The sequence below is a fragment of the Lactuca sativa genome, chromosome 2 (genome assembly GCF_002870075.4).
Source record: "Lactuca sativa cultivar Salinas chromosome 2, Lsat_Salinas_v11, whole genome shotgun sequence".
NCBI classification, from domain to species: Eukaryota; Viridiplantae; Streptophyta; class Magnoliopsida; order Asterales; family Asteraceae; genus Lactuca; species Lactuca sativa.
In genome coordinates this window covers 10871338-10943426 of record NC_056624.2, presented here as the reverse complement: position 1 = coordinate 10943426, position 72089 = coordinate 10871338, and positions in this window count along the sequence as shown.

Sequence of the window (72089 nt, the reverse complement as noted above, 5' to 3'; positions counted from 1 at the left end):
CACGGATAAGTGGGAGTGGATAGTCATTGTTAGTGCCTTCACTCTATGACCTAAGCATTCCTTTTGGTTGAGGGTATATGCCACCACATTGGCCTTGCCGGGATGGTAGCGTATTTCGCACTCGTAATCGCTGAGTAGCTCTACCCGTTGTAGTTGTATCATGTTCAACTCCTTCTCGTCGAAGACATGCTGCATGCTTTTATGGTCAGTGAAGACAATGCACTTGATCCCGTAGAGATAATGTCTCCATATCTTTAATGCGAAGACCACTGCTCCCAACTCTAAATCGTGATTTGTGTAGTTGACTTCATGTGATTTCAGTTGTCTTGAGGCATAGGCGATAACCTTTCCCCGCTGAATGAGCACACAGCCCAAGTCCTGATTGGATGCATCGCAATAGACAATGAAATCCTACATCCCTTCGAGCAGAGACAGGATAGGTGCGTTGCATGGAGCTTGCTTCAATGTTCGGAATGCAGTGTCTTGCTTTTCACTCCAACAAAAGGGTACACCTTTCTGAGTCAAAGCGGTTAGGGTTTGGCAATCCTGGAGAAATTTTCAATAAACATGCGATAATAGCCAGGGAGGCCCAAGAATTGACGGATTTCCATGGGTGTCTTCGGTGCTGAAAAATTTTCAATCGCCTGGATCTTGGAAGGGTCCACGTGTATGCCTTCCTCACTTACTACATGATCTAAGAAAGTTACTTTTTGAATCCAGAATCCGCACTTAGAGAATTTTGCGAACAGTTTCTCCGTTCTTAGAGTTTCTAGTACCAGTCTCAAGTGTTATCTGTGATCTTCTTCGCTTCTAGAATAGACAAGAATATCGTCAATGAACACTATGACGAACTTGTCCAGGAAAGGACGGCGCACCCGATTCATCAGATCAATGAATACCGCTGGTGCGTTGGTTAGACCAAATGGCATTACTACAAACTCATAGTGACCATATCGAGTCTGAAATGTTGTCTTAGGAACATCACTTTTGTGGACTCGTAGCTGATGGTACCCCGATCTTAGGTCTATTTTTGAGAAGTAGCTGGCTCCTTGGAGTTGGTCGAAGAGGTCGTCGATCCGAGGAAGGGGATAACGATTATTGACGGTGAGTTGGTTTAGTTCGCGATAGTCAATTCACTTCTGAAATGATCCATCCTTCTTTTTCACAAATATGGTTGGGGCTCCCCAGGTTGAGGAACTCGGTATGATTAATCCTTTTTTGAGGAGCTCATTGAGCTGGCTAGATAACTCATGCATTTCTGCTGGCGCTAGGAGATATGGGTATTTAGCTACGGGGGTAGCTCCGGGGATTAACTCAATGCAAAACTCGACTTGTTGTTCGGGAGGGATTCCTGGGAGCTCTTTGGGAATGAAATCAGTAAAGTTTCAAACTTTTGGAATGCTCTCGAGGTCTTTAACTTCCAATTTCTCATTAATGACATGGGCTAAGAATGCATGGCACTCCTGTCGCTTAAATTTTTGGGCTTTGATACACGAAATGATACGGAGGTTCGAGCTGATTTTATCGCCATAAATCATGACGGTTTCACGAGAGGGAAGATTGAGACGAATAGATTTTTTTATAAAAAGGATATTAGCATGATTGGGGCTCAACCAATCCATGTCGTTGATGACATCGAAGCTCTTTATAGAAATAGGAATAAAGTCGATGGGAAAGGAATGGTCATTTAAGATAAGAGTATAGCCGATGAATATGTCGTCATTGCTTTCTTTCTCACCGTTAGCCATCTCATCGGTAAATGTTTCAATTAGAGGTTGGGGTTTATGTTTGAGAAGGTTCTTGAATGCATGACTGACAAAACTTCACTTCGTACCAGAATTGAAAAGAATGCATGCGTAAGAGTTGTCGAGGAGGAACATACCCGTAACAACTGTGGGATCTGTAATTGCCTCCTCCTGGCTCATCGCTAACACTCTCCCCATGCTACCAATTGTTTTTGTCTTAGGGCAGTTTCTCTTGTAGTGCCCGAATTCACCACAGCCATAACAGGCTTGACCGACACCCACTCCAGATGCCTGATTGGTTGGTTGGACTAGTGTTTTGCAAAGACGAGTTGTGTGCCCCTTCTTTCAACAGTTGTTGTAGATCATTTCACGACATGGGACGGGATTATGATGATAATTGCACTTTTCTCACCGAGGAAGGGTAGCAGCATATCTACCGGTAGGTGCTTGAGTGGCAGGAGCAACGACAAGAGTAGTAGTAACGTGAACTGTTACCGTTTGTTGTTTCTTTGAGGGCTGTTGTGAAGGCTGGCCCTTTTGCTACTTCCAGAACTTTCTTTTCTCACCACTCACCTTCACTGGTTTGGGAGCGGCTGCAGCTACATCGAGATCAACTCCGTGATCTATGAGAGTCTGAGCTAGGCACTTGTCACTGTCAAAAGTGGTTGGCCAAGACATTCCCTTGCATTGGGGTTGTCAATCCCCAAATGTATTGATGAGATTAAACAAACCTTTAATCTATAAAGATCGATTAGATCTTGAACAAGTAGGTAAACAATGACGATATGAACACAATAAAAGAACAAGACAAGATTGAATCAAACGTGTCGAATGATTAAACAAAATCCTCAGAAGAGCTCGATTAAGAACATCAACTGTAGAGGATTGGAAGGTTACAAGAACGATCAAAGAAACCTGTTGTCGTTTAGATGTATCGCTATTTTCAGATCTCTAAAACCCTAACCTAATATGCATGCAAGCGTAAACATATATACAAAACATAAAAAGGTTCACGGTTGGACAGGCCCAAACCGGTACACAAAAAGCCTTAGGCAAAGTGAGCCCAAAAGACGCAATCAACAAAAATGATCTTCAGCCCAACATGTATCTTTCTATTTTCTTGGTTTCTGGGGTGACCATTCCTGAACAGTAGAGAGCCATATCACAGAATCTAGCCATGTGGGAGGCAATGTCGGAACCCTTCAACTTCAACTTCCATAATTCGTGCTCCAGTTTCTGCATCTCGCCCCTTGGGCAGTATTCAGTAAGCATGAGCTCTTTCATGCTCTCCTAACCCATAACATTTGCTACTAGCAGGGTTAGGGATTTGACCCGACCATTCCTCCAGGTTAGTGCTCTGTTGGTGAAAGTGCAAGCGGTGAATTTCACCTTGTTGGCTTCAGAATAGGAGCAAATTTTGAATATGGACTCGATCTTCTCAAACCATCGAGTCAGGGCACTAACGCCTCCATTGCCGTCGAAGGATGTAGGTTTTGCATTCATGAATTCTTTATATGAGCACTCCTTCTGGTGTCGTTGGCTTCCATCAAGATTGAGGGGATGGGCACCACTTCCTGACCCACTAGAGATACCAGGATTTATTTGTGACATCGATGCAGCCACAACGACAGTAACAACTGCCTGGAACATGGGAGCATCAAACTGAGGAGGTGGCAGTGTTGGATCTAATAAGGAAATGTTGCCCTTTTTGCTCGGTCTTTTCTTTAGAAGCATCTTGCTCTAAAAACAATCAGGAAGAAGAGGATGATGAGTCCCCTGGATTTGAATCAAGAGATATGAAGCAAAATATATCTCAGCCTGATAGATAGAGTGTTCTACTAAGCGATACACAAGGAAGAGTTACTAATGCAAGTAAACTATAGCTAAAAGGAATCAGTAGCAACACTTGGAAATGAATTTCTAAAATGTATTTGACTCTAGTAAAAATACTCCTATAGCATTTTAAGTTGCATGGTTTGTTTTATTGGTATCTTGTCGTACTAATACTTTGGTAAGTTTTAGGCCTACTGCAACACCACAGTTGTTGGATTAGTCTCTAAGTCCATAACTATTTTGGTATGTACTTGACCCGATGGTGCATGGTCCTTTTGGGTTGCCTTCACCAAAGCAACTTGATAGGATGAATTATGGAGAGAAAGGATTAAATGTGATTTATTAATATATTATGAGAATAATATATTAAAGGAGAAATCATATTGTTTAATTAATATTAGTCAATAATTAATTGGTAATTAGTTTGGTCACTAAACTGTAATTATAAGATAAATGCAATTTGGGCTACGGATTGCCTTATATTAAGGAGTGGACAATTTCTATGGGGAAACCCATGAGAAATCGCCAAGCCCTTAAGGAAAGGAATCCATGGGTTTCTTAGGGCTTAAGCATCCAAATTAGGGTTTCCTTGTTAGAAAACCCTAATAGTGTAACAGCCGGATTTTTATCAGGTATCTTGTTTATTGTATTTTGTTGATTTGTGAGGGGGACTCGGCGAGTTGGAGCTCAGACTCGCCGAGTAGGGACGCGGATTTGGACGCGGGATCACGCCTGGACTCGATGAGTCCAGGATATGGACTCGGCGAGTCAGCGCTGTGTAATGAAACCCTAATTTCTCGGGTTTGAGACTTATTTAAAGGGCCTAATGGCCATCATTTGTGCTCACCATCCCCTTGAGTGAAACCCTAATCGAGTGTGAGCATTTGGAGCTAAGTAGGAGGCCATTATTGACCTTGGAGGTGTCATTGTTGCAAGGAAGGAGAAGAGCTAGCCAAGGGAAAGCAAGAAGGAGCCACTTCTGTGGGTTTGGAGTCCAGAGCATCACTTTTGTGGTAATAAATCCGAGTTACCTTCTTGTTTGTTGTTGTTTATCTAGATTTAGGGTTTGTTGAACCCTTTTATGGCAAGATTTAGTGTCCTTTTGGTCCCTTATGAGGTTGGAACTATAGATCTGGACCCTTAGAGGTCCATAGTGTCCCTTTACCCAAGCTTTTTGGGAATCAATGGAGGCTTTGGATTGGAATCCTCATGCCTTAGGTCAAAAACTCCATTATTGAGCTATAGGGTGTGTTATGAGCACCAAGATAGGAGCTTTACGTGATGAATCAGTCGAGGGAGGCCAGATCTATAGTTTTTGAAGCAGATCTGACCTTAGAAGCGAGTTGGAGTGATTGCATGGCATGGACTCGCCGAGTCTGTTCATCCGACTCGGCGAGTAGCTTGAAGATTGCCTTGGGACTGCTCAGCGAGTGGTCCAATCAAGTCTTGGGTAGACTCAGTGAGTCAGGGTGAGTTGGAAAAGGATGACGAGTGGACTGAGTCAAACTTGGACTCGCCGAGTTGTCCTTGAGACTCGGCGAGTTGAGTCGGGGTGGCCCCGCGATTCATTCAGGTGAAACTCATCGAGTAAAGGGGGGGGGGGATACTCGACGTGTAGTAAGAGGATTTCAGAGGGTTGGTGAAAACGTCTAGACTCGTCGAGTCGCCATGGTACTCGCCGAGTCCGGTCAGAGTTGACGTTGACCAGAGTTGACCTGTGTTGACTTCTTATAGATAGTCAAGCTTAGAGATATAAAGTGTTAATTAGAAACATATAATGTTATAGGAGGAGTAGAGCTCGGAGGATCGAGCACGAGGGATTTCCAGGATTCATGAGATACCGAGATACGCGAGGTGAGTCTTCTCACTATACTATATTACCTTGAGTAGGTAACTAGAGTTATGTGATAGAGTATTTGTATGCTATGTATGTTATGTGTTGTACTGCATTATTTCTATGTGATTTATGTAGTGCATGTTTATCAGAGCTAGAACCTGAGGGTTCACAGAGTTTGGGTGCACGGACCCACAGAGTTATAGCCTCGAGTGGCTAATATGTGTTATATGTGGTATTTTGGGGAACTCACTAAGCCTTGTGCTTACAGTGTTCGATCTTATTGTTTTAGGTACCAGTGACGACCGCGGGAAGGCGCCGGCTTGATCCGTACACACACACTCGGAGTTTTTACATTGTGATCTTGGGATTTTGTATTAACCTATATTGGATAATTAATATGGTTGTTTGATGAATATTAATCGAATTATGTTTTATAAGAAAATCGAAAAATTTGTTTTGAAATTTACGGTGTTACAATTTGGTATCGGAGCCTTGGTTTGAGGGATTCGGGTACACCTTCGGGAGTATTTGAACTCAAACTGAGGAATTGGAAAGATATTTTCAAAAGAAAACCTAACTTCTGTAGGAGTAAAAGATTTTCTTGAAAAAGAAACAAATTCCAGAAAGAAACGTGTGTACGATCAGTCAGCGCCCGAACGGTGAATTCCCAAAATACCTTTATATTACGTGATATTAATATTGATATAATGTATCTGCATGCTAGAGTAGGCTAGGTATTGCTAATAGGACTAGAGTGGCTTGATTTGTGATGCCTTAGCCTAGAGAGGGGTGAGCTGCTATGAGATGCTGAGAGTGAGTAGGTAGTAGCAAGGGGTTTATGAGAGATCTATTAGAGAGTGGTCTACGCACGATAGAGTACTTGGGAATTGGGATCCGAAGAGAAAGGTTTGGAGTCTGTACTGAGACGGTGTCGACAGTAGTATTGGGCCTGTACTACTGAAAACACCGGGGCTGTACACAGTCCAAATAAGAATATTGGGACACCAAGAATCAAGGAGGGGTGGATTATCGAGTGTAAGAATGTTCGAGTGAATTCTAATTTATCGCATGTTGTATTTCAGAGGTTGATCATGGTGAGGACACGTCATATGCCGGAGGGTGTCGGAGCTAGTGATGAGGAGATTCGATAGATCATTCATGAGGAGGTGGCTGCAGTCATCACAGCTGAGATACCAGAGATGTTTGCGTCTATTAAGACCGTGCTGATTGAGACATTTGACGAGCGTTATGCTACTCTTTCTGAGGCAGCTGTTGCAGCGGCTACCGCAGCGATCGCTGCGGCGAGACCCCAGGGAGGTGATGCGTCACTATTTCAGGAGTTCAGCAACACCAAACCACCAGAGTTTGATGGTACATAGGATCCGGTGGCAGCTATGAGGTGGATATCTGATATGGAGGGGTGCTTCTTCACTTGCTCATCCCCTGAGCATCTAAAGGTTCAGTTCGCGCTGAACCAGCTTCGCTTGGGAGCGAAGGACTGGTGGAAGTTTGTGACGGCGCATTTCACGCCTGCTGAGCTTTCAGCAGTGACCTGGGAGAGGTTTACTACCATGTTCCGAGATGAGTACGTTCCCCAGGTGGAGAGGGAGCGTTTGGCACAGGAGTTTCTGACCCTCAAGCAGGGTACTGAGTCAGTTACAGCGATCACGAGGATGTTTCATGAGAGGGCGATGTTCCGTCCTAAGCACGTGTCCACTGAGCAGGCACGTATGAGCCGCTACCTGAGCATTTTGAGACAGGATATTCGGGAGTTCGCCGCGAACTCCTCGTATCGGACATTTGCTAAGCTTCAGGGAAATGCCCGACAGAGGGAGATTGAGCTTGAGACTCAGGCCAGGGAGGAGGTGGAGTCTCTGGGGAGGGATCGGCGGCCAGCACAGCTCCAGCCGGCAGCTAAGCGGGCCAAGCCCGCTGATCCCAAACCCAGGAGCCAGAAGGGCCGCACTTACCGGAAGTGCGGCAAGGGTCACGATGGAGTCTGTCGAGCAGGATCTTGCTACAAATGTGGCAAGGAGGGGCATATGGCCAAGGATTGCCCCAAGGGGTTTGCAGTGTGTTTTCACTGCAACCAGACCGGACACCAGAAGGCGGAGTGTCCGCTACTGCGTGGAGCATCTCAGGGATCTGCTCCCGCCGCCATTAGAGCTACAGAGAGTCGGCCCGTGAAGGGTGAGGCATCGAGAGCTCGAGGGAGAGCCTTTCAGCTGAGTGCGGAAGAGGTCCGCGCTGCACCCGATGTTGTGGCTGGTACGTTTCCTTTTATATATTTATTTTTGGTGTTGAGATATTATGCTTATATTATGCTATGCATAGGTACCTTCCTTGTGAACTCTGTGCCTACTTTAGTGTTATTTGACTCGGGTGCGAGTCGGTCTTTTGTATCTTTGGCCTTTAGTCAGCATATCAGTGTTAGTCGTGAGGCATTGAGTCAGCCTCTGCGGGTTTCCATAGCTGCCGACAGAGTGATTTGTGCCACGGAGGTCCTCCGGGGATGTGTGTTAGAGTTTTGGGGTTGAGTTTCCGATCGATCTGGTTCGTATTGCAATGGGTGATGTTTGTGTCATAGTGGCAATGGACTGGTTGAGCCGATTCGGCGCGGTTATCGACTGCGAGCGTCAACTGGTGACCATACGAGATCCTAGTGGGGGAGTTCTTCCGGTATACGGCGAGGGTACATGTTCTGGATCAGCCTTTTGTTCGGCCGCTAGGGTGAGGCAGTGTTTACAGCAGAGCTGTAAGGGTTTTGTGGCGTATATGATGGATACGCGAGTGATCTCCAAGAGACCGAGTTCAGTGGATGAAGTTCCGGTGGTGCGTGAGTTTCCAGATGTTTTTCCCGAAGAATTACCAAGTGTGCCTCCCGTGAGGCAAGTGAAGTTCGGTATCGGTTTAGTTCCGGGAGTCGCGCCTATCGCTAAGGTGCCTTATCGTCTTGCACCTCCAGAGATGCAAGAGTTATCCTCACAGCTTCAGGAGCTGCTGGGGAAGGGGTTTATTCGGCCGAGTAGCTCGCCGTGGGGAGCACCCATTCTGTTTGTGAAGAAGAAGGACAGCTCGCATCGAATGTGTATTGATTACCGAGAATTGAATAAGCTGACGGAAAAGAACCGTTACCCGTTGCCGAGGATCAACGATTTATTCGTTCAGTTGCAGGGAGCATCTTGGTTCTCCAAGATCGATTTGAGGTCGGGCTATCATCAGGTGAGAGTGCGGGACGAGGACGTCCAGAAGACAACATTCAGGACGCGTTATGGGCATTATGAGTTTGTGGTGATGCCTTTTGGGCTCACCAATGCCCCGGCTGTGTTCATGGACCTCATGAACAGGGTATGCAGGCCGATGTTGGATCGGTCGGTGATTGTGTTTATCGATGATATTCTGGTATATTCGATATCTAGAGAGCAGCATGAGGAGCATTTGAGGGAAGTTCTTGGAGTTTTGAGATCGGAGAAACTTTATGCAAAGTTTTCCAAGTGCGATTTCTGGTTGCGGGAGGTCCAGTTTCTGGGGCACCTCGTTAATCAGAAAGGGATATTGGTCGATCTGGACAAGGTTGATGTGGTGATGAGATGGGAGGTGCCAAAGTCACCCTCTGAGATGAGGAGCTTCCTTGGGTTGGCAGGGTACTATCGGAGGTTTATCAAGGATTTCTCCAAGATCGCAGTGCCACTCACCAGATTACCCCGGAAGGGTGTTACATTTTTATGGGGTCCCGAGCAGCAGACCTCCTTTGAGACGCTTCGCCAAAGGTTGTGCGAAGCTCCGGTATTAGCTCTTCCGGAAGGGATGGAAGATTTTGTGGTATTCTGTGATGCATCAATTTTAGGGCTGGGAGCGGTGCTGATGCAGAAGGGACATGTGATAGCATATGCATCGAGGCAGTTGAAGCCTCATGAGACGAGATATCCCACACATGATTTAGAGTTGGGGGCAGTGGTGTTCGCTCTCAAGATTTGGCGGCACTACTTGTATGGGGTTCGTTGTACGATATACACGGACCATAAGAGCTTGAAGTACTTGATGGATCAGCCAAACCTAAATATGCGGCAGAAGAGGTGGTTAGATGTAGTCAAGGATTATGATTGCGAGATCTTGTACCACCCGGGCAAGGCTAATGTGGTAGCCGACGCATTGAGTCGCAGGGCGGAGAGTACTCCACTACGAAATGTATGTTTGAGATTGACCGTGATAGCTCCAGTTCTGGACGCCATTCGTGGGGCACAGGCCCAGGCTGTGCATCCGGAGATGCAGAAGAGAGAACGGGGCGTTGGTTTGGTTTCTGAGTTTGTGTTGGATAGTCGAGGGCTTATGACTTTTCAGGGCCGGATTTGGGTACCGTTTGTGGGCGGTACGCGTACTACATTGATGGAGGAAGCTCATAGATCGAAATTTTCGATCCATCCCGGGGCTACAAAAATGTATTTGGATTTGAGGAAAGAGTATTGGTGGCCTTGTATGAAGAGGCACATCGCATGGTTTGTCGAGAGGTGTTTGACCTGTCGAAGGGTGAAGGCCGAGCACTAGAGACCGCATGGCAAGTTGCAGCCATTGGAGATCCCGAGTGGAAGTGGGAACAAATCACTATGGATTTCATCACCAAATTGCTTAGGACTGCCAGAGGAGTTGATGCAATTTGGGTGATTGTGGATAGGTTGACGAAGAGCGCTCACTTTCTTGCCATCAGTGAGAGTTCTTCGGCGTAGAAGTTGGCGGAGGTTTATGTGAGAGAAGTAGTATCTCGGCATGGGGCGCCGATCTCGATTGTTTCGGACCGTGATGTGCGCTTCACTTCCCGATTCTGGAAGAAATTTCATGAGGAGTTGGGTACTAAGCTGCATTTTAGTACCGCATATCACCCCCAGACAGACGGCCAGAGTGAGCGGACGATTCAGACGCTTGAGGACATGCTTCGAGCATGTGTATTGGATTTTGGGGGTAGTTGGGATACGTATTTACCCTTGGCAGAGTTTTCCTACAATAACAGCCATCATTCGAGCATCTGTATGCCGCCCTTTGAGCTGTTGTATGGTAGGAGGTGTCGGACTCCCATTTGTTGGGGTGAGGTTGGGTAGAGAGTGATGGGCAATACAGAGATTGTGATTCAGACGACAGAGCAGATACAACGGGTCAGACAGAGGTTATTGACCGCCCAGAGCCGACAAAAGAGTTATGCGGACAGGCGCCGGTCCGAGCTTAAATTTCAGGTTGGCGACTTCGTTCTCCTGAAGGTTTCTCCTTGGAAAGGGGTGATTCGGTTCAGGAAGAGGGGCAAGTTGGGGCCCCGGTTTATAGGTCCATTTCGTGTGATTGTGAGGGTAGGCCGGGTAGCCTATCGGTTGGAGTTGCCAGCAGAGTTGGGACAGATTCACGACACTTTTCATGTGTCGCAGTTGAGGAAGTGTATAGCCGATGAATCGGCAGTGGTTCCGTTAGAGGATATTCAGGTAGATGCAAGCCTGAATTATGCTGAGTGACCAGTGGCCATCAGGGATCGGAAGATCAAGGTTTTGAGAAACAAGGAGGTACCTCTGGTGTTGGTTCAGTGGCAACACCGGAGGGGATCAGAGATGACCTGGGAGCCAGAGCGTATGATGCAGGAGCAGCATCCGGAACTGTTTTTAGAGCGAGACTTCGAGGGCGAAGTCTAGTCCTAGTGGGGGAGAGTTGTAACAGCCGGATTTTTATCAGGTATCTTGTTTATTGTATTTTGTTGATTTGTGAGGGGGACTCGGCGAGTTGGAGCTCAGACTCGCCGAGTAGGGACGCGGATTTGGATGCGGGATCGCGCCTGGACTCGACGAGTCCAGGATATGGACTCGGCGAGTCAGCGCTGTGTAATGAAACCCTAATTTCTCGGGTTTGAGACTTATTTAAAGGGCCTAATGGCCGTCATTTGTGCTCACCAGCCCCTTGAGTGAAACCATAATCGAGTGTGAGCATTTGGAGCTAAGTAAGAGGCCATTATTGACCTTGGAGGTGCCATTGTTGCAAGGAAGGAGAAGAGCTAGCCAAGGGAAAGCAAGAAGGAGCCACTTCTGTGGGTTTGGAGTCAAGAGCATCACTTTTGAGGTAATAAATCCGAGTTACCTTCTTGTTTGTTGTTGTTTATCTAGATTTAGGGTTTGTTGAACCCTTTTATGGCAAGATTTAGTGTCCTTTTGGTCCCTTATGAGGTTGGAACCATAGATCTGGACCCTTAGAGGTCCAGAGTGTCCCTTTACCCAAGCTTTTTGGGAATCAATGGAGGCTTTGGATTGGAATCCTCATGCCTTAGGTCAAAAACTCCATTATTGAGCTATAGGGTGTGTTATGAGCACCAAGATAGGAGCTTTACGTGATGAATCAGTCGAGGGAGGCCAGATCTATAGTTTTTGGAAGCAGATTTGACCTTAGAAGCGAGTTGGAGTGATTGCATGGCATGAACTCGCCGAGTCTGTTCATCCGACTCGGTGAGTAGCTTCAAGATTGCCTTGGGACTGCTCAGCGAGTGGTCCAATCGAGTCATGGGTAGACTCAGTGAGTCAGGGTGAGTTGGAGAAGGATGACGAGTGGACTGAGTCAAACTTGGACTCGCCGAGATGTCCTTGAGACCCGGCGAGTTGAGTCGGGGTGGCCCCGCGATTCATTCAGGTGAAACTCGTCGAGTAAAGGTGGGGGGATACTCGACGTGTAGTAAGAGGATTTCAGAGGGTTGGTGAAAACGTCTAGACTCGCCGAGTCGCCATGGTACTCGCCGAGTCCGGTGAGAGTTGACCGTTGACCGTTGACCATAGTTGACCTGTGTTGACTTCTTATAGATATTCAACCTTAAAGATATAAAGTGTTAATTAGAAACATATAATGTTATAGGAGGATTAGAGCTCGGAGGATCGAGCACGAGGGATTTCCAGGATTTGTGAGATACCGAGATACGCTTGGTGAGTCTTCTCACTATACTATATTACCTTGAGTAGATAACTAGAGTTATGTGATAGAGTATTTGTATGCTATGTATGTTATGTGTTGTACTGCATTATTTCTATGTGATTTATGTAGTGCATGTTTATCAGAGCTAGAACCTGAGGGTTCACAGAGTTTGGGTGCACGGACCCGCAGAGTTATAGCCTCGAGTGGCTAATATGTGTTATATGTGGTATTTTGGGGAACTCACTAAGCTTTGTGCTTACAGTGTTCGATGTTATTGTTTTAGGTACCAGTGACGACCGCGGGAAGGCGCCGGCTTGATCCGTACACACACTCGGAGTTTTTACATTGTGATCTTGGGATTTTGTATTAACCTATATCGGATAATTAATATGGTTGTTTGATGAATATTAATCAAATTATGTTTTATAAGAAAATCGAAAAATTTGTTTTGAAATTTACGGTGTTACAAATAGCCTCCTATATATATATATATATATATATATATATATATATATATATATATATATATATATATATATATATATATATATATATATATATATATATATATATATGACCCTTATGACCCAAAAACGTGGCTATGCATTCTTCTAGGGTTAGAATACATTTTGGGCAGCCTACATCCTCTCTCCTCCTCATCCTCTTGCTCTTGGTGTTTGTGAACCATTAGAGGAGTGACATTTGTGACTCTAAGCTTTCTAAATTCAATACAAGGAGGAATCGAGATTGTTATTGCTACATAACAATCAAGGTATGATCTCGAACCCATTCATATGTTAATATGATTACTTGTATGTGTTGGATAAGGTGTCTAAGTCCATAACTATTTCTGGTATGTACTTGACCCGACCCGGCATGGTCCATTTGGGTTGCATGGCACCATGCCATTGGATAAACTAAATGAGTGAAATAACGCTTGGAGATTATTAATATATTATAAGTTCTAATATATTACTAATTTTATTTGATTAGTTTGATCAAGAATTAATTTAGAATTAATTAATTTATCAAAAGATAACTAATTAAATATATGGGTTGATTAAGTAAATCATCCATATCTTGTATAGTGGGCTAAAAGGCTCCATGGATCATCAAGTTGGGTTCCACCCATAGGATGCTCCATGGATGCTCCATGGGAGTTACAAACCCATGGGTCATGGAAATGAAGAGTCATGACACATTAGGGTTTAACCCTAGATGTGTCAACACTATATAAGAAACATAATCTCCACCAAAATCGGTTGCAACAAAGAAATAGAGGGCCTGGCCGATTTGAAGAAGTGAGTATTCTCTCATAAGTTCTTCCAAGAGCATTTGGTGTTGTGTGAAGCATTTGAGGCATCACCACTTGAGGTGCTAGGCTCACAAGGTTCCCCATGTATGCTAGATAGGATATAACCTTGGAATTCAACTTTGCATGACAAATTAGACAAACATAGATCCAAGGTTATTAGGGTTGCATGTACACTTAGGAAGTGTTAGAATGCTCAAAACCCATCAGTGGTATCAGAGCCTAGGCTTGTTTGTTCTTATTTGTGCTTAAAAGTTGAAAAACAGAATCGAAAATTTGCTGTCTGCGATCGGACTCGTCGAGTCTATTGGGGGGACTCGTCGAGTCCATGTGTATCTTCAACCAACTCGGCGAGTCATGTTCTTGCACTCGGCGAGTAGGGTCGAATAAGTGCAGAATTTCGATTCAGTTGCTGGAAAATGAATTAGAAACATTACCCTAAACTGTTTTAGTAAATGTAAACTTGTTTTTGGTGGTGTAATGTTTTGCTAATTCACTTACAACAACTAGTTATCAAAATTACAAAGTTTTATGTAATTTTTTGATTATGTTCATATTCATGTTCTTGTTCTTATGATATTTTAGATGATCATAGGAATTATTTGTAACCTATTTGGTAGTTTAATTCTTGATCATAATGTGTTTTAATGGAGTCCATAACTTATCCTTAAGTTATGGAAAACCAAGAGTCACACTTGAGTTAAAACCATTAAGAAAACACAAGAGTTATAAAAATGAAGAGTCTTCATTTTATGACTCTATTAAACTCATAAGTTACAAGAAATGAAAAGTTTTGAAAGTTACAAAACTTGCCCTCAAGTTTTGGAACAAGTAAAGTTAAGTTAAAACTTTAGTTCCAACCCCTAGAATTTTAAAAGTTAAAATTCAACCCTTATACTTATATTATGATAATTTAATAATTATATATATATGTATAAGAATAAAGTCGTCTTACCGCTAGTACGCCTCATTCACGAAGCCGGTCTATAAGGTGGGTATAAGGTTGTTGCCTATAAAATGGTGACTTAATGGGTGTATATTCTCACCCACCGCTTGCTTGACTGGTGGAGGGTCGTTAGCCGAACGGGTAAGACAAGGACTTATAAATTCTCATTCAAAGTATGATGAATATATATATAAAGTAACTAAATGTTTATTAAATTCCCAATCTTAGTTACTTTAGGAAAATTGTGAATAAGGTGCTAATCCATGAAATTACACTTTACACTTTGTCTGAGTCGTTGGTGGAGCGTGTGTGGTTAACCGGCACACTAACTTGGACTTAACAAGGTAGGTAAAAGGTGACTTAAGGTTTATTATAGTATCGGTGGAGCGTGTGTGGTTTACCGGCACATCGATTGAGTGATAAACTTTAAGGGTACCAAGTGATTTGCATGGTTACTTCACACCTCGTTTTGTGATCCTCGGCATCCCAGTCACAAAACCTGGAGGGCACTCCCGAGATCGAAACATGCCTTTGAAAAGTTCATTGGATCTCAAAGAATCTAGGAATTTCTAAAACCAATAAAAACTAAATATTTAATATTTCGGTTTTCGTGGTGGAAATTGGTGAATCGTCATTCACCTACCTTTCAAATATGGTATAGCTTAGATTACGGCATACCTCTTCTAAGTTATATTATATTGTGATTGGATCCTAGCCTTAATATTACATTTGGGTGTTTTATTAAGGACTCTCTTAAATCTAAACTAAACTTGTTCTTCTTTTCAGATGTCTTCAACTAATGCTTCTGGCTCGAATCCTAATGGCTCCTTTACTCTTATGAGTCTGTGTGGGAAAGTCACCTTTGATGGATCCAACTTCAATAAGTGGATCAGAAACATCAGGATGATTACCCGCTACGAGGACAAAGAATATGTCCTTGACAAGGAGCTTAAGGAAATTGACGAGTCCACTGCAACTCCCCAGGAGATCGCTGACTTTCATACTCATGAAAGAGATGCAACCAAGGTGGCTTGCATCATGTTAGCCACCATGACAGCTGAACTCCAAAAGTCTTACGAAGACTTCTACCCTTATGAAATGCACCAAGATTTGATGGAAAGATACCATCAAAGTGCACGATAAGAGAGGTACGAAGTCATCTGCTCCATGATAACAACCATGATGAAGGACGGAGAGTCCGTCACGAGCCACATGCAGAAAATGCAAAGGTATGTGGATCGGTTGCTGAAGCTCAATGTGAACTTCCCTGAGGAGCTTGCAATAGATATCATTTTGCACTCCTTACCATCGTGCTATGATCAATTCCGCATGACATATCACATGAACAAGGAAGAGGTCACCCTCAGCAAACTTCAGGGACTTCTCAAGACCGCAGAAACAGGTCTTAAGGGGAAGTCGGTTGCTATCACTCCTACTCCAGAAACAACTCCGGTCTTGGCAATCGGGCAAAGTCGAGGGAGGAAGAGAAAGAGATCTTCAAAGGGTACCAAGGCTCGGACCCTTGATGGCTCTTCTTCAAGTGGAACCAAGAAAGGTTTCATTACTCCTTCTTCTGACCCAAAAGAGGCTGAATGCTTCTATTGCCACGAAAAAGCTCATTGGAAGCGGAACTGCCCAAAGTACCAGCAAGATGTAAAGGATGGGAAAATCAAACCCAACCATGCAGGTATTTACACTATCATTTCTAATAACTCACCCCATTCGAAATCTTGGGTCCTTGATACAGGTTGCGGAATTCATATTTGTTGTGACTTGCAGGGACTAGGAAGAAGTGAGAATGTGGAGCAAGGAAGAATAAACTTAATCATGGGGAATAGGAAAGTTACACCTGTCACCAAGATTGGAGTTTATACTTTATCGCTAAGTAGTGGGTTAAATTTAGATTTGAATAAATGTTGTTAATCGCCAGAAATGGCAAGAAATATTATTTCCTTTCATGCATTGTACAAACAAGGTTTCACCTTTTCGTTTGATAATGAAGTTGGTTCGATTAATGCTTTCTCTAATAATGTACTTTATTTTAAAGCATTACCTTGTGATGGTGTGTATGAAGCTGTATCTATTGTAGATAACATAGGAAATAATGTTTTGTGTATTGATTCTACTAATAATAATAACTTGGATAAAGCATCATTATGGCATTGTCGTCTTGGACATATAAGCAAGAAACGCATAGGCCAACTCCAAAAGGATGGAGTCTTGGAGTCGTTTGACCTAAAGTCAAATGATAGTTGCGAATCATGCTTACTTGGAAAAATGACAAAGTCACCCTTCACAGGCTCATGTGAAAGGGGTGAAGGTTTGTTGGACCTTATACACACGGATGTGTTTGGACCATTCAAACATGCCACAAGAGATGCTAATCGTTATTATTTGACTTTTACTGATGATTACAGTAGATATGGATATGTCTACTTAATCAAGCATAAGTCAGAGACTTTCGAGAAGTTTAAGGAATTTAAACAGGAAGTCGAGAATCAATTGGGCAGGAACATTAAGATGCTTCGATCCGATCGAGGTGGTGAGTATCTTAGTTCAGAGTTCCTCGACTATCTAAAGGAATGTGGGATTGTCTCACAATTGACACCTCCCAGGACACCGCAGTTGAATGGTGTGGCTGAGAGGCGTAATCGAACCTTGTTGGACATGGTTCGTTCCATGATGAGTCGAGCTTCGCTACCAATCTCATTTTGGGGGTATGCCTTAGAGACTGCCGCCCATATCCTTAATCTAGTCCCTACAAAGAAAGTTTCCAAAACTCCTCACGAGATGTGGACTGGTAAAGTACCTAAACTAGACCACATCAAGATTTGGGGATGCGAGGCTTTCGTGAGACGCGAGACTCATGATAAGCTCGAACCCCGAAGCGAGAGGTGTATTTTCATCGGCTACCCACAACAATCCTTTGGTTACCTCTTCTACAGACCCAGTGACAATGTGGTTTTTGTAGCAAGAAGAGGAGTCTTTCGAGAAAGAGAGTTTATAAGCCAAGGAGACAGTGGGAGGCAAGTTGATCTTGAAGAAATTCAAGAGTCAAGTGGTGAAGGAACTTTAAACTCTAGCCCTCAACTTGAGGAGGAAACTCCTGTTGAGCCAATTGACGAATCTGTACCTCTGAGGCGTCCCACGAGAGTTAGGAGTGCACCTGAGCATTACTATAGATTCCATATTACTGCAGAAGGTGAGACACTTATTAGTGATGAGACACTAGTAAGTCAAGATGACCCTAACAGCTACGAGGAAGCCATGGCGGGCCCCGAGTCTGCCAAATGGAAAGAGGCTATGGATAGCGAGATACAATCCATGTATGACAATCAAGTTTGGAACTTGGTTGAGAATGTACCAGGTCGAAAGACTGTAGGGTGCAAATGGGTCTTCAAAAAGAAGACCGACATGGATGGTAAAGTACACACTTATAAGGCTAGACTGGTTGCAAAGGGCTTCTCTCAAATTCCTGGAGTGGACTATGATGAGACCTTTTCTCCGGTAGCCAAGATTAAGTCTATTCGGGTTCTGTTAGCCATAGCCGCATTTCATGACTATGAAATTTGGCAAATGGATGTCAAAACCGCTTTCCTTAATGGGAAGTTGGCTGAAGATGTTTACATGAGTCAGCCAGAGGGTTTTGTCAGTAACGAGTACCCTAATAGAGTGTGTAAGCTTGAGAAATCCATTTATGGATTAAAGCAAGCACCTCGCAAATGGAATGTTTGCTTTGATGAAAAGGTCAAGGAATTTGGCTTTTCTAGGAGTGAAGATGAATCTTGTGTATATGTCAAGGCTAGTGGGAGTATAGTTAGCTTTTTGGTTTTGTATGTGGATGACATACTACTCATAGGAAACGACATTCCAACCCTGCAGGAAGTAAAGTCCTGGCTTGGAAAGTGTTTCGCTATGAAGGACCTTGGTGAAGCTGCCTATATTTTGGGGATAAGAATCTTGAGAGATCGGAGTAAAAGACTAATTGGACTTAGTCAAAGTACCTACTTGGAGAAGATTCTGAAGAGATTCAGAATGCAAGACTCCAAGAAAGGAGAGTTGCCCATCCAGAGTAGCGCCAAGTTGAGCAAGACACAAAGCCCTAGCACTGAGGCTGAGATAGCAGAAATGAGTCGATTACCTTATGCTTCGGCTGTAGGTTCGATCATGTATGCTATGACGTGTACTCGACCTGATGTAGCCTTTGCCTTGAGCATGGTTAGCAGGTTTCAGGGGAATCCTGGCAAGGCACACTGGACTGCGGCAAAGAATATTCTCAAGTACCTACGAAGGACTAAGGACTGGGTCCTTACCCTCGGTGGGAGTGATGACTTGAGAGTTGTAGGGTATAGTGATGCTAGCTTCCAGACTGATAGGGATAACTTCCGCTCTCAGTCGGGTTGGGTCTTTACCCTAAATGGAGGAGCAATTTCTTGGAAGAGTTCCAAGCAAGAGACAGTGGCAGATTCTACTTGTGAATCAGAATATATTGCAGCTAGCGAAGCGGCAAAGGAGGCGTTATGGCTGAGGAACTTCATTGGAGACCTTGGAGTTGTACCAGCTATTAAAGAGCCGATGGAAATTTTCTGTGATAGTGAAAGTGCTGTTGCCTTAGCCAAGGAACCAAGGGATCACGGGAGATCCACACACATCGACAGAAAATACCATTTCATTAGACATCGGATCGAAGAAGGACTCCTCGTGGCAAAGAGGGTATCATCGGATGAGAACCCAGCAGATCCCCTCACGAAGGGACTGACTCGGGTTAAGCATCTCCAGCATGCTCAGAGCATAGGGCTGAAGGATGATATTAGATTTAGTAGTTAGATAATCTTGAAATTTGTAAAGTGTAATTGACATTTGATGATGAATAAAAGTGTTTTATTTATGAGTAAAGTGTTGCTATCTCTTGTCGATCATTTACTATATTTCTTTTGCATGTTTTGACTTCCAGAATAATTTTGTTTGGTATAACATATTATTCAAACCTCCACAGTCGGTCATATGTCGGAAGTAGGTATGAATCAAGACTGTCATGTTTGGTTGTAGAGGTCTGGGACAAGGCTACAACAATCATGAGTGTTCATAAGTTCTGAGCATTGGACTCAACCCACGCTCACTGGAATCACTTCATGGAATTCTATCTCGAGTGATCGTGAGACGGTAATATCATATAAGTCTTTAATCCTAGAGATATGATTTGTTACTTACGAGTTGGTTATGCATTGATTGTACGAAAAACGCATTGGTAACTCGATGTTATAAAATCGTGCTCTTATGTGTAATTCAATGAGTAGTAGAACAAACATATGAGTCGAAGTTTATCTGTTCCTTCTTGGATTAGAAGCTGATATCTGGGCCCCTCGATGATTTTGTTTTGACCTATGTACCGGGCCCGGTCAGAACTAGATTGATGTGTTCAATAAAGTTCTTTGTCAAACAAATCGGAAATCGAGAAACAAATGTTGGACAATAAGTAAGACATTGTTCCATGTATTTGTCCAACTGATATCTAGAACAGAGGATTATATGATCACTTATCTTAAATGGCGTACCATCATCTTCTCAAGTTTCGAGAAACCATGTAAAGAGCTACGATTGCCGATCGGTTCCTGAAGTCATACTTGCAGTAATAGTTACTAGACTTATCCAAGTGGGAGACTGTTGGATAAGGTGTCTAAGTCCATAACTATTTCTGGTATGTACTTGACCCGACCCGGCATGGTCCATTTGGGTTGCATGGCACCATGCAATTGGATAAACTAAATGAGAGAAATAACGCTTGGAGATTATTAATATATTATAAGTTCTAATATATTAATAATATTATTTGATTAGTTTGATCAAGAATTAATTTAGAATTAATTAAGTGATCAAAAGATAACTAATTAAATATATGGGTTGATTAAGTAAATCATCCATATCTTGTATAGTGGGCTAAAAGGTTCCATGGATCATCAAGTTGGGTTCCACCCATAGGATGCTCCATGGATGCTCCATGGGAGTTACAAACCCATGGGTCATGGAAATGAAAAGTCATGACACATTAGGGTTTAACCCTAGATGTGTCAACACTATATAAGAAACATAATCTCCACCAAAATCGGTTGCAACAAAGAAATAGAGGGCTTGGCCGATTTGAAGAAGTGAGTATTCTCTCATAAGTTTTTCCAAGAGCATTTGGTGTTGTGTGAAGCATTTGAGGCATCACCACTTGAGGTGCTAGGCTCACAAGGTTTCAAGGAACACAAGCAACAACAAGGTAAGTTATTCTATCTATACTTTATGTTAAAATTGTTCCCCATGTATGCTAGATAGGATATAACCTTGGAATTCAACTTTGCATGACAAATTAGACAAACATAGATCCAAGGTTATTAGGGTTGCATGTACACTTAGGAAGTGTTAGAATGCTCAAAACCCATCAGTATGCTAGAATTAGGGTTTATAGTCTTGGATAACTTGCATGTACAATAGAGAAACCTAGATCCAAGCATTAGGGTTTGTATGAGCACATAGGATGTTTTTATGACCAAAACCCATCAGTGGTATCAGAGCCTTGATTGGTTTCTATTGTATTGATGCCTTGTCTGTTGAAAAAAATTCATTTTTTGTGGTTCTGCTTGCTGAACTCGCCGAGTCCATAGATGAACTCGCCGAGTCCATGCTGACTCGACGAGTCCATGCCTGACTCGACGAGTCGGCTGGTCAGATAGAGGGAAAACCGGGATTTCTTGCTGTTTTTGCTTGAGGATAATTGACTTATCATATTAGATCAATATAAATCCGATTTTATGATATATATGACTATATTCGTGATCTAATAGAAGATATTTATCAATTAATAAAATATTTGTTTCCTTATGTGATAATTGATTAATTATTTTGATTAAATTGGTTAATTGTTTTGCAAGAAATCATTCAATAAATGAAATATGGATAATTATGTAATTAAATGTTAATTTAGATTATTTGTTATTTGATCCTTGTTGTTATGAAAAGTTTCATATTTTCCCCTTTAAGTTTTATAGTTTAAATTTGACCTCAAAATTTTTGTTGTTTTGAAATTTAAATAGTTGAAACCCTATTGTTTTGAAAAAGGTTTCAAAACTTGCCCTCAAGTTTTGGAATTTAAATTTGGATTAATAGTTTAATTTTGATGTATATTTAAATTCTAAACCCTAATGTTTTGAAATGTTTCAAAAACATGCCCTCAAGTTTTGGAATTTAAAAGTTGATTAAAGGTTTGATTAGAAATGTTAAATTCAAAAACCCTAGTTTTGTTTTGAAAAATTCAAATCCCACCCTTATGGTTTTATTAATTAATTAAGGTGTATAATTAAAAGAGGTTTAATAAATCCATAAAAGTTTTGGTTTACAATTTAATTGAATTAAAAGTATAATTGATAAATTTGACCACCTAATATTTTAAATTGTAAAATACACCTTATACTATATATATATATATATATATATCATTAAAGGTCTAACATTATATATATGTATGAGTAAAAGTTAGTCTTACCATTAGTAGGCCTCATTCATGAAGTTGGTCTATAAGGAGTGTTTAAGGAAATTGCCTATAAAATGGCGATTGAATGGGTATCCACTCTCACCCACCGCACTCTTGACTAGTGGAGGGTCGTTAGCCGAATGAGTAGGATAGGATGAAACCGTCCATTATAAGTATAATGAAGGTCAAAAGTAACTAAATGTTTTTCAAATTCCTAATCTTAGTTACTTAGGCAAAAGTGAATTGATGCAATTCCATGAAATTACACTTTGTGCCCTTGCGAAGACGTTAGTGGAGCGTGTGTGGTTTAATGGCACACTAATGGTTCTAAGCAAAGGTAGCAAAGGGTGACTCAATGTTTGTCATAGTTTGGTGGAGCGTGTGTGGTTTACCGGCACATCGAATAGGTGACTGTAACATGTGAGGGCACCATGTAAGTTTGCATGGTTATTCACATCCGCTTTGTGATCCTCAGCATCCCAGTCACAAACTAGAGGGGCATATTGAGATTTTAACATGCCATTGAAATGTTCAATGAATCTCAAAGGATCTAGGAGTTTTTCATAGATTTAAAACTTAAATTTCTTTTTCGTTTTTCATGGTGGAAATCAGTGAATCGTCATTCACTTACCTTCAAATATTCTGCAACTAGATTACGGCATCCCTTTTCTAGGTTGTATCGTATTGTGTTGGATCCTAGCCTTAGTATCTCATTTAGGTGATTTACTAAGGACTCAATCAATCAACTAACTTGAATTTGTTTTCTCCCGTTTTGTAGATGTCAAAGTTCGACAACTATGGTCTTCCTAAATCCCGTGGAACAAGCATTCCACATGAAGATGGTATTCCACGATTCGATCGAGGAACATGAAATCATGCTTCACTTCCTCTACTTCCTCCAATTGTTCTCCCTAACCCACAAGATCGAAGAATTGAAAGGTTCAACATCACTAATGCCCTATTGGAAATGAAACGTGAAGATGGTAAACCCGTGTGTGCCCACATTCTAGGAATGAAATCACACATTGATAGGTTGATAATGTTGGGTGTGTCATTCCCCGATGAGTTGGCTGTGAAATGGGTTTTGCAGTCACACTTGAATCATATAATGAGTTCAAAGGAAAGTATTATATGATGGATCATGACGATAACCTCATTCACCTAACTTACATGCTCATTGCTGCTGAATCAGAAATGATTTGGCGAAGCAATGGAGCGTATTTATTGGGAAAGTCAACCGACCATGCTTCTGAGGATGTTCTAGGAGAACGGACTTGCGTTTGCTGCCAAGAGAAAGGGCATTGGATAGAAGTCTGCCCCAAGAGCCTGAAGATTCCAAAGATGGGAGAGTCAAAGAGTATGGTTGTGCTTTAGGTTAAAATCCACTATCTACCTCCATTGAGTTCCCATTCGTTGATTCTTAATACATGATGTGATAAGATTGCATTTGAATGTTTTGCAGGATTGGTGAAAAGAAAGGAAGTTTGATGAAAGAGCAAGATGAGTCTAATCACAAAGAAATGGATCTCGATCGCATGGACTTGAAGAATAGATTTTAAGCTTAGATATTTATGATAGAATTGTTAGGAATATTTGACTACAAAGTTTTCAATGGGTTTTTTCATTGTAAGGACAAATGTTTTCTGCTGCTTTTTATAAATAAAATAAATTTTCATTTGACTTATTTATTTATTTGTTTATTTCCTTGTAATGAAATCGTTATGAAAATTGATGTTTGCATATTTCTACAACAAATGGATATGATTCTTATTTATGGTGTTTACGGAAAAGTCGACAATTCACCAAATATGGAGAGTTTCTCATCGCCCAAGGTTCAATTGGACAGAAATTTGGAATCACGCAACTTAGTTGCATGATGAATGAGAAATTTCATATTTGGAAATTAGACTAATTCATTGACAAAGTGTCAAGTGAAGGACTAGGAGATCGAGTACACAAAGTTGTGTGTTGATCAAGTCCACCATAAGATTAACAAAGATATTCATCGTGGTTTGCTAAAGGCTTAGTAAATATGATTATACTTATAAGATTAAGTATAATTCGGAATTGATTAAAAAAGTTTAAATCAATAGCAAAACGAATAAGAAGAATCAAGTAGGCAGAAACATAAGAGTTTCTCCATTCTAAGAAGAAGGGAGAGTGGCTTTTATGCTTTATGATAGGTCTTAATGATTAAGAACCATATCTCAATTGATCCTCTAAGTGAGTCTTAGTACAGTTGTATGTCTAAGAAGAGGAATCAAGAATTGAAGAAATGGTTAAATCAAAAAGTCAATCATACTTCGTTCCAAAACAAGTCTTAGAGTTAAGATTGTGACAATGAGTGACAAGTACTAAGAAGGTTTATAACATTCATCAAATGAGGAAAGCTGTGATGTCTTGGATAAGACAAAGACAAACTACGACCAATTTATGGAGTGTTTTGATAAGAACTACACGAACTCTTGAATATTTGTTTGTCAAGAAATGTTTATAGACAAAAGAATCTTATATGTCAAGGAGTCAGTGGGAGTCTTAATGGTCTTGAAATGTTTCAAGAACAAATCAAATAAACCTTATCGATCATCACTAGCACACAAGTTGAGGTTTACAACCTATCGTGTTGACAATATTTTGTTTCTGTGTTGTTCCAATTAAGTTAATTATGCATGTGAGTTCTATGAGTTCTCATTTTGAACGCATAAAAAAAACAAGGCACCTTAATCAATGAAAGGTACATTGATAGGAAAGGGTGAGCTACTTAACTACTTGGAAGACATGGTGGGAAGTTGTGCTACCATAAGGCAAGAAATCAAGATTAAGAAAGTTCGGTCCATATGTGTTTGAATTTGTCGTAAACATTGGTTTTAACAAATTCACATGGATAGGAACACATACTGTCACACCCCCAAACCAGAACGGCGGAAACGTTCGGGGGCGGAGGAATTTATATTAAGTATCATAACAGTTCATAGATAGGAAAGTACACACCACCATATATATTAAAGTTTCCAAGATGTTTACATAATTGTATTCATTACATGTTCAAAAGATAAATACATAAACATCATTCAAAAGAAGTAATTAACGCCAGCGCGTTAATCCCAAAAGTTGATTCCCAAACCTGCTTAGTGGTTCCCTAAGAATACAAGTTAATTCAAAGAAAAAGTGTCAACAATTAAGTTGGTGAGTTCATAAGTAGTTTAGAAAAATTGGATGCCATTCCAAAATGGGTGTATGTTTTCCAGAAAACGCAGCATTTCAAATGTAAAGAGTTGTGATTTGTTGTGTTGAAAGTAAATGTATTAGATCAAGAAAATCCCACATTTTCCCTAATGGTTGAGATACGAGTTGTTGTGTTTTCCAAGAAAAACCCTTATTTTCTTATAAAAGTATGAAATGCATATGAATGTTCGTGTTATAAGTTGTAAATAATTGCACCAGGAAATCTCTTATTTTCCTATTAGTTGTTTGGTTTGTATGCAGGAAAAACCCTTATTTTCCTATTAGTTGCTTGGTTTGTATGCAGGAAAAACCCTTATTTTCCTATTAGTTGCTTGGTTTGTATGCAGGAAAAACCCTTATTTTCCTAACATAAATGGCAGTCTCTAAGACCGAAAATCGCAAGAAACCGACGTTCTCAAAAGTTGTGTCATAGTTTTATATAATAAAGCTATACGAAGATCGCATTTGTTAGATGAAGAATAGTTTTAATAGCTACTCGTTCATAAAAGCATAATACCATAATAATTGTATATCCGATGAGTTTTATAACCATACTAAACATAATATGCCTGTAACGACGTTCTTCAGGCGTCGCAGCATTATGACAACTGTCACCCCAAAAGACGGACTGTAGCTAACAGTCAGGGCGCGGGATCATGACTTCCCATATAGATCTATACACATTTGACACGTTCCCCGAACGGGAGACTCTGGTTATAGACAGGACTTGCAGCATTACTTTCTAATAAAGAAAAGTAACGTTTGAAGATATACACGTCTCATGGATTCTCAACTAAGCCCGTATTAAAGTGATAGTTTTCTATGCAAAGTTTATCCTTTTTCACAATATTTGACAAAGCAAAATCATAAGTTTTTAGAATGTATAAAACGACTTAACAATGTAAGGTACTTTGAAATCATTATATACTTTGTATAAGTCTAATGCACACAAAGTATGACAAGAGTTTTCCATAATAGTAATGAGTTCCAAGTGATTTATTCGATAAAACAAGTGAAGTGAAACTTTATAAAATACACGATAATAACCGTATGTTTACTTGTATTCCCCCCCTAAAAGAGTATAAAAGCATTTAAATCTATTTAAAGTGTGTTTGAAAGGGGTATGAACTCACTTGATTGATTGAAGAAAGCGTGACGAAAACCGAGCATAACTTCTACTCGAGAAAGCGAATCTCTCGAGATTCTCGGGAAATCTCGGGAGTCTCGGGAGTGTAAAACTTTCTTCCCACCTTGGATATGAAAACCGGCCCTTTGGGATGATTCCGAGGGTTGAAACGCAGAGCTTCGGCGCGAGAAAGAAAGGAAATTAGCAATTTTGGCCGGCACCCTCGCATCCTTTTTATAGGGGTCTGGGAGGTTGTGTTACGCGGGGCGTACTAGAGTACGCGCTGCATACTCATGCATCATGCATGAGCGCATCCTCGGTCGAAACATTGGAGCGACGTGGGCGAACCGGAGCCTAGCATCCGAGTACGCTGGGCGTACGATGGTACGCTGGGCATACGAGGGATCGGACCGGTGACTCCTTCTTCGGATAATACCGGGCTTTAATTTAATTTATATTTAAATTAATTAACAAACTTTAAAAATTCATATCTTTCTCATACGAACTCCGTTTTCGACGTTGTTTATATCCACACGAAGGTGAGACTACGATCTACAACTTTCATTTAGACTCCGTCGGCTAGTTTTGAATTTATTTTTAATATTATATTTTTAATAGGTCGGGACAGGAAAAGTCCGTTAAAGTTCCATAACTTCTTCATCCGACGTCCGTTTTCGTCAGACTTTTTACCGTTGCGCTAGAATTATTGATCCCTTTGATTCTCATTTAGGTTGTTTTGGCCAAAATTCTCTCGATCTCTATTTCGAGTTTTTAGCTGTCTACTATTATATCTGTAACTTAGAAAAATCACAACTTCCTCATACGAAGTCAGATTTGGACGTTCTTTTTATGTACGGTTATGGTTTGATGATATCTATGACTTTCATTTAGACACCTAAGGTTAAAAAGTGTTTCGTTGAAACTTTGCGTTTTTACATAACTTCGTATTTCCGGTTTTTGTCGGGAAACTTAGAATGGTCATAACTTCTTCGTTATAACTCGGATTTTTGTGTTCTTTATATGTATGCAAACCTTGTTACAATATCTACCACTTAGTATACTTAATTACGGTTTTATAAAATTTTAAATTTTGACCTGAATTTTGCTATTGTTACACATACCATGTTTAAATTTAAGTGTCATAAGATTTCCTCCTTCATGAAAATGATTGTGAGGAAATGCTTTCACTAAGAAAGATTTTAAGAAGATAGTGATTGTAAAATTGCATTCTCGAATTCGATTATGGTTACGGTATCCCTTTCCATGATTTGAATTGTGAGGTTTGGTAATTAGTCTTAATTGTTTAGACACACATATGAACTATATAAGGCAAAGGTGCATAAGTTCAAAAAGCCTTGATAATAGATTATCAAAGCATTAAGTATTAGAAACATGGACTTAAGAAATTCAATAAGTATTGTTTTTCTGAAAGTTAAGATGTTTATGAATACATGCCGACGCTAGTGGGAGCATAAGTGTTATGTTTATAATAATCATCATGATAGTGGGAGCATAAATGTTATGATTGTATGATTATTAAGGCACGTATTGCAAGTTGGCAATATTAATTATAGAAAACAAGAGTTATACCTTGCAAAGTCGTAAGGGTTGTAAAGTTGTTTGGATATAATTAAGGGAGAGAATATTATGCTTCATTTCAAATCTAAAGGCTTAGGTTGTGGAATGTTAATAACTCAGTCAAACAAACATAGTGTGTTCTTAAAATTTCGATTATGATTACGACATTCCTCTTCACAATTCGAATTTTGAGAACATAGAAAATAAAATATTATGACAGAAGATTGATATAGTATCAAATCTTTATGTAAGACATTATGCATCGTATCCCATATGCTTCGGGTATAGGATCGATTGCAAATGCTATAATATTTGACCATTCTAAAATTTACCAAATGCCTAGCGCATTTAGAGGGAAAAGGGACAAGAATTGGGTTTGACTAAGATAATTAAACAACTATCAAAGGACAATCCAAAGTTCGCCGAGGATTGGTCGCTTGTGAATAGTTGGAAGTATAGTATTAGAAAATATGGAAATGTTTCCATATTGGATGGACCATATCGACATTATTATGAATAGATAAGATTCTATTAAGAATGAGTTGTCATACGGAAAACATGGAAACGTGTCCATATTGGGAATTGAATATTGAAAAATCTATGATTAGATTAGAAACTTTTATGCAAAAGGATGTTCAAAGGAATGTACTTTGAGTGACAGACATCATATCTAAGGAATTGTATTGTAACAATCTCCACTAGAGGACTTTGTAATATCATTGGCAATAGTCTTTGTGACTTTGGTGCAGTGAAATTACGAAAGGATCATTGCATAAAATGTTAGAATCTAACATATTCTATAAGTAGCAAGAATTTGATATTCTTTCACTTATGAAAAAGGATTCTGAGTTATGAAATGAGTATGATTGTAAATGTGTTCATTTGATCTATTTCACAAAGTAAGAACCTTAGGTAAACATTTTGTGCATGCTAAGAGCATAGGACAAGTGTAATAATTCAAGTAAGAAGTTGATTACCCGAAACGACAAATAATGAGTAATTCATATGGTGATAAATACAAGGTGTTTTATTTATGCTCAAGGGATTGAGGCCATATGGGATTAGTATTATTCTTGTGTTTCACTTTGCACGTTTTGACTTCCTAAATAATTTAATTGGTTTAGAACAGTAAAATTATTCAACCGGGCCACAGTCGTTCATATGTTGGAAGTAGGTATGAATGAAGACTGTCGTGAATTGGTGTGTGGATTGTCTAAAAGAGTATTAGACATAAGAAAATGTTTGCTGCAACGTTCATGAGTGCTTACGAATATGAATTTGATCATTGGATTAAACCCCCGCTCACTTGGATCACTCCTTGGATTGTGTCATGAGTGATTGGTGAGACGATAACATCTTATATTCTTGATACCGAGATGTGTGAGTTGTATCTTGCAAATCAGTTGAACATTGATAATATGTAAACGCACTAGTAACTTGGTGTTATAAAACATATTGTTGTGTATGATTCATTGAGTAAGTGCAAGCGAGCATTGAATCAAAGTTTATCCGTTCCTTTTATCCAAAGTAGGATAAAAGCGATATCTTTGGGCCCCTCGATGATTTAGTGATGACAAACGTAAATGTTCTGTCGGGCTAGGGCTAATTTGATTTGTTCAATTAGCCAGTCATCATAAATCGGAATTCGAGAAATAGTACAAAGAGAATGAGTAGAAATCATATCTTACAATATCTAGAATGGAGGAATATATGATCCCTTATCTAAAGGACACGTGTATCTGATAAGATCAGAGTTGACAACGACTTTGGAAAGCTACGATTGCAGATCAGGATCTGAAGTCATACACATAATAGTTATTAGACTTATCCAAGTGGGAGACTGTTGGATTAGTGTCTAAGTCCATAACTATTTTGGTATGTACTTGACCAGATGGTGCATGGTCCTTTTGGGTTGCCTTCACCAAAGCAACTTGATAGTATGAATTATGGAGAGAAAGGATTAAATGTGATTTATTAATATATTATGAGAATAATATATTAAAGGAGAAATCATATTGTTTAATTAATATTAGTCAATAATTAATTGGTAATTAGTTTTGTGACTAAAAGAGATTAATTGAACTTAAGGGACTGGAATTGTAATTAAAAGATAATTGCAATTTCGGCTATGGATTTCCTTATATTAAGGAGTGGACGAATTATATGGGGAAACCCATGAGAAATCGTCCAAGCCCTTAAGGAAAGGAATCGATGGGTTGCTTAGGGCTTAAGCATCCAAATTAGGGTTTCCTTGTTAGATAACCCTAATAGGCTCCTATATATATATATATATATATATATATATATATATATATATATATATATATATATATTTATATGACCCTTATGACCCAAAAACGTGGCTAAGCATTCTTCTAGGGTTAGAACACATTTTGGACAGCCTCCATCCTCTCTCCTCCTCATCCTCTTGCTCTTGGTGTTTGTGAACCATTAGAGGAGTGACATTTGTGACTCTAAGCTTTCTAAAGTCAATACAAGGAGGAATTAAGATTGTTATTGCTACATAACAATCAAGGTATGATCTCGAACCCATTCTTATGTTAATATGATTACTTGTATGCTAGAATTAGGTTTTATAGTATTGGATAACTTGCATGTACAATAGAGAAACCTAGATCCAAGCATTAGGGTTTGTATGAGAACATAGGATGTTCTTATGACCAGAACCCATCAAAAGTCACTCCCAAACACATGTTGGTCATGTCTCGAATAAATATAGTTGATCAGGGTATATTGTCCCTAGACATGATTACATAGCTGTCCAGGTTTAACCATAGTGTCTAACATCCAAATACATTTGTTTTCTTCAACTCAGGATATAGTTTCTGGTACGTATGTATACTTATATTCTTCTTGTAAAATACTTATATTTTAAAGTATACTTTTAGTTCAGAGCACTTCGGCCATTTAGTGTTTATAGTTCTATACCATGTAAGGTTCGGTATACTTAGTTCACTATAAACAATGGCTCTGATACCAATCTGTCAAACCCCCAAACCATAAAACAAAAGGCGAAAACGTTCAGGGGTGGAGGACGTCATACGTCGTATCACAACAATTGCATCATAGTAATCAAAGTAAACACAACCATTACATTACATATGAATAGTTACATTTGTTTGAAAACATAGTTTGTATACATCAAAATATAACAAAAGTAAAAGACGTGACTCCAAAATGTTGCTTCTTCTCTAAAAGCTGATAAGGGTACCTATCTATTGTTGTCCTGAGAATACAAGTGGTTTTAAAAACATATCAACAAAAAGCTGATGAGTTCATAAGAATGTTTTTATAATGAAAACTACTCAATGAATCTGTAAAAATGCTAAATTTTCATTATATGTATAGTATCGTTCGTATCGCAACCCTGGCTACCACCAGTATGTGAAATGTATTCCATTCGAAAACCCTGGTTGCCAGCAGTATGTAAAGTATGTTCTGGTTGTCTGGGAAAATCCCTTTTTTTCCCTGCTATACATGTTTTTGTTGCTTTAATGGTTCTAAAAGCTGTAAGGCATAAGTGTCACAATTATATTATTAAAGCAATAGTTCATAAGTATATTATTACATATATGTCGTGTGATTGGCGTGTTTTATGACCGTACTTAAACTTGATACGACGTGAAACGGACGTTGATATCCTTTATGACATTTGTCACCCGTAGACTTGCCGGTCTGACTGTAGCTAACAGCCAGGTGCTGGATAGTCAGTCCCGTATAAATCTGTACACAAAAGCCATGCCTTACCTCCAGGAAATTTTGGTTCATAAGGTTAGTCCTCCACTTAGTTAAGGTTGTAAGCGCCCAAGGACGTGTCTCCCAATTAAGTTAACTACTTTTCATATAACAATATGTAAGCATATTGTTCTTTTGTATTTAAAACCGATGTATGTTTTGTAGAGTAAAAATAATTATACTAAAATAATTATTTACTGTTGTACTCTTGTAATGTGTGTCATAACTAAATATGTCCTAGTTTATTTGTTCAATCGTGAAAGTAGTTTGCATCTGCAAGGCCGGTAATGAGATTCCCCAAACTATACCTATTATAATTCGATTGTTATGTGTGTGGTACTGTTATGAAAATTATGCAATTAAATTTAGAAAATGTCCCTTATGCTCAGCATAATACAAAAGGGATAGGGTATCTATATGCTTTATCAAAACCACTGAATTGTATAAATTGCATGAGTTTTGATCCATTGAAAACCTTTATGTTTGGCTTGTATTCCCCCTGAAAACGTTTAAAAATCATAAAAAGGTAGGGGTATGAACTCACAATTTAACGTGGGATTCAAGTGTAAATCAATAGGAGTTGTTAAGTGTCAAATGGAGCCTCAGACACAAATAGATTCTATTTAACATATAGAAGCACATATATGTATTAAGTAAGGGCATAACACAATTTGTTATGGAAGAAAACCACCTTAGGGACTAGGAAACACTTGAAACTAAGCGTTAGAATCACAAGTAATTGAAGTGTGACATCTGGAATTCCAGGTATCATATTTTAATTATTTATTTTTGTCAAAACAGGGACTCGGCGAGTTGATGCCTAGACTCGTCGAGTAGGATCGCGATTTGCTGACTAGATTTAATGAAGGCACTCGAAGAGTCGGGGATTTGACTCGACGAGTCGGGGAGTCGACAGAAACACTAAATCCTCGGGCATGTGCTCTATTTAAGGGATCTTTTAGCCCACATTTGCGGCCACCTTCACCCTTTAAAGCACCAGAGAGCCAGAGAGCATAGAGAGAGAGAGAGAGAGAGGAAGCCATTTTCATCATCTATAGTGTCATTTTGCAAGGAAGAATGAAGGAGGGCAAGCTAGATGGCTTAAGGAGCTCAGATCTACTACCATTTTATCATAAGAGGCTACTAGAGGTATGGATCTATGCTCAATCTCGTGTTTATGGTGATATACTTGAATCTAGGGTTTTTTAATTCCTTCTTTAGCTTGGATTCAAAGATTATGAGGTCCCAAGGTGGAATAACTCTTAGATCTGGACCTTAAGAGATCCAGAGAGTCCCAACCATTCTACTTTACACTGTTCCATTAGAAGTATGAACCTAGGGTGCCATTTTTGAAGCTATTTCACCAAAAGAAGCATTATGGACGTTGCATGAGTGCCAAGATTGAACCTTTACATGATTATTCAGCATTAGGAATTCAGATCTATAGGTTACAGAAACAGATCTAACCTCAGAAGGTCATTTTAGTGTGGCTATGGAAGAAACTCGTCGAGTCCATAGGATAACTCGACGAGTCGAGTCGGGGTTGCCCCGCGATTCTTGACTAGTGGTAACCCGTCGAATGGAAGGTTCACTCGATAACTCGAGTGAGACCTTAGAAGGATTCATAAGACACCTTTGGACTCGCCAAGTCACCCATGTGCACTCGACGAGTCTGGTCAAAGTTTGACCGTTGACTAGAGTTGGCCATGGGGTTTTGGTCAAGTTAATTCAAGAGAGGTCATTGAAGGGTAGAATGGTCTTCTACCCATTATTATAGATGAGAATATGAGAGGATTTTGATTATAGATGTGACTACCCGAAGTTCGTTCCGTCATCGTAACCCGTTCCGTCATTAAAAATTCGTCGTTTTGAATTGTTTCCGTTTCGTTTCTAAATTAAGTCATTAATTTTGAAGTTTTCTATTAAGACTTAATGGCTGTCCAAACATGTTAGAAACACATGAAAACATCCCAAACTATTATTTAGAAAATTTTTAGTGTCGACCACGTCGGGTTACAACAACTAAATCGGGTACGACCAAAATCCCCGTTTAACTTCAGTATCGGGTAGAATTCCACCAGGACATAAACTCAAACCTATATAAGGGATTGAGTGACATCATTTTGAAACTTTTCCTCTCTCTTAAAACACTTTCTCTCACTACTCTCTCTCTAGAAGTCGAGTTTGATCCCAAAAATCCCCTTTTAAGCTTCAATTTGGTAAGCAATCTATCCTAGCTTGTTGTTAAGCTTTCTTATCATGAAAATCTATGTTTGAATCACCCAAAACACTCAAGAACATGTGTTTATGTTTTAAGAACCCTTCCAACTCCGTGAACACCCCTAAAGAGAGTTTTGAAGCCCCAAAACCCTTCCAAATCACTCCTAGTGCTTAGATATGGCTTAGAAACTTGCATGCATGAGCTTAGGACCCCAAAATCTCACCAATTGAGGTATGGACATGATTTTACGGCCCAAGAACATTCTTGGACCGTAAAACCTCATTCATGGACCATAAACACCTTTTCAAGGTGTTAAATTGCCCTTAAACGCCTCCAAAGGTTTCCATGAGCTTCCATGAGTGCATAGAACCTTATATTCCTTCATGAGATGCAACAAACACACACAAACGATTCACACTTGAGTTTATGCCCAAGAACATTCTTGGACCATAAACACCCCTCCTTAGCCCATAAACACCCCCAAAGGGTGTTAAAGTGCCTTTAACACCTTGTATGGCTTGGAATTGGACTTAGAACTGTGTATGCTTAACCTACAACCACTAAAACCCATGAATCATGGACAAACATGATTTTACGGTTGTAAACTCATGTGATTAAAGGAAGTAAACTCCCCAAGAACATCTTCTTAGACCGTAAACTCCTTTTCCAAGGTCAATTCAAGTCCCGATCACTTCCTAAGCCATGGAATCAACCCTAGAACCTTCCTTTAGGCAATGTAAGACCATTTTGCACCCAAGAACACTCCACCCATGAGTTTAGGGCCGTAAACTAATGGGGATATGGTCATTAGGCCGTAAAATCCTCAAAGAGTTTACTGTAAACTCATGGGGATATGGTCATTCGGCCGTAAATTCCTCAAAGAGTTTACTCTTGAAGAGTAAACTCCATATCCAAGCCTTATATGTCCATAGATGTCACCCGGGTAATTCCAAACACTTGAAATGAAGTGTTTTCGCAAATAGAAGTGTATATCCTCAATTAATTAGTAGTTCAAAGCCTAATTAGATACAAATGTGTATCTTTTCATATTACATAGGAACCTCTCACGCATTCAAGCCCCAAACTGACGTTTAGCATCCTAGCCGATACATTCCTCGTCCGGTGAGTTCATACCCTTACACCTTATTCCATGTTTTTCAATGTTTTCAGGGGGAATACAAGCAAAAGTACAAGGATAGCTTGTACTCAAACTTATTAATTCATTTGAAATGTTTCATATTCCACATGCTTTTAACAATCAAAACCGTATTAACCAACTGTTTGACTTGCAGAATTAGTTTTCAAATCTTAGTACATATTGTTATAATATATGTTTCTTAGATGATTTTCCACTTTATTACTATTAAAAGAATTAGTTTAGTACATTTGTTTTGTCCTCGGTAACACTCCACTAAGATACGTGAGTAGAGGACTGCCCTTGTAATTAGAATTTAAAATAGGATTTTCCGCATTATTACCTGTAATTTTGTTAATCTTAATAACTGGAGACATGTCCTCTGTAAACACTCCACAGAGATACGCGAGTGGAGGACTGCCCCCATAACTAGAATCTCCTGGAGGGAGAGTGTAACTTGAGTGTATAGATCCATAAGGGGCTGACTACCCCGCACCTGGCTGCTAGCTACTACCGAACCGAAAGGTTCAAGGGTGATGAAAGTCATAAATTGATGATGGACTACTTATTGCCATTTTTAATCTATCGTATGGTTATGGAACTCGCAATTTAGATTACGGAGATTTACTTGTTGGGAATAATGAATTTAGTAATCTAATAACCTTAAGAATTAGTTTACTTTCCTCACAATAGTTTTATATACGTGTTAAAACTAATATACATTTCAAGGATAACCAGCCTTTCCGGAAGCTTCACGCAAACATTTTAAGTATGGTAGATACTTGTACATTACATGTGGATTCGATAACCAAACACAAAATTTACTTTTAGGAAAATAAAGGTTTTTCCTAGGATAATTGAACTGTTCTAAACTAGACCGTGTAACTAATGGATAACTAAACTGTAATTTTAAGGAAAATAAGGGTTTTTCCTGGGATAACAAATTGTTCATGACTGGATCGTATAACAAACGGATAATTAAACTATACTTATAAGAAAATATGGGATTTTCTTGGATAACAAACTTTTTCGGAAAACCAAAGGAAACTTGTAAATTTTCAGAGAACAAACCTCTTATGAACTCACCAGCTTTATGCTGATTTTCAAACTGCTTGTATTCTCAGGTCCACATTAGACAGGTACCCGCGATCTTTTGGAGAAGATGGAGCGCTTATCAAACTCATCTTAACTTTTGTTCGTATGATATATATGTATAACATTTGTAACACTTTGATTTGAAACAAATGTAATAATTCTATGTAATGTAATCTTTTGTGTTTACTACGCTTACTATGTACATTGGTTGCGATATTCATCACGTCCTCCGCCCTGGAACGTTTCCGCCTTCGGTTTCGGGGTGTGACAGATTGGTATCAGAGCCCTTGTTTATAGTGACCTAGTATACTGAACCTTACAAGGTATAAGACTATAAACACTAAGGGGCCTAAGTGCTCTGAACTAAAAGTATACCTTAAAATATACGTATTTTCAAAAGTATACAATTATTCCTAACCATCGAAATCCGTAAATACAAGTAGAACAAAACATAAGTAAATGGGTGTTGTATGTTGCGGTTAAACCTGGGCAGTTATGTAGTCGTGTCTAGGATCAATATAGCCTGGCCAACTATATTCATTCGAGACACGGCCAACATGTGCATAGGAGTGACTGTGGTATGCGGCATGCCTAAAAGTTACCCAATACCCAAACAACGAGCCGTCGTTGCAGCGAGACATGAAATACTATGGGAGTATTTCTCGAGCCAAATCCGTTATAGAAATTCTCATCCCAGCGTTGTTCCTCAATCATTCCTTAGCGATAGTTTATCTGCTTGGATAACTCTTTGCTGATTTATCGCTTAAATAGAATTCTATATCTGTCTGAATGAGATATCCCATGTTCCATATCTCTTGATTCAATTCAGAGGACTTACGATCCTCTTTTTCCTGATATTTTTAGATCAAGATGCCTCCACGAAAAAGACCTAGTTCAAAAAACAACAATCCTCCTCCGCCACCACCTCCTCCTCAATTCGATCCTGTCATATTTCAAGCAGCTGTCAATGCTGTTGTGGCTGCTACCCTATCACAAATGAACCTTAGTGGCTTAGGTGGGCAAGGACGTGGTCCCCAACCCCAAAACCAAGAAGGTAGCCGGGGACACCGAAAGGAGTGTTCCTATAAGACTTTATGAACACGAAAACCACATCTTTTGATGGAACTGGAGGTGTCATTGCCCTAACCCGATGGATTGAGAAAATCGAATCTATTTTTGAAATCTTTTTCTGCTCTGAAGTTGATAAGGTGAAGTTCGCCTCCTGCACTTTCACCGATAAAGCTCTGACTTGGTGGAACGGCCGAGTCAAATCCATAACCCCACCTGTAGCTAATGCCATGGGTTGGGAGGCCATGAAAGAACTTCTTCTTGCAGAGTACTGCCCTCCGGGCGAAATGCAAAAGCTAGAACACGAACATTGGAACCTGAAGATGAAGGGTTCTGATATCACCTCTTACACTTCAAGATTTAATGATTTGGCGCTACTCTATCCGGGAATGGTTACCCCAGAGAGTAAGAAGATTGAGAGATTTATCTGGGGGTTTACCCAGTCAAATAAAGGAAATGTCTTGGCCGTGAAGCCAGACACCTACGACAACACCAAATGTCTAGCGCAAACCCTGATCGACCATAGCGAGGACTTAGAGGAAGCAGCCACCACTCCTAGGCCGACAGAGAGGAGCGGTGATAAAAGAAAGTTTTGGAGGAAGAAGAAGATTCATCCTTCTCAAGAGTCCTGGAAGAAGAAGAAACAGTAGCAGTCCATGTTGTTACTATCCCTGTTGTTTCTGCTTCTACAGTAGGATCCACAACTCAAGAACCTACCAGTAGGTATGCTGGTAACCTTCCCTTATGCGAAAAGTGTAAATACCACCATAACCCCAGCCCCTGCATGAACTTTCATGCTCCAATTGTGGTAAAAAGGGGCATACGATTCAATTTTGCAAGGCGCTAGCCCAACCAAACTGCCAAGCTTCTGAAGCAGGTATCGGCCAAACCTGTTATGGTTGTGGTGAAGTTGGTCATTACAAGAGAAACTGCCCCAAAGCAACAATGACTGGCAACACTGGGAGAGTCCTAGCTATTGGACAAAATGAGGCAGCTGTAACGCCCGCAGATCCGGGCTAGTCAATTTGGAGGCAATATGGGTCGAAAATGACTTTTTGACAAAAAGATTATTTAGAGTAAATAATATTAACCAAGTTGTATAATATGTCACAAGGTTTCCGTACATATAAAGAACGCCGAAATCCGAGTTATAACGAAGAAGTTATGACCCGTCGAAGTTTTACGACAAAACCGGCACGGCACCGGGAAGCGTAAATAGTGAATTTACGATAGAGCAAGATTTAGCCTTAGCAATCTAAACTAAAGTTGTAGAATATTTTAAAATAAGAGTGTCGATAAAAAGAATGCCCAAATCTGACTTCGTATGAAGAAGTTATGATTTTTCTAAGATTCGGCTCACCAGTGCACGGCCCGAAACTCGAATATTAGATCGCGCGGTTTTTAGCCGACACGACCTAAACGAGAATCGAAGATCTCATTAAAAGTAGCGTAATGAGAAAAATATGGGCAAAAACGGATGTCGATTGAAGAAGTAATGAGGATTTAACAGACCAATCATGTCCCGGCCCGTTAATAATATAAAATTTAAAATCGAGCCAAAATTAGCCGACGGAGTCTAAACGAAAGTTGTAGAGTACGTTCCCGCTTCACGTGGATATAAAGAACGTAAAAAATGGAGCTCGTACACCAAAGTTATGAATTTTTAAAGTTTATGATCGTATTTGCGAAGGCTGATGAGGATTGATGACGTGGCATGTTGTGGGCCGTCCGATGATGGTCTCAGATCTCGGTTCGAATAATGCCACGAAGCCTTGCCCTACACCCCACGTACGAGATCCGGAACGCCCCACCTAAACCTCGGTCTGATCTATCCGACGAGTGGAAGACAGTTGGGTCCGATTTGGAGTTCATATCCGAGGAGTACGCCCAGCGTACCCTCGGTACGCCCAACGTAATGTCCGAAGCCCGACCCTATAAATTGATGTGCGAGGCTGCCATTTCTCTTCACCCCAAAACCTCTTCTTTCTCTCACTACTTTCTCTCTCTAGCACCTCTAAACACCCCTAAGCCCTAGATAAAACCCCTAGCTCCGATGGGAAGCCCCGAGGCTCCCAGAGTCCCGAGAAAAAGAGCCTTTCGGTTTCGAAACGCTGCTCCAATTAAGTTTCGGTTTTCAAATAATTATAGGAATGCTATTAGGTCCTTAAAATAATTATTTGGGCTATTATTATGAGTTATATTGAGCGTTATTAACGCCTAATAATAGTCAGACTAATTAATTTGTCGCGGTTATCGTTAGACTAAACCCTTGTGGTATTGGTATTAGGTTTTATCGAAGGAATATCATTTTGAGAGTATCGAAGTGCTGTCCGAGTGCTGAGTCACCACCTACTCAGGTGAGTGCATCGTCCCTTTCATCTTACACATAGATATGAAGTATTTTATATAAACTACATGCTATGTGTGCATATTATCTGAATACTTGTTGTCTATGTTGGATGAACGTTTTATACATGTTTTAAAGGATTTAAACTGTATACGTATTTTAAATATACGAATATGTTGGGTATGAGATGGGTAGATCAATGATGAGAGATAGAAGATGACATGAGTATACATTGGTAGCTATAGACTTAGTGCCTATAGGACAAACATCGGTAGCTATGGACTTAGTACCTATTAGTTAGACGCTGGTAGCTATGGAATTAGTACCTATTAGGAATTGGTAGCTATGGACTTAGTACCTATTGAACACTGGTAGCTATGGATTTAGTACCCGATGAGTAGGAAATAGCAGCTATGGACTTAGTGCTTTACGAACGAACATCAGCAGCTATGGATTTAGTGCCAGTCCTATAACCCTGGAAGTGAGGGACTTCGGAATAAATGAATGCATGATAGGTGACTCTTAGGTTAAACCCTTAAGAGTAAAGAAGATAATAAGGATGGGTAATTGGGTTAATTGTTTGATGATTGAATGTAATAATTATATTATTGTGGGTTGAAAACCCTATGTACTCACCAGGTTTTCCAACTTGACCCACTCAGTTTATTTATATCACAGGTGACGATATGAAGTGACATTACACTGAGAGATTTAAAGAGATGTAGATCACTAGTGTAAATAATTGTAAATTCTGTTTATGCTTATGTTTCTGTATTAACGGTGACATCCCAAACGTTTTAAAATGAAATAAATACGTTTCTTCGAAAATGTTTTGATAACGTATTTACCATGTTTTTTTGGGTACAAATTCCATAACCTTTTTATGAAATGAAGTACTCTGGTTTTTATAAAGCATAAACAAAATCGGTCTTTTCTGGCCGTGATTTTGGGGATGTCACAGTTGGTATCAGAGCATTAGTTTAAGCGAACTAGGAATATGGATTTATTTCTAGACTTAAACTTAGAATGCTAAGCAATGATTGTGAGGTGTGAACACTAGCTTATTTTAGGAATGATACCTAAGTTGCTTTTATGTGCTAAATGATTTGTTACGCTTTATGCTATAGCTTGATCGGATCTATGGTCTATTGCCGACCAGATCTGGAAAGCTTATGTGTTAAGATTTCTAAGCGTTTATCTACGATATTAGAACTAGCATATAAACGTTTCGGAGTGATAAGGATGATTTAAACATCAGTCCTAAATAAAGGTCTAGATTCACCTTATTCGGTGTATAGATCAAGATGGCAAGGACTCGTAGCGGAAATGTAAACGCAAATGGGAACAGAAACCAATCCCCTGTGGTTCAGCAAATACCTGTTATAGAAGAAGATGTGCCTGAGCTAGTCACCATGGCTGGAGTTCAAGCCATGATTTGGGGTATGCTAGCTGAACAAAGGGAAGAAATGAGACAGATGCTCCACGAAAATAGGGACGAACCTACTGTACATGTTGAACCGATGGAGCCAGTTCCCGAGCAATCTAAGGAAGGGAACTTCAGCCGCCAAGTGAGTCAAGTAGGGACTCAAGGTGAGCAAAGGGATGGCCCAGAAGGGAGAAACAACAAGGATGGACGGATGTACAAGAATTTCATGGGTGCGAAACCACCAAGTCTCTCAGGAAGCCCAAAGTCGATCGAGATTATGGACTGGATCTCCGAGATGGAGATGGTGTTTGAGAGCTGCGACTGTAGCGAGAAATAGAAGACCGTCTTCGCCATAAGACAACTGAAAACTGGATTCTTGAGCTGGTGGAAGCTATTGGCAGATACGATGCCACGAGGAGAATCCTTAAGGATGTCATGGGAAGAGTTCTTGGAACAGTTGAAAATGCAGTACTGCTCGGAGATAGATCTGATAGACCTAAACAACGAGTTTCAGAACCTGAAGAAAGGGAATATGAGTGTTGATGAGTATGCCACCGCATTCACCGAGAGGATGAAGCTATTCCCCTACTTGGTGCCTACTGATCTCTCCAAGATTGATAGGTTTGCTAACGGACTGGCCACTGACTTTGGCCCAATGGTCAAAATGGCAACTACCTTGAAAGCAGCTGTTAGGGCAGCTAAGAACGTAGAGGCCCATATAAGAGAAAAGGGTCTAGAAAAAGATAAGATAGGAGAGAAGCGTAAGTTTGAAGGATCTTCGAGGTCGAACAAGGAAAGCAAAATTCTCAAAGCCTGGAGGAGGAGATGGAGGTGAAGCGAGATGGTGTGATAAATGCAAGAAGAAGCATGGTGGGAAGTGCAACGAAGAAGTGACTTGTTACAAGTGTGGGAGGACTGGTCACTATTCAAAAGACTGCACACATAATGATAAAGTATGCTATGGATGTGGAGGCAAGGGGCACATATCCAGAGATTGCCCAAGGAAAAATAAAGCAGCCAGACCAGAAACGCCACCAAGGCCATGGGCATTTCACATGATCGTTGACAAAGCAGAAAACCATGCGAGGAATCAAGGATAAGGACTTTATACCCGAATATCAAGTTATGTAGTAGCCGTAGTATTGTATGATGTACCCCATTAGAGGCATAGTCCAGGGTGAACTTGAACACCTATGTAATAGTTTCAAGAAATAATAAAATCTTCGTTTTGTTATCTGGTCTGTTAAATTGTTATGTGATTTTCTTGTATGGTGACTTGGAAAACTGCGAGATGATACTTGGGACGAATATGAGTAGGTGTAAATGGTAGTAGAGGCCTATACTACCGGAAGCACAGGACTCATACTTGGATCAGGGAAAGTTACAAGGTTACCAAGAAACTATTAATTGATTTTGTTTTATTCAAGTGCGTTGTTACCATCGTTTTGGTAATGACTAAGAAGATTTATGATATTCTGACCCTAGTGGTCATATCACATTGAGTCCGACTATGATAAGTAGGTTACGTGGTTCAGAGAACCAAGTTTGATGTAGCGTCCGACTTAAAACAAACGATTGAGATCAAAGCGATCAATAGAAGCATCGCGCTTGAAGTTGGTAGCTAGAAATGCTACATGTGATTACATCACATTATACCAAGAAGGAAGGCATATTCCATTCCGGAATTTGACTCTAAGAGACCTGAGTCTAAGCGTTGCTACAAACAGTGATAGGTCATTAGAATATGACACATCGGTCAATTGTAGTAATCAAATCAACTTATCCTAATTTTGTTAATAAGAAGAAGGAGTCTTTGAAAAAGAATGAGGTTGTGACACGAAAGTCATGATTGAAAGTCTAACGAGCAAGTGCAAGATCGAGCACCACCTGCAGTCAAGGAGTCCAAGAGTTCGATACTCGTTCAAAGCAACATAGAAGTTACGATTATTACCAAGGATGAAGAGATAACGTATGGAGTCATTATACTATCCTGTTTCGTTGATGATTCTGGGACGTAATCATCCTAAGGGGGAGATAATTGTAACGCCCGCAGATCCGAGCTAGTCAATTTGGTGGCAATAAGGGTCGAAAACGACTATTCGACAAAAAGATCAGTTAGAATAAATAATCTTAACCAAGTTGTATAATATGTCACAAGGTTTCCGTACATATAAAGAACGCCGAAATCTGAGTTATAACGAAGAAGTTATGACCCGTCGAAGTTTTACGGCAAAACCGGCATGACACCGGGAAGTGTAAATAGTGAATTTACGATAGAGCGAGATTTAGCCTTAGCAATCTAAATGAAAGTTGTAGAATATGTTAAACTAAGAGCGTCGATAAAAAGAACGCCTAAATATGACTTGGTATGAGGAAGTTATGATTTTTCTAAGATTCGGCTTAGCAGTACACGACCCGAAACTCGAATGTTAGATCGAGCGGTTTTTAGCTGAGACGACCTAAACGAGAATCGAAGATCTCGTTAAAAGTAGCGTAATGAGAAAAATATGGGCGAAAATAGATGCCGGATGAAGAAGTTATGAGGATTTAACGGACCAATCATGTCCCGGCCGGTTAATAAGATAAAATTTAAAATCGAGCCAAAATTAGCCGACAGAGTCTAAACGAAAGTTGTAGAGTATGTTCCCGCCTTCGCGTGGATATAAATAAAATCAAAAATAGAGCTCGTACGCGAAAGTTACGAATTTTTAAATTTTATGATCGTATATGCGAAGGCTGATGAGGATTAATGACGTGGCACGTTGTGGGCCATCTGGATGATGGTCTCAGATCTCGCTTCGAATCATGCCACGAAGCCTCGCCCTACGCCCTGCGTACGAGATCCAGAACGCCCCGCATAAACGTCGGTCTAATCCGTCCGACGAGTGGAAGATAGCTGGGTCCGAGCTGGAGTTCTTATCCAAGGAGTACGCCCAGCGTACCCTCGGTACGCCCAGCGTAATGTCCGAAGCCTGACCCTATAAATTGATGTGCGAGGCTGCCATTTCTCTTCACCCCAAAACCTCTTCTTTCTCCCACTAATTTCTCTCTCTAGCACCTCTAAACACCCATAAGCCATAGATAAAACCCCTAGCTCCCGAGGGAAGCCCCGAGGCTCCCGGAGTCCCGAGAAAAAGAGCCTTTCGGTTTCGAAACGCTGCTCCAATTAAGTTCCGGTTTTCGATAAAATTCGTTGTAAGTGTGCTACACTTACGCAATTTTAATATAGCTTTCAAATAATTATAGGAATGATATTAGGTCCTTAAAATAATTATTTGGGCTATTATTATGAGTTATATTAAGCGTTATTAACGCCTAATAATAGTCAGACTAATTAATTTGTCGCGGTTATCGTTAGACTAAACCGTAGTGGTATTGGTACTAGGTTTTATCGAAGGAATATCGTTTTGAGATATCGAAGCGTTGTCCGAGTGCTGAGTCACCACCTACTCAGGTGAGTGCGTAGTCCCTTTCATCTTACACATAGATATGAATTATTTTATATAAACTACATGCTATGTGTGCATATTATCTGAATACTTGTTGTCTATGCTGGATGAATGTTTTATACATGTTTTAAAGGATTTAAACTGTACATGTATTTTATATATACGAATATGTTGGGTATGAGATGGGTAGATGAATGATGAGAGATAGAAGATGACATGAGTATACATTGGCAGCTATAGGCTTAGTGCCTATGGGACAAACACCGGTAGCTATGGACTTAGTACCTATTAGTTAGATGCTGGTAGCTATGGATTTAGTACCTGTTAGGAATTGGTAGTTATGGACTTAGTACCTATTGAACACTAGTAGCTATGGATTTAGTACCCGATGAGTAGGAAATAGCAGCTATCGACTTAGTGCTTTACGAACGAATATCGGCAGCTATGGATTTAGTGCCAGTCCTATAACCCTGGAAGTGAGGGACTTCGGAATAAATGAATGCATGATAGGTGACTCTTAGGTTAAACCCTTAAGAGTAAAGAAGATAATGGGGATGGGTAATTGGGTTAATTGTTTGATGATTGACTGTAATAATTATATTATTGTGGGTTGAAAACCCTATGTACTCACCAGGTTTCCCAACTTGACCCACTCAGTTTATTTATATCACAGGTGACGATATGAAGTGACATTACACTGAGAGATTTAAAGAGATGTAGATCACTAGTGTAAATAATTGTAAGTTCTGTTTATTCTTATGTTTCTGTATTAACGATGACATCCCAAACGTTTTAAAATGAAATAAATACGTTTCTTCGAAAATGTTTTGATAACGTATTTACCATGTTTTTCTGGGAACAAATTTCGCAACCTTTTTATGAAATGAAGTACTCTGATTTTTATAAAGCATAAACAAAATCGATCTTTTTTTGCCGTGATTTTAGGGATGTCACAGCAGCCGCCGACCCCACCGTTGCCACACGTCTATTCCTCCTCGATAAATCTTATGCCTGTAATCCTTTTCAATTCTAGTGTTGAAAGAGAATTTGTTAGTATTCATTCAAACATCTTCTTAAACTTAGTTCTTCGTTGGTAACCAAAACATTTACCGTTGAGATAGCTAACATTGAGAAAGAGAACGTTAACGACATATCCATAGGTTGTATCCTTACTCAGGACGACTATTCCTTTCCATTCGAGCTAATGCCAATTTTTTATGAAGAGCTCTGCTATTATCATTGGAATGGATTGACTGAGTCCAATCATATTGACATTCTTGGCTTCGAAAAGGCCATCTGTCTTAGTCTTCCCTCTGACCTGACTCTCAAGATTTACGGCGACAAGCCTAATTCCAATTTACGTATCGATCAAATTCCTGGAGCCAACCCTGTATCTAAATCTCAGTACCGATTAGCGCCATCAGAAATATAGGGGCATTCCAGTCAGCTTAATGAACTACTCAGCAAAGGGTTCATCAGACCAAGTTCCTCACCCCGAGGAGCCCCATTATTGCTATTCCTTTCGAATGTGTATCGACTACCGTTAGCTGAATAAGTTGACCGTCAAAAACCGATATCCTTTTCTTCGAATAGATGACCTCTTCGACCAATTTCAGAGAGCCAGCTACTTCTCATAGATAGAGCTTAGGTCAAAGGACCATCAACTACAAGCTCACAGGAACGATGTTTCCAAAACAACATTCAGGACTCGATATAGTCACTATGAAAATGTAGTGATGCCCTTCAGTCCAACCATTTTCTTTAGTCACGTAATAAGCGAAGAAGGCATGTTACATTTTGAAACACGTAAAACTAAACCCGAGATACATATAACTTTTCGAAATCCTCATTAGGATCGATCTGTAGCCTACAAACTCCGACTACCCTCAGAACATAGCAGCATCCATCCAGTATTCCACATCTCTATCCTTAAGAAGTGCCTACCCGATGAAACCCTAGTAATCCTTTTGATGAGACCAAAATCAAAGAAAGTCTACACCTCATGGTAGAACCAATCGAAATCATAGATTGAGAGATTAAACGTACGAAACAAGGTCGTACCCCGATAAGTGAAGGACCCGAGTTCACTGGGGGTGTATATTCGGATGAAACTGAAGTATCAAAATTTATTTCCAAATACTTGAGTCGTATTTAAAGTTTCAATTTACGGACAAAATTCCCTCTAACGGGGGGATAATGTGACAACGCAAAGTTCGTTCCGTCATCGTAACCCGTTCCGTGATTAAAAATTTGTCGTTTTGAATTGTTTCCGTTTCGTTTCTAAATTAAGTCATTAATTTTGAAGTTTGATATTATGACTTAATGGTTGTCCAAACATGTTATAAACTCATGAAAACATCCCAAACTATTATTTAGAAAATTTTTAGTTTCGACTACGTCGGGTTACAACAACTAAATCGGGTACGACCAAAAGCCCCGTTTAACGTTAGTATCGGGTAGAATTCCACCAGGCCATAAACTCAAACCCTATATAAGGGATTGAGTGACATCATTTTGATGCTTTTCCTCTCTCTTAAAACACTTTCTCTCACTACTCTCTCTCTAGAACTCGAGTTTGATCCCAAAAATCCCCTTTCAAGCTTCAATTTGGTAAGCAATCTATCCTAGCTTGTTGTTAAGCTTTCTTATCATGGAAATCTATGTTTGAATCACCCAAAAAACTCAAGAACATGTGTTTATGGTTTAAGAACCCTTCCAAAACCGTGAACACCCCTAAAGAGGGTTTTGAAGCCCCAAAACCCTTCCAAATCACTCCTAGTGCTTAGAAATGGCTTAGAAACTTGCATGCATGAGCTTAGGACCCCAAAATATCACCAATTAAGGTATGGACATGATTTTATGGCCCAAGAGTATTCTTGGACCGTAAACCCTCATTCATGGACCACAAACACAGTTTTATGGTGTTAAATTGCCCTTAAACACCTCCAAAGGCTTCTATGAGCTTCCATGAGTGCATAGAACCATATATTCCTTCATGAGATGCACCAAAACACACACAAATGATTCACACTTGAGATTACAGCCCATGAACATTCTTGGACCGTAAACACCCCTCCTTAGACCATAAACACCCCCAAAGGGTGTTAAAGTTCCTATAACACCTTGAATGGCTTGGAATTGGACATAGAACTTTGTATGCTTAACCTACAACCACTAAAACGCATGAATCATGGACTAACATGAGTTTACGGTTGTAAAATCATGTGTTTAAGGTAGTAAACTCCCCAAGAACATCTTCTTAGACCGTAAACTCCATTTCCAAGGTGAATTCAATTCCCGATCACTTCCTAAGCCATGGAATCAACCCTAGAACCTTCCTTTGTGCATTGTAAGATCATTTAGCACCCAAGAACACTCCAACCATGAGTTTACGGCTGTAAACTCATGGGGATATGATCATTAGGCTGTAAACTCCTCAAAGAGTTTACTCTTGAAGAGTAAACTCCATATCCAAGCCTTATACGTCCAAAGATGTCACCCGGGTCACTCCAAACACTTGAAATGAAGTGTTTTCGCAACTAGAAGTGTATATCCTCAACTAATTAGTAGTTCATATCCAAACACTTGAAACTCCATATCCAAGCCTTATACGTCCATAGGAACCTCTCACGCGTTCAATCCCCGAACTGACGTTTAACATCCTAGCCGATACATTCCTCGTCCGGTGAGTTCATACCCCTACACCTTTTTCCGCGTTTTTCAATGTTTTCAGGGGGGAATACAAGAAAAAGTACAAGGATAGCTTGTACTCAAACTTATTATTTCATTTGAAATGTTTTATATTCCACATGCATTTAACAATCAAAACCGTATTAACCAACTGTTTGACTTGCAGAATTAGTTTTCAAATCTTACAATATATTATTATAATATATGTTTCTTACATGATTTTCCACTTTATTACTGTTAAAAGCATTAGTTTAGTACATTTGTTTTGTCCTCGGTAATACTCCACAGAGATACGCGAGTGGAGGACCACCCTTGTAATTAGAATTTAATACAAGATTTTCCGCATTATTACTTGTAAATTCGTTAATCTTAATAATTGGAGACACGTCCTCTGTAAACACTCCACAGAGATATGCGAGTGGAGGACCGCCACCGTAAACAGAATCTCCTTGAGGGAGAGTGTGACTTTAGTGTATAGAACTATACGGGGCTGACTACCCTGCACCTGGCTGCTAGCTACAGCCGAACCGAAAGGTTCAAGGGTGACGAAAGTCATAAATTGATGATGGACTACTTATTGCCATTTTTAGTCTATCGTATGGTTATGGAACTCGCAATTTAGATTATGGGGATTTACTTGTTGGTAATAATGAATTTAGTAAGGTAATAACCTTAAGAATTAGTTTACTTTCCTCACAATAGTTTTATATACGTGTTAAAACTAACATACATTTCAAGGATAACCAGACTTTCTGGAAAGTTCACGCAAACATTTTAAGTATGGTAGATACTTGTACATTACATTTGGATTCGATAACCAAACAAAAAATTTACTTTTAGGAAAATAAGGGTTTTTCCTGGGATAACTAAACTGTTCTTAACTAGACCGTGTAACTAATGGATAACTAAACTTTACTTTTAAGGAAAATAAGGGTTTTTCCTTGGATAACAAACTGTTCATGACCAGATCGTATAACAAACGGATAACTAAACTATCCTTATAAGAAAATATGGGATTTTCTTGGATAACAAACTTTTTCGGAAAACCAAAGGAAACTTGTGCATTTTTAGAAAACAAACCTCTTATGAACTCACCAGCTTTATGCTTATTTTCAAACTCCTTGTATTCTCAGGTCCACATTAGACAGGTACCCGCGATCTTTTGGAGAAGACGGAGTGCTTATCAGGCTCGTCTTAACTTTTGTTCATATGATATATATATATATATATATATATATATATATATATATATATATATATATATATGTATAACACTTGTAACACTTTGATTTCAAACAAATGTAATAATTCTATGTAATGTAATGTTTTGTGTTTACTACGCTTACTATGTACATTGGTTGCGATATTCATGAAGCCCTTCACTCCGGAACATTTCCACCTTCGGTTTCGGGGTGTAAAAATAGATGTTATCCCGTTGATTAGAGGAGGCTAGGTCGGGATATTCGAGCATGAGAGTTTATCCGACTTCATAGGAGATGAGTCTTCTCACTATACATTACCTAGAGTGGTAGCTATGTGTAGATCGGAGGGTCTTATGTGTTATGTGTATGTTTGAGATTATGTGCACTGCGCTATATGTATTTTATGTGTTATATAGACCGGATCAGAGGGTCAAACGACTCATGAGGCCAGAGGGTCCTCAATCAGACCGGACCAGAGAGTCCAATGAGCTATGACCGGACTAGACGGTCCAACGAGCTACGGGGCTGGAGGATCCTGTTGAGACACATCGACCGGAGGATCGTACTATTATATAGCCTTGAGTGGCATATGTGTTGTATGTGGTATTTTAGGGAACTCAGTAAGCATTTATGCTTACCGTTTGTGTGATATGTGTTTCAGGTACCAATGAGGATCGTGGGAAGGCATTGGCATGATCTGTACACACTGGAAGAAGAGTTATTTGAGATTCTGAGATTTGTTATTATGACATTAGACATTATGAGATTTTGAGAACTATTATATGAGTTATGGTTGTTTTAAAAATGAAAAATTGTTTTTAATTTTTACGTCATTACAAGTTGGTATCAGAGCCTTGGTTTGAGGGATTCGGATGCACCTTCGGGTGTATTTGAACTCAAACTGAGGATTTGAGGATGTTTTTCATAAAAGAAACAATTTTTCTAAAAAGTAAGGCAATTTGAGGAAAACGGAAAGAAGCAGTTTGTACGATCAGCCAGCGCCCGAATGGTGATTTCCCAAAATACCCTTACATTATGTGTTATGAAATATGAAATGATATGTTATGCATGCTAGAGTAGGATAGGTATTATTTGGACTAGTGTGGCCTGATTTCTTATGCCTTAACCTAGGAGATTATTGTTGCTATGACATGCTTCAAGAGTGAGTAGGTAGCAGTAAGGAGCTTATGAGAAGTCTACCGAAGGGTAGCCTATCCTTAGCAAGATGTAGAGTACTTGTGATCTGGGATCCTAGGAGAAGGACTTTGAATGAATGTTGATGCAGTGTGCAAGTTAGTATAGGTCCCGTACTACTGAAAACATCATATCAGTGTGTAGTCCAAGAAAGAATCCTTAGGGTACTAGGGAACAAGTAGGGTATAGTTATCGAGTGCGAGTATACTCGAGAGAGTCTCTGATATTTTATGTTGTATTTCAGAGACATCATGGTTGGGACACGCCAAAGACCAGACACCAGCAGCGTGAGTGACGAGGAACTTCGTCAGATGATCCACGATGAGGTGGTTGTGGCTATCTGCGAAGAGATATCGGAGATGTTTGGGTCTATCAAGACCACCCTGATTGAGACGTTTGACAAGAGATATGCAACGATTACTGAGGCTGCGGCTGCTGCAACTACTACAGCTATGGCTGCTGCTGGACCTCGGGGGGTGACTCGTTGCTGTTCTGGGAGTTCAGCAACACGAAGCCACCAGAGTTTGATGGGACGCAAGATCCGATTGCTGCAATGAGATGGATTTCTTATATTGAGGGATGCTTCTACACCTGTTCGTGTCCGGAGCATCTGAGGGTTCGGTTTGCACTGAACTAGCTTTGCTTGGGAGTGAAGAACTAGTGGAAGTTAGTGACGGTGGATATGACTACTGCGGAGATTTTAGCAGTAACCTGGGAGAGGTTCACCACAATGTTCAGGGATGAGTATGTTCCCCCAGTGGCGAAGGAATGGTTGGCTCAGGAGTTCATGTCCCTCAAGCAGGGGACGGGGTCAATGATGGTGATCACACAGATGTTTCACGAGAGGGCATTGTTTTGCCCTGAGCATGTGTCGTCTGAGCAGGCACACATGAGCCGATACTTCAGCATACTAAGGAGTGACATTCGTGAGTTCGTGGCGAACTTGTCATACCGGAAATTTGCTGAGCTCCAGGGAAATTCCCGAAAGAGGGAGATTGATTTGGAGACTCATGGTAGGGAGAAGGCCAAGTCTCAGAGGAGGAATAGACGACCGGCGCAGGCTCAGTCGGCCGCAAAGCAGGAAAAGCCCGCTGATTTGAGATCGAGGGGTCCGAAAGGCCGCACCTGTGGGAAGTGCGACAAGAGTCACAAGGGAGTGTGCAGATCTGGGGTATGTTACAAGTGTGGGAAGCAGGGGCATTTTTCGAGGGATTGCCCTAAGGGATTCTCGGTTTTCTTTCATTGCAAACAGACGGGCCATCGGAAGGATGAGTGCCCACAGCTGCTGTAAGGATCGGCACAAGGATCTGCACCTGCTTCCCGAGCTACTGAGATCCGGCCAGCGAAGGTCGAGGCACCGATGGCTCGTGGGAGAGCCTTCCAATTAACATCGGAGGAGGTCCACGCAGTGCCCGATGTTGTCGTAGATATGCATCCTTTCATTATTTATTCTGAGTTTAAGATATTGTTCTTATATTATGATATGCGTTGGTACTTTTCTTGTGAGTTCTGTACCTGCTTTGGTGTTATTTGACTCGGGTGTGAGTCAATCTTTCATGTCTGTAGCTTTTATCCAGTACATCAGTATCCGTTGAGAGGTGTTGAGTCGACCTCTTCGAGTTTCCATAGCTGACGAGCGAGTGGTTTTTGCTATTGATGTGATCTGAGGGTATATACTAGAGATCTTCGGTGTTGAGTTTCCGATAGATCTGGTCCCGATCGCGATGGGGGACGTTTGTGTCATTGTGGGCATGGATTGGTTGAGCTGATTTCGCGCTGTTATAGATTGTGAGTGCCAGTTAGTGACGATACGAGACCCTAGTGGGGGAATACTTACGGTGTATAGCGAGGGTACCCGATCGGGGTTTGCTTTTTGTTCGGCTGCCTGAGCGAGACAGATTTTACAACAGGTTTCTAAAGGCTTCGTAGCCTATGTCATGGATACACTAGTGGCCGCAGAGAGGCCGAGCCCAGTTGATGATGTACCGATGGTGCGTGAGTTCCTGGATGTTTTTCCTAAGGAGTTGTCGGGTGTGCCTCCCAAGAGGCTGGTCAAGTTCCGAATTGATTTGGTTCGGGGGCAGCGCTATCGCCAAGGTGCCCTATCGCCTTGCGCCACCAGATATGCACGAGTTATCTTCACAGCTTTAGGAGCTGTTGGGGAAAGGATTTATCAGGCCGAGTAGCTCACTATAGGTAGCGCCGATCCTGTTTGTCAAGAAAAAGGATGGTTCACACCAGATGTGCATTGATTACCGGGAGTTGAACAAGTGGACGATGAAGAACCATTATCCACTACCAAGGATCAACGACTTGTTTAATCAGTTGCAGGAAGCATCTTGGTTCTCCAAGACAGACTTGAGATCTGGATATCATCATATGAGACTACGTGATGAGGATATCCAGAAGACGGCATTTAGGACTCGTTACGGGCATTATGAGTTTGTGGTCATGCCTTTCGGGCTCACCAATACGCCAACAGCGTTCATGGATCACATGAACAGAGTATGCAGGCCGATGTTGGATAGATCGGTGATCGTGTTCATCAAAGATATTCTGGTGTATTCGAGATCTAGAGAGCAGCATGAGGAGCATCTGAGGGAGATTCTTGGGCTATTGAGATCGGAGAGGCTTTATGCCAAATTCTCCAAGTGCAATTTATGGTTACGAGAGGTCCAGTTCTTAAGGCATCTCATCAACCAAAAAGGGATATTGGTCGATTCGTCCAAGATTGAGGTTGTGATGAGGTGGGAGGTGCCGAGATCCCCCACCGAGATCAGAAGTTTTTTGGGACTAGTCGGCTACTATCGGAGGTTTATCAGGGATTTCTCCAAGATTGTCGTTCCTCTCACCAGGCTGACCCAGAAGGGCGTGACTTTTAGTTGGGGTCTAGAGCATGTAACATCCCAAAAATACGAGCCAAAAATTTCATTTTTTTTTAAAACATATGCTTTGCAAAACATTAGAAATAAAACATTCACCGATCATATCATTTCATAAAAGATGTCGCATGTCTGGAAACCATTTTATAAAACATAATAACGTTAGAGTACAAATCCCCAGGAAGATCTCATAGTGCGGAATACAAAGCATGTATGTGATGTGCCGCTACCGCACCAGCTCCTTCCCCTTCGAAGAAGAGGTACCTGAAACCAAAACTGTAAACCGTAAGCACGAAACTTAGTGAGTTCCCCCACTGTACCACATACCATATAACCACATAACATACATATATTGTTTGGCATAACTAGGTTCCCGACCTACCCCTTCGGTCCTCTCGACCGGATACTGACTAGCATATCTGGGTGTTGGCCTCCCCTTCGGTCCACTCGACCAGATACTGACTAGCATATCTGGGTGCTGGTCTCCCCTTCGAACCTCTCGACCGGATGCTGGGGACTATTTCACCGCCTACTACTCCCACATAATGCATATCATATAATCTATCTAGCATGGCTGGGCATGACTGCCCCTTCGGCCCTATCGACCGGTAATCTGGGGACTATCTCCCCTACTGCCACTAGCACATAGCATCATATCATACTAGCACATAATCACATCATGGATAGTAGCAACCCTAGATGACTATCACAGAGACAATCATCTATCATACAACCGCTACTGGTAAGCTGGCATTGTGTCCGTAGACCCACCGCTACTAGAAGGTAACTCACCTCAAAATAGCTGCTGATCTGCGTGGGAACTGACTGCCTTCTGCTGCTGCTGCTGCCCCGGAAATCCTCTGGCTATAATTCCCACAAAACACTTAATCAAATACTGATAACCACCTCATGGTAAAATGGCCATCTACCCCTAACCAAGCCAAAAGTCAAAGTCAAAGTCAACTTCTAGTCGACCCGACTCGCCGAGTTCGCTCGCCAACTCATCGAGTCCCTATCCATTCGATTGACCATAAACCCACCTCTACTCGTCGATTTAGGCATTAACTCGACGATTTTTCCTTCTAAACTGATGTCCAATAGTCCTTCATCCTACTCGCCGAGTTGTATTACCAACTCGCCGAGTTCATCTTCATCCGAAGAACATTCTATGCTGAGACTTGCTGAGTTGTATGAACAACTCGCCGAGTATGTTCTTGAGGCAAGAAGATTGACTTGGACTCGCTGAGTCACAGCATTGACTCGCCGAGTTCCTCCATGACTGATTCTGGCTTCCAACTCACTGAGTCACCCCCCATGACTCACGACCCCACTCAGTAAACACGAAAAGGGGAGAACTCGGGGACTCGTGACTTGACTCACCGAGTCTGATGAACGACTTGCCGTGTCATTCACATGCAATTACTATATACTCGATTTTGCTTCAATCCAGCTCATGCCATACGTAGATCTGAGTTCTTAGGGCTCGATTAACACGTAAATCTTCCAACTTTACGTGTAAATAAACACCAATGAAGGATTTAGGGCTCAAAATGCACTAAAAGAGTAGATCTAGGGCTTTCATGTAATATGGCTCCATAAAGGCAGTAGATCCGACCTCCTGTAGCACAATCATGCCTAGATCTACAGGTTAATCAACTTATCACAAACCCTAATTCATAATCAAGCTTGGAAATGGCTCAAGAAGGACTTTAACGGAGCTCTAAGGGACTCTTAGCAAGAAAACAGAAGGAAACTGAATTATACCTAAAGGAATCTCTGAAATAACACCAAGATGCTTAGTCTCTTTCTTCTCCTCTTGATCTACTCTCCTTTTTCTCTCAAAATCTTCAAGAATCACACCAAAACACTTCAATCTCACAAGGAATGAGGTTAGGACGATATAGGGAGCTCTGAGGGTGAAGGGGGAGAGCTTGGGGGCGCGTATGATGGTTTAAATAGGGTGCAAACCCTTGAAATTAGGGTTTCATCAGAAAGCGGGGACTCGCCAAGTCCAAAATATGGACTCGCCAAGTTGCCAACTTAAACGTGCTCATATCTCGGCTCTACTCAGGGAGTCGAGCCTACAACTCGCCGAGTCCAAGGCTAAAAATGCAAAATACTTAGATAAACTTTCCATACCAGAAACCAGGTGCTACAAAGCAGCAGGCCTCATTTGAGATATATGAAACCCTAGTGTTAGCCCTTCCAAAAGGGATGGAGGATTTTGTGGTGTATTGCAACGCATCAATATCGGGGTTGGGTGCGATGCTTATGCAGAGAGGGCACATGATAGAATATGCATCGAGGCAGCTGAAGCCCAATGAGACTGGGTATCCCACCCATGATTTAGAGTTGGGGGCAATGGTGTTCGCCCTCAAGATATGGTGTCATTATTTGTATGGGGTTCGGTGTACTACATACACGGACCACAAGAGTTTAAAGTACTTGATGGATCAACCCAACCTGGACATGCGCCAGAGGAAATGATTGGATGTCGTAAAGGATTATGACTGCGAGATCCTGTACCACCTGGTCAAGGCTAACGTTGTAGCTGATGCCCTAAGCCGCAGGGCAGAGAGTGCCCCGATACGAGACATTTGTATGAGGATGACGGTGATGACTCCGGTGTTGGATACCATACGAGAGGCCCATGCAGAGGCTGTGAGACTGGAGAACCGCAAGAGTGATCAGGTGATTAGGCAGGTATCTAAGTTCGTTACTGATAGCTGAGGGATTTTGACCTTTCAGGGTCGCATTTGGGTGCCTTTTGAGGGCGGGACACATACCATACTGATGGAAGTGGCGCACAAATCGAGGTTCTCGATCCATCCCGGGGCCACTGAGATGTATTTGGACCTGAAAATAGAGTATTCGTGGCCCTTTATGAAGAGGGATGTGGCATGGTTTGTTGAGAGGTGCTTGACCTATCGCAGGGTTAAGGCCAAGCACCAACGTCTGCTTAGCACGTTCCAGCCACTTGAGGCTCCCCAATGGAATTGGGTACAAATTTCTATGGATTTAATCACCAAATTGCCGAGGACTGCGAAGGGTGTCCATGAGAGCTTTTTCGTAGAGAGGCTGGTGGAGATATACGTGAGGGAGGTGGTGTTGTGGCATGTGGTGCCAATCTCGATTTTTTCAGATCGAGACGTGCGTTTCAGTTCCAGGTTCTGGAAGAAGTTCCATCAGGAGTTGGGTACGAGGTTGCATTTCAACACCACTTACCACCCACAGACAGACGAACAAAGTGAACGGACGATTCAGACGCTCAAGGACATGCTTCGAGCATGTTTGTTGGACTTCGGAGGAAGTTGGGACACGTACCAACCATTGGTTGAGTTTTCCTATAACAAAAACCACCATTCGAGTATTGGTATACCTCCCTTAGAGTTGTTGTATGGGAGCAGGTGTCGGACTCCCATCTGCTAGGAAGAGGTGGGGCAGCGAGTGATGGGTAGCACTGAGAGAGTGCTTCAGACGACTGAGCAGATACAGCAGGTCAGACAAAGGTTGCTGACATCTCAGAGTCGTTAGAAAAACTATGCGGATAGTCGACGATCCGAGCTCGAGTTTCAGGTTGGTGACTTCGTTCTCCTGAAGGTATCTCCTTGGAAAGGAATGATCCGATTCAGGAAGAGGGGCAACCTGGGGCCCCGATACATTGGTCCTTTTAGGGTGACCGTGAGGGTAGGCAGGTGTAACATCCCAAAATTCAAGCCAAAAAAATTTCATTTTTGATTAATTAATTCATAAACATTCACTAGAAAATATTGTATAAACACGTCATCTCAAAACCAAGTATCATATTTGAAACCCACAACCATGAACAAATGTCATACCAGAGTACAATCCCATAAAACACCGTGCGGAAATCATATGTGAGTGTGTATGATGCCATGCTACGCCGCCGACTCCTTCCCCTTGGATGAAGAGGTACCTGAAACCAAACACTGAAACCGTAAGCACAAAGCATAGTGAGTTCCCCCATCATACCACATATCATACAATTCCATCGGTATCTTTCAACCGGTAATCATCATCGGTATCTTTCAACCGGTAATCATCATCGGTATCTTTCAACCGGTAATCCTCATCGGTATCTTTCAACCGATAATCGTCATCGGTATCTTTCAAACGGTAATCGTCATCGATATCTTTCAACCGATAACTGGGGACTATTCCACCCCTACCACTAGCATACGATAGCAAGATATAAGCACACATTCAGACATATTCAGGTACTAACATACCCCTTGGTCCTAAGGACCACTATCAGGGAAACTATCCCTATCATGCAACGTATCATACCGATGTAACTCATAACCAAACGCATACCAGGCCAAGATAAATTATCACAAAGACAATTATCTTCTAAATACTCCTCAATGGTGAGCCGGAATTGTGGCCTTAGACCCACCCCTACTGGAAGGTAACTCACCTCGTATCTGCTGAACTGTGTGGGAATCCTCTGACTGCTGCCAGCTGCTGCTCCGGAAACCCTCCGGCTAAAATTCCCACAAAACACTTAGTCATAAAGACATCTACCCTTAGGATAAAATGACCATTTTACCCCTTGACCAAGTCAAAGTCAAAGTCAACTTCCAATTGACCTGACTCGCCGAGTTGACTCGTCAACTCGTCGAGTCCCTATCCTTCCATCAGACCTCATACCCGTCTCTACTCGTCGAGTTAGGCGATGACTCGATGAGTTTTCCTTCTAAATGAACATCGACTGAATCCACATCCGACTCGCCGAGTTGTATGAAAAACTCGTCGAGTTCATCATCAAATGATACTCATGTCCTATCTTGACTCACCGAGTTGTAAGAACAACTCGTCAAGTTACTCTTCATCTTATTAACACATTCTGTCCTCGACTCGCTGAATTGATGAACAACTCGCCGAGTACCATGATGATTATGTTGGACTCGCCGAATCCGTTCATGCACTCGCCGAGTACCATGAATTCCCAGAACACTTTGCTTAGTCCAGAACGTTGGGTCACTCCCCATGACTCCCAAAACCCTTCCATACTCAACTAGTCCTTATGACCCTCACTGACATGGGCCGAAAACACTTGGACTCGCTGAGTCCAGGAAATGGAATTGTCGAGTCTATCACATTCCTTACTAAGAACTTCGATTTCTGATGTACAACACTTAACCAAATGATAGATCCAAGCCCCCAAACTCGATCTAGCACATAAAGTTACAAACTTTACGTGCATGCATGGGACATTAGAGCTTAAAAGGCTCTGAAATGGTTCTTTTGTTGCATGGGGCCTTCCTTGGTGAAAAAAGCAACCTAGATCTGACTTGTGGCTCATAAAATGACATGATACAGAAGCCCAAACCCCCAACCATGTTTGCAAACATGGTTGGCCACCAAAAATGGCTTATAAAAGCCCTAAATCACCCCAAAGAGGGATCTAACAAAAGAATGAGCAAGATTCAGACTTTATACCTTCCAAAGACTACAAATGATGAACCAAACTCGAATCCTGCTATCCCCTCTTGATCCTTCTATGCTCTTCCTTCTTCCTTGAGACCAAAACTCACAAGAATCACTCAAAAGCCTTAGATCTTCACAAAAACGGATAGGGTTGCTATGAGGAGTGTTTGGGAGCATAAGGGGGAAAGGAGGCTGCATAAGGTCGTTTAAATAGGGTGCAAACCCCTGGATTAGGGTTTTCGTCCAGACGGCGGCTACTCGCCGAGTCTGGGACTCGACTCAACGGGTCCGCAACTTAAACCCCACGCTTCATCCCGCTTCAACTCGGCGAGTCATTCCTTCGACTTGCCGAGTCCAAGGCCAAAAATGCAAAAATAAATGAAGATTTAACAAAAGAATACATACCAAGAACCAGGTGCTACAAATCTCCCCCACTTATTTTAGACTTCGTCCTCGAAGTCTGCCGCTCAATCCCGAAACAGCTCAGGGTAGTGCTCCATCACCTCACTCACCGGCTCCCAAGTCCTCTCTGACCCCTTCCGGTCTTGCCACTGCACCTTCACGAGTTCTACTCTTTTGTTCCTCAGATCCTTCGACTTCCGGTCAAGGATTGCCAGAGCCCGCTCGATGTAATCGAGGTTGCCATCAACCTGAATGTCTTCCAAGGGTACCACCGCTGTATCGTCCACTAGGCACTTCCGCAGCTGAGAGACGTGGAAAGTGTTGTGGATCTGACTGAGCTCGGCTGGCAGATCCAGCGTGTACGCCACTTTGCCTGCCCGGGCTACAACCCTGAACGGTCCGATATACCTTCAACCTAACTTGCCCCACTGCCTGAATCGGATGATGCCCTTCCATGGCGAGACCTTCAGGAGAACCATATCCCGGACCCGGAATTCCAAGTCTGATCGACACTTATCGGCGTAACTTTTCAGCCGTCTCTAAGTAGCCTAAAGCCTGCTCCAGACCTGTTAAATCTTCTATGTCGTCTTGAGCACTACTTCAGTGCTCCCAATGACTCTCTGGCCAACCTCGCCCCACGGTATCAGGGTCCTGCACCTCCGCCCATACAACATCTCGAAGGGAGGACGGTCGATACTCGTATGATAGCTGTTATTATATGAGAACTCCGCCAACGGGAGGTAGGTATCCCAACTACCTCCGAAATCTAAAACGCATGCCCACAACATATCCTCCAGAGTCTAGATGGTCCGCTCGCTTTGGCCATCCGTCTGCGGGTGAAAAGCAGTGCTAAAATGCAGACCTCCCTGATAGTAAACCTCACGTCTCTGTTTGAAATCACCGAAAGTAAACCGCACGTCTCTGTCTTAAATCACCGAAACTGGCACTCCGTGCCGCGCCAACACCTCCCTGATATAGACATCGGCCAATTTCTCGGCCGAAATGCTCTCCTGAATCGGAATAAAGTGGGCGCTCTTGGTCAATCGATCCACGATGACCTATATCGAATCCATCCCCTGCGCGGTCCTGGGAAGCTTCGTGATAAAATCCATCGTAATATCCTCCCATTTCCATAGTGGGATATCCAATGGCTACATTTTGCCATGTGGTCTCTAATGCTTGGCCTCGACCTTCCTGCCGGTCAAGCACCGCTCCACGTACCATGTCACATCCCGCTTCATTTAGGGCCACCAATAGTTAAGACGAAGATCCCTATACATCTTCAACGCCCCAGGATGAATGGAGAATCGAGATTTGTGCGCCTCCTCCATCAGGACCTGGCGCACTCCTCCATGATAGGGGACCCACATCCTACGGTGAAGAGTCAATAACCCTCAGCTATCATAGTCGAAAGAGGAAACCTGCCCCACAATCTGCTCACTCTTCCGATGTTCCTCCTTCATGGCCTCCTGTTGAGCCTCCTGGATCCGCTCCAGAAGCGGAGTCATCACTGTCATCCTTTGACAGATATCCCTGATCGGCGCTGCCTTGCAGCTAAGCACATCGTCCATGACATTGGCCTTCCCCGGATGGTAGAGGATCTCACAATCATAATCCTTCACCACATCAAGCCACCGATGCTGCCTCATATTCAGATTTGGATGGTCCATGTGATACCTCAAACTCTTGTGGTCCATGTAAATTGTACAACGACCCCATAGTGGTAATGACGCCAAATCTTGAGGGTGAACACAACAGCCCCCAACTCCAAATCATGTGTCGGGTAGTTCGCCTCGTGAGGCTTCAGCTGCCTCGACGCGTAGGCGATGACATGCCCTCTCTGCATCAATACCGCTCCCAAACCTGCGACGGATGCATCGCAGTACACAACAAAATCCTCCATGCCATTGGGTAGGGCTAAGATTGGCGCCTCGCACAATCTCTGTCTCAGCATCTCGAACATAGCCTGCTGCTCAGGCCCCTAGCGATACACCATACTTCTTAATCAGTCGGGTGAGCAGAACTGCTATCTTGGAGAAGTCCTGAATGAATCTCTGATAGTAGCCTTCCAAACCTAGAACGCTCCGAATCTGTGACAACCCTATATTTTTCCAAAAGCGTTGTAACGCTCAAAAGTCAAATACAACTAAACTAACCTTGAAAATAAAGTGTTCAAATATCTAAGTTGGGATGCATCAAATATTAGATAACGTGTCAAGGTTTCCGAAAACATAAAGAACGCTCAAAACCGGGTTATATTGAAGAAATTATAACCACTCGTATAATTACGACATCCCGTTAAAACATTATTTGACGTAAAAAGTAAAATCTCAATAATATGCATTTTAGCCTTAAGCTTCTAAACAAAAATTGTAGATCTCGTTGAAAGGTGAGCGTGCATAAAAAGATCGCCCAAATTGGACCTCGTATGAAGAAGTTACGAATTTTCAAAGTTTCGTAACAGTAGTAGAGGGCTAAAAACTCGAATTGGAGATCGAGTGTTAATTAGCTAATGCAATCTAAATGAGAGTTAAAGATCTCCACAATAGGAGAAAATTGATAAAAAGACAAAAGAAAACCGACGCCGAATAAAGAACCTATAAATCTTTAACGGACTTTAGGAGGCCCGGCCTATTTAAAATTATGTCATTAAAAATAAATTCAAAACTAGCCGACGGAGTCTAAAGGAAAGTTGTAGATCATAATCTCACCTACGCGTGGATATAAAGAACACGAAAAACGGAGCTCGTACGCGAAAGTTACGGAATTTAGAAGAGGACAGGCCGGATTACGCCCCGCATTCTCTGGGAGTACGTCCCGTGTACTAGACCCAGGGTCGAGTCCCATCGGCCCGCCCACTCTACGCTTAGCTAGCTAGGAGTCATAAACCATGACGCATTCTTATGCCCAGCGTAATGAGGTACGCGGTGCGTACGTGAGTACGCCCCGCGTACTCCAAAATTACTCCCCGCGTACTCACTCTCCCAGCACTATAAATAGCTGGCATCAGCTGCGAGTTTAGGTTTCCGCGTACTCACTCTCCCACACTTTCTCAAATCTCCAGTTACTCTCACACACTTCCAAGCACAAGAAGCTGTCCCGACGACCTCGGTTTCCGCAATCGAGCCCCCGACAAAACATTTACGCTGCATTGATCCCCGAAGAGCCCGACGACGCAACTATTCGCGGTCGAAGTTCTACTCAACTCTAGCCTCTCTCTTCAAACCTAACGAGTGAGTTCATACCCCTACCTTTCAATTCTTTTTCATGTTTTAGGGGGGAAATATAAGTACATTACATGTTAAAATATCGTTTTATAAATATAAATAAAATTTCTATCTTCGAATATCGCTACAAACAACTTATGTATACAAGAGCTATTATATCACTAAGTTATTTTCACCAAATGGAACATACTATCTGAAAAACTATAATGGGTATAGTTAACGAGTCAGTCGTACATTTTACATATACATCTTGAAAAACGAAACACTGTCAAAAGAAGTAAGGTCATTTCATTGTAAATCTTTTATACTAAGCAATGTGAGATATTCAAACTTCAACGTACATTTTTGTATGCATTTCAAGTCCTGTATTATATACCATAATCTCTTGGAGGGAGAGCGTGATACTTGTGTATAGATCTATACGGCATTGACAACCCCGCACCTAAACTACTAGCTATAGGTAGACCGGTAGGTCTGGGGTGACAAATGTCATAACACTGCAACACCTGAAGAATGTTGTTACTGATGGGTTTTAGCCATAAGAACTTTCCTATGTGCGCATGCAAAACCCTATTGCTTGGATCTTGGCTTTCTAATAAACATGCTTTTGAATCCAAGACTTCTAATGGCTAATTAGGTTAAATAACAATATTAAAACAGATCTAGAATCATACCTTTGAATCCCTTGTTGATCTTGTTTGTCTTGAAGCTTCTAGAGTCACAATTGTCACTCCTCTAATGGCTTACAAACACCAATAGCAAGCAAGATGATTTAGGAGAGAGGAGAGGGGAGGAATTCGACCAAAGGTTCCTTGCTTAAAGTTGTGTGTCGAACTCCCACATCCATAGGGTCTATTTATACTATCAGACTCCTTAAGGTTTCACCCTAAACCCTAATTGGATAATCTTCTCTTAAGGCTATCCAAATCCATTCCATAGATAACCCTATGGACGATTTTAAGCTATCCTAAAGCTCTTAGAATTCGTCCAAGGTGTATCCTAATGGATGTATAGTCTAAAGTCTAACTATCAAACAATTGACAGTTTATACCCTCTTATTTAATTAATCTCTTTAAGTCACCAAATTAATACCAATTAATTTATGACTTATATTAATCAAATAGCCAAATATTATTCCTTATAATATTTACTCTCTCTTAACAAATCATCCTTCAAGTTGCTATGGTGAAGGCAACCCAAAAGGACCATGCACCACCGAATATAGTTATAGCCTTAGACACTATTCCAACAGTCTCCCACTTGGATAAGTCTAATAACTATACAAGTACAATACGGTTTGCAATCGTAGCTCCCAAAGATGCTGTCAACTCTGATCTAATCAATCTTGTCCTTTAGATAAGGGATCGTACAGTCCTCTGTTAGATATCATGCTGACAATCCTATGGAATGGTTAGTCTAGCATTTAGATTTCTCGATCTCCGATTTATTTGACATAGAACTTAATCGAACACATCAATTCAGTTCTGACCGGGCCCGGTACATAAGTCAAATCAAATCATCGAGTGGCCAAGATATCTCTTCTACCCTCTTAGGATAAAATTTACAGATAAACTTCGACTCATATGCATTTACTTATTCATTAACCAACTATACACAAAAATGTGTTTTATAACATCAAGTTACTGATGCGTTTTCGCATTATCAATGCACAATCAATTAACAAATAATAAACCATATATCTAGGTTTTAAGACCATATGATATTATCGTCTTGCGATCACCTTTTATATCGTATTCCATAAGGTGATTCCAGCAAGCGCGGGTTTATTCCAATGCTCAAAACCAGTTCATAAGCACTCATGAACGTTGCAGCAACCCTTGCTATGTCTAACACCATTTAGACACTCTACACACCAATTCATGACAATCTTCATTCATATCTACTCCCAACATATGAAAGATTGTGGACCATTTGAATAATTCGATTATTCCTAATAAACTCAATTATTCTGGAAGTCAAAACATGCAAAGTGAAACAATAGTTAAACAAATGTGATAGTAACTTTACTCATAAATAAAACTCCTTTATTTAATCATCAAATGTCAATTACATTTATCTATTATACGTTTCTAATACTATCTAATCTATGCTAATATCATCCTTCAGCCCAATACTCCTAGCATGCTGCAAGTGCTTAACCCTACTCAGTCCCTTCGTAAGCGGATCTGCTGGGTTATCTTCTGATGATATCCTCTTCACTACGAGTTGTCCTTCTTCTACACGATGTCTAATGAAGTGATATTTTCTGTCGATATGTCGAGATCTACCATGATCCCTCGGTTCCTTGGTCAAGGCAACCGCACCTTCGTTATCACAGAAAATCTCCATGGGCTCCTTTATGGCCGGCACAACTCCAAGATCACCGATGAAGTTCTTTAGCCATATTGCCTCCTTCGACGCTTCGCTCGCTGCGATGTACTCTGATTCGAACGTTGAATCAGCTACGGTTTCTTGCTTGGAACTTTTCCATGTCACTGCTCCTCCATTTAGGGTAAAGACCCAGCCCGACTGCGAACGGTAGTTGTCCCTGTCGGTCTGAAAGCTGGCGTCACTATACCCTCGCACCTTTAAGTCATCACTCCCTCCAAGGACTAAGAACCATTCTTTCGTCCTCCGAAGGTACTTAAGGATGTTCTTCACCGCAATCCAATGTGCTTTGCCAGGGTTCCCTTGATATCTGCTAACCATGCTCAAAGCAAAGGCTACATCAGGGCGAGTACAAGTCATAGCGTACATGATTGAGCCAACTGCGGAAGCGTATGGTACTCGGCTCATTTCTGCTATCTCAGCTTCGGTACTCGGACTTTGAGTCTTACTCAACTTGGCATTTCCTTGTATCGGTAGTTCTCCCTTCTTTGAGTTTTCCATACTAAAACGTTTTAGTACCTTCTCCAAGTAAGTATTCTGACTAAGTCCAATTAGTCTCTTACTTCTTTCTCTTACTATCCTTATTCCCAAAATGTAAGAAGCCTCTCCGAGGTCCTTCATAGCGAAGCACTTCCCGAGCCAGGACTTAACCTCCTGCAGAGTCGGGATGTCGTTTCCTATGAGTAATATGTCATCGACATATAGAACGAGGAAGCTTACTATACTCCCACTGGCTTTGACATATACACAAGATTCGTCTTCGCTTGGTACAAATCCAAACTCTTTGACTTTCTCATCGAAGCAAAGATTCCATCTGCGAGACGCTTGCTTAAGTCCATAAATGGACTTCTCAAGCTTACACACTCTATTCGGATGCTTCGGATCCACAAACCCCTCTGGCTGAGCCATGTAAACATCCTCAGCCAACTTTCCGTTAAGGAAAGCGGTCCTGACATCCATTTGCCAAATCTCATAATCATGAAATGCGGCAATTGCTAGCATCACTCTAATAGATTTAATCTTCGCAACTGGTGAGAACGTCTCATCATAGTCAACTCCGGGAGTTTGAGTAAAGCCCTTCGCAACCAATCGCGCTTTATATGTGTGTACGTTCCCATCCACATCGGTCTTCTTCTTGAAGATCCACTTGCACCCTACGGTCTTACGTTCGGGCACGTAATCAACCAAATTCCAAACTTGGTTATCGTACATGGATTGGATCTCGCTATCCATCGCCTCTTTCCATTTCGCAGACTCCGGGCCTGCCATGGCTTCCTTATAGCTATTAGGTTCATCAAGATTTACTAGTGTACCATCACTAATATACGTGTCCCCTTCGGTAGTAATATGAAAACCATAAAACTGGGGTTGAACTCTAACTCTATCGGAACGTCTAAGAGGTAAGGATTCGTCAATCGGTTCAACCGGAGTTTCCTCCTCGGGTTGAATGCCAGCGGTAGAGGTTCCTTCATCTATCGATTCTTGAATCTCTTCAAGTTCGATTTGCCTCCCACTGTCTCCTTGGCTTATGAGTTCTCGCTCTCAGAAAACTCCTCTCATCGCAACAAAGATAACATTATCTTTCGGTCTATAGAAGAGATATCCAAAGGTAGTTTGCGGGTAGCCGATGAAAATACATCGCTCACTTCGAGGTTCAAGCTTGTCATGAGTATCTCGTCTTATGAAAGCCTTGCAACCCCAAACCTTGATATGTGCCAACGAGGGAGCTTTCCCCGTCCACATCTCGTGAGGTGTTTTGGCAACCTTCTTAGTAGGGACTCGGTTAAGGATATGGGCGGCAATCTCTAAGGCATACTCCCAAAAGAAGATAGGTAGTGAAGCACGACTCATCATAGAGCGAACCATATCCAATAAGGTTCGATTACGCCTTTCTGCCACACCATTCAACTGCGGTGTCCTAGGAGGCGTCAATTGCGAAACTATTCCACACTCCTTGACATAATCGTGGAATTCAAGACTTAGGTACTCTCTTCCTCGATCGGATCCAAGTATCTTGATTTTCCTGCCCAATTGATTCTCCACTTCATTCTTGAACTCTTTGAACTTTTCAAAGGTTTCTGACTTTTGCTTGATTAAATAGATATACCCATATCTACTATAATCATCGGTAAAAGTCACATAGAAGCGGTTCCCATCCTTCGTGGTTGATCTGAAAGGTCCACATACATCGGTATGTATTAGGTCTAATAGTCCCTCACCCCTTTCACAAGTACTCGTGAAGGGTGACTTAGTCATCTTTCCAAGTAAACAAGACTCGCATGTGTCATCTTCCCTAAGGTCGAATGACTCCAACACTCCATCTTTTTGGAGTTGGGCTATGCGTTTCTTGTTGACATGTCCAAGACGACAATGCCACAAGGATGCTTTATCCATACTAGTGGAAGAATCAATATTCAAAACATCATTTCCTAAGTTATCAACAATCACAACAGTTTCATATATTCCATTACATGGTATAGCTTCAAAGTAAAAGACACCATTTAGATAAGCCAAAATAGAACCATTCTCATTATTAAAAAAAATCTAAATCCTTGTCTATATAAACCATGAAATGAAATGATGTTTCTAGCCATTTCTGGCGAATAGCAACAATTGTTCAAATCCAAAACTAAACTATTCTTAAGCACTAAAGAATACACTCCAATCTTGGTCACAGGCGATGATCTTCTGTTCCCCATTATTAGATTGATCCTTCCTTGCTCCACATCCCTACTTCTTCTTAGTCCCTGCACATTAGAACAAATGTGATAACCACAACCGGTGTCAAGAACCCAAGAAATAGCATGATTAGAATCGTTAGATTTGATTGCATATATACCTGCGAAAGATGGCTTGATCTTTCCTTCCTTGATGGCTTGCAGGTAATCCGGGCAGCTTCTCTTCCAATGTCCTATCTTGTGGCAGTGGTGGCATTCTGCCTCCTTCGGGTTAGAGCAGGGCTTAGAGGGATCAACTTTGGTCCCACTAGAAGAGGAACCATCTCGGGCTTTCACCTTTCGATAGTTATTTGAAGAAGCTTTCCTCTTCTTTCCCTTCCCTTGACCAATAGCCAAGACAGGAGCAGTGGATGGATTGGGAGTTGGTGCAACAGACTTGTCCTTGAAATTTCTCTTAGCAACCCTCAAGAGACCTTGGAGTTGACTTAGAGTGACCTCCTCTTTGTTCATGTGGTAGGTCATCCTAAATTGATTATATATCGGAGGCAAAGAGTGAAGCACCATATCGATCACCAAGTCTTCGCCGAAGTCAACATTTAACTTGCGAAGGCGGTCGACATACCTTTGCATCTTTTGCAAGTGCACGGTAAGAGATTCTCCATGACCCATCTTGGCAGAAATCATGTTAGTGAAGATCTCGTAACGCTCTTGTCTTGCGTTTTGGTGGTACCTCTCCAACAAGTCTTGATGCATCTCGTATGGATACATGTCCTCGTAGGACTTTTGGAATTCGGAGTTCATGGTGGCGATCATGATGCAATGTACTTTCGTTGCATCTCGCTCATGAGTTTCAAAGGCGGTGATTTCGGCGGGAGTAGCAACTTCGGGGTTGATTTTCTCGAGCTTCTCGTCGAGGACATACTCTTTATCCTCATAGCGAGCAATGGTGCGAATGTATCTTATCCATTCGCCAAAGTTCGTTCCATCGAAGGTGACCTTTTGGCAAAGGCTCATCAACGTGAAAGAACTAGCAGCAGCGTTGTTTGCGTTTGACATCTATAGAAAGGACAAAGATAGATTAGAACAAGAATCCCTAATTATCACCCAGTAAGAAAAATTAGGGCTAAGATCCAACAATAACATTTACATACTAGAAAAGGGATGCCGTAATCTAACATGCAAATAAATTGAAGGTAAGTGAATGATGATTCACTAATTCTCCATCACAAAACTTAAACTTTTAGTCCTAAGTGTTTTTGAGAATTCCTAGATTCGGATAAGATTCATTGAACTATTCAATGGCATGTTTAAATCTCGATATGCCCCTCTTGTTTGTGACTGGGATGCCGAGGATCACAAAGCGGGTGTGAATTACCATGCAAATTCACATGGTGCCTTCATTGTAACGATCACCTATTGGATGTGCCGGTAAACCACACACGCTCCATCGAACTATGATAAACAATGAATCACCCTTTGCCACCTTTGCTTAGAACCAATTAGTGTGCCGGTAAACCACACACGCTCCACTAACTTCTTAGCAAGGTGCAAAGTGTAATTACATGGGATTGCATCAATTCACTTTTCCTAAAGTAACTAAGATTGGGAAATTTTTTAAAAAAATTTTAGTTACTTCGTATTTCTTATTATACTTTTAATGAGAGGATGAGGTTGCCCTATCCTACCCGTTCGGCTAACGACCCTCCACCAATCAAGCAAGCGGTGGGTGTGAGTGTACACCCATTAAGCGCCATTTTATAGGCCGCAACCTTATACCCACCTTATAGATCGGCTTCGTGAATGAGGCCTACTAGCGGTAAGACTAGCATTTAGTTATACATATATATATATATTATTCTAGTAATATCATATAAGTATAGGGTTGTATTTTAAACTTTTCAAAATCTAGGGTTTGAAATTTAAGTTGTCTAAATTAAAACTTTTAATCACAAATATGAATTTCAAAACCTTAGGGTAGGTTTTAAACATTTAAAACATGAAGGATCAAATAACAAATAATTCCAATTAACAATTAATATTCTAATTATCTTTATTTGATTTATCTTGATTTCTTTGAAGATAATTACCAAAATAATTAATTATTATCATATAAGGAAATTAAATATTTTATTAGATGATAAATATCTTTAATTAGATCAAGATAATAGTCATATTTATCAAAAAATCGGATTTAGATTGATCTAATATGATTAAGGTAAGTTTCCATAAGATAATTATGAAAAAATCCCGAATCTGGCCCTTCCTGACGCCTGAACTCGCCGAGTGCACAAGGGGACTCGCCGAGTCAGGCCTACTCGACGAGTCCACCTTGGAACTCGACGAGTCAGTGACTCAAAACCCAACAAAATCGAATTTTGCAGGTTTGTTTCAGTTATTCAAGCAACAATTTAAAGAAAACCAATCTAGGCTCTGATACCACTGATGGGTTTTAGCCATAAGAACTTTCCTATGTGCGCATACAAAACCCTATTGCTTGGATCTAGGCTTTCTAATAAACATGCTTTTGAATCCAAGACTTCTAATGGCTAATTAGGTTAAATAACAATATTAAAACAGATCTAGAATCATACCTTTGAATCCCTTGTTGATCTTGTTTGTCTTGGAGCTTCTAGAGTCACAATTGTCACTCCTCTAATGGCTTACAAACACCAATAGCAAGCAAGATGATTTAGGAGAGAGGAGAGGGGAGGAATTTGACCAGAGGTTCCTTTCTTAAAGTTGTGTGTCGAACTCCCACATCCATAGGGTCTATTTATACTATCAGACTCCTTAAGGTTTCACCCTAAACCCTAATTGGATAATCTTCTCTTAAGGCTATCCAAATCCATTCCATAGATAACCCTATGGACGATTTTAAGCTATCCTAAAGCTCTTAGAATTTGTCCAAGGTGTATCCTAATGGATTTATAGTCTAAAGTCTAACTATCAAACAATTGACAGTTTATACCCTCTTATTTAATTAATCTCTTTAAGTCACCAAATTAATACCAATTAATTTATGACTTATATTAATCAAATAGCCAAATATTATTCCTTATAATATTTACTCTCTCTTAACAAATCATCCTTCAAGTTGCTATGGTGAAGGCAACCCAAAAGGACCATGCACCACCGAATATAGTTATAGCCTTAGACATTATTCCAACAGTTAGAGGCCGTGAGTGTCAATAGCATGGTTATAAAACTCACATAAAAAGTATAAAACAAGATTGATTTACGAGATTCATATGTGCATTGCAGTATTCTACATTATTTTTCATAAAAAGTTGTTTTTATCATTCAAGTACAAAAGATACCAACACTTTCCAACTTTGGAAACTTTATGAATCATTTATAGAAAATATTGGATTTTCTGAAAAACCTCGTTTACCAATTTGCTACCAAAAAGGATATACTTTTTAACTCGAAACACTCATGAACTCACCAACTTAATTGTTGACACTTTTTCAAAACGACTTGTATTTCTCAGGGAATCAGTAATACAGGTAACTACTAGTTTTTGGAGAAGGAACACTAAGGATGTTTTTATTATTGAACATTTATCATCATATTGTAATATTCTTTTGATAACATGTATAACGCAACAATATACGTTTTCATTATATATGTGATGGTTGTGTTACTTTCTTTACAATATTCAATTGTTGTGATACTACGTGAAGTCATCCACCCCCGAATGTTTCCGCCATTCTAGTTTGGGGGTGTGACAGATTGGTATCAGAGCATTGTTTATAGTGAACTAAGTATATCAAACCACATAAGATATACAAACTATAAATGCAAAGGGGACCAAAAATCCTCTGACAAAATATTTTCATAAACAATATACATACATTTTACCCGCATGCATCAGTCTCGTATTATGTCAAGCTTTCTAATAAAGTATTTAGGCAAGTTGCGACACTATGATTCAACCTCGAGGTATGTAATCAAATCAAGAATAAATATAGCATGATCAACTATATTTATCCTAGATTTGACCAACGTACGTCGAGGAATGGTCATAGTGGACAACAAGCCAAAAACTTACCAAATATAAATTATTTTAGAATTCGCTAAATTGGAATACTATAAGTCTATTGTTACAAATAATTGAACAATCAAATATTTGCGCTCCGTAAAAATATAGATAGGCATAGGAAGTCGTTAAATAAAAATTTCTTTTCTTATAAAATGCTCATACCTCTATCCTAGTACAGACAAATGGCCGGATTCCATTTACTAGGAGATCCCTACTACCCAAACCAAGGCAACGGCGGCTGGATAGAGGAGGACCCGGAGGAAGATCCAGAAGAAATCGAAGAAGAGGTCGAAGAAGAGTTCGAGGAGGGAGTCGAAGAAGGATTCGAAATCGAAGTCGGAGAAGAATTCGAAGTCGACGAGGAGATCGTAGAAGTTTCTAGCGGAACTGACTC